General features: G+C 42.0%; 1 protein-coding gene across 2 annotated transcripts; it reads left to right on the top strand.

Moving 5' to 3' along the window:
- Nucleotides 1-24002: 24002 nt before the first annotated feature.
- Nucleotides 24003-68769, top strand: HDAC11 (histone deacetylase 11). Of its 2 annotated transcripts, none has more exons than XM_036737666.1 (10): nt 24003-24090; nt 26878-27026; nt 28365-28465; nt 53328-53444; nt 56315-56357; nt 62243-62319; nt 63136-63198; nt 63759-63855; nt 66522-66700; nt 68376-68769. In XM_036737666.1, coding segments are annotated over exons 1-10 (996 nt in total). In that variant the 5' UTR covers nt 24003-24088; the 3' UTR covers nt 68544-68769. The 2 variants fall into 2 exon arrangements, with proteins under 2 accessions (XP_036593561.1, XP_036593562.1); XM_036737667.1 differs by lacking the exon at nt 24003-24090 and adding an exon at nt 24622-24980.
- Nucleotides 68770-72089: the final 3320 nt, after the last annotated feature.

Here is a 72089-nt window from a genome sequence, read left to right as displayed (position 1 = left end):
GAGAATATATCAGTAGCGTAGAAACCTCCTTTTGCAAAATACAGCCCTTGTTTGTCTATGCTTCTAAAACTTTAAAAAGTATATCTTCATATTTATATAACCAAAAGTTAATATTATCTGACATAACAAAACACTATAAACTTTTAAAAGTGTGTTTTGCAAGCTGTCTTGTTTCATGTAACAGTCTATTATACCCTCTCCTTCAAAATAAACCTAATCTTACAACAAGATAAAAACAATAAAGCAAAAACAATAGATTCAGTGAACACACATGACAGTACATATAAAATTCTGCCCTTATAATTTCCCACTTCTCTGATAAGAAGAGAGAAGCATCTGTTTGCTACCTAGCATTATTGCTTTTTTAATCATTCGGAGTATGGTTTCCCATCAATGATTTCTTTTACGTTGTAGTTACTTGCATGCGTTGTTTTTCTCATTCAATTTATTTCACTCTATATCAGGTCCTGCAAATCTCATGTTTCTCTAAGTTCTTCATATGTGTCATTTCTTATTGCAAAGTAATATCCAATTACACTTTGTTTCTGAACATAAGTTTCCTAGTAAGTACATGAGTAACTGAAGGACCATCCTCTTTCTCCACTACTATTTGACACAATTTTAGAAAAGCTTGCTTTATGATATGACAAAAGAAAAAAACTAAAGGCATAAACATCAGTAAAGAACAGGCAAAATTATCCCTCTTTTAAGGTGATATGATGTTTTACTCAGGAAACATCAGAGAATCAGTGAATGAAAAAGGGGCAATTGTTTTTTATATAATTAATATTTTTTATTTTTAGTTTACAACACTCAGTTCCACATAATTTTGAGTTCCAGATTTTCTTTCCCCTCCCCTGCTCAGCATGGAATCCGATATATTTTCTACATATAACTTAGCATTCAACTTATTTACACGATAGCCAAGTTATAAAGAAGAATTATGACCAATGGAATGAATTGTGAGAAAGAAGAAACAACCCCCCCCCAAAAAAAAGGAAAAACCAAGGGGAAAAAATGGAGAGCATATAGTGTGCCTCAACCTGCATTCAGACTCCATAGTTCTTTCTTTGGATGTAGATAGCTCTCTCCATCATGAGTCCTTTGGAGTTGAAGAGGGGCAATTCTTAAAGTTTTAAGATACAAAATAAATTCATGAAAACGATCATTTTTATTTATAGTACTAATATAAGTAAAATGAAAATGAAAGAGAAATTCCATTTAAAATATATACATACACATATTTTATAAAGTATAACTGAATTTACCTAGCAAGACACAGTCAGGACATACATAAGCACAACTATGAAACACTCTTTGCAGAAATAAAGGAAGATAAATTTCATTGTGGGATCATATCAATATAATTAAAAGTATTACACTACCTAAAGTAGTTTGTAAGGTTAGTGCTTTGCTAACCAAACTACTAAGATGTTACTTTGTAGAATTTGACAAAAGTAATAAAATTCATTTGAAGAAGCAATATGTCTAAGATATCAAGGGAAATAACAAATCAGTTTTGCGAAGGTGACATAGCATTATAAAACATTAAATTATATTATAAAGCAGTAAACCTCAAACCTATTTTGTACTGGCTGACAAATAAAAGAGCACATCAGTAGAATGAGAATGATGCCTTATCTTAATTATCTTTGTGTCTTCCCTAGCATCTACCACAGGTTCATGCATTTAGTAGGTACTCAATAAATGTTTGATAAATGAATGAACTTATGAAGAAATGAACAAAGGATTTAGTTCATGATTTCCAGTAACTCATTCTAAAAGAAGGAATCCACCTCCTCAGCACTCCCTGAGCCTAGGGTCCCTCCCTCCTTTTGATTAGAAAAGGTAATGGTTAGACATTGGCGATCCCCTATCTGATCATCAACCAATTCCCATTATCATTTCCTACCTGACTGACCTCCTGGGTTCCATGATCTCTAGAAGCTCATCATTCTGCAAGATGAAATAAATTCTGGAATTCACACTTTGTCAGATAATTTCCCACCCTGGCTATAGGACTTTACCTATACTCACCTCCTTCAGCTTTCTTCTATGTGTTGTCTTCCCGGATTAGATTGTAAGCTCCTTGAGGGCAGAAACTGTCATGCCTCTCTTTGTATCCTCAACATTTAACACACTAGCACCTGGTTCATAGTAGATGTTTAATAAATGCTTATAGACTGACTTTGAACATACAAGACAAACAAGACCCCAAAGCAAACAAATATAGAAGTCCTGTGTTAAACCCAAGGTGCAAACCACTGGGTTGGGGGTGGGGGAGGGACTGCTAAGTTAAATGAGAAGGCAATGTGGCAGAAATAAAAATTAGATCAGCATTTGTTCCATATATTACAATAAGCTACAAATATATGCCTGAGTATAAAAAATCATAATAGAATAGAACAAAAGAAGTTACCTTTCACAATTAGCTAGTGGAAAAAAGTAAATAAGGAATAGAGGGTCTCATAAAAGATAAAACAAATAATTTCAATTGCATAAGTTTAAAATATTTTTCATGAACAGAATCAATATAGCTAGAATAAGAAGGTAAAAAGAATAATAATAGGTTAGATGGGGAAAGCATATTTTATAAATATCAGAAAAAATATGCTTTACAAAATGGATAGTAAATGACAATATCATTATATGATACCAAGAGTCATTCCTCACTAGATAAATAGCCAAAGCGTAAGAACAATTTTCAGAAGAAGAAATGCAGATGATTGACAACCATATGAAAAATTGCACAGAATCAGATAATAAGAGAAATATAAATTAAATCAATTCTGAGAGTGCACCCCACTGCCATAGAACTGGTCTATATGCTAAAAGATAAGAGACAGCAAATATCAGAGGGTTTGTGGGAAAGACCTGCCTATTGTAGAGGTATGGATTAGTTCAATAATTCTGAAAAATAATTTTTATTATTATCTGAGAATTTTATGGGATATTTCACTAAACCATTCATATCTTTTGGCCCTGATTTGTTGGCCCAGAGACTCCACTTTTGGGGTATATTCTCCAAGAAAACCAATGGGAAAAAAAGGATAAGGGATAGAGCCCAACCTATGATTTCATTGATATAGAGGAACCTCCCTTTACCAGAGCTGGTTGGCACTTTCTCTGCAATTAAAAATCTTAAAAGAGTCACCTAGAATGGAGGTATCAAACAGCTGCCAGCAAGGCCAGAACCAGAATAAAATGTAATTGGGGAATACTTATTAAAATAAATACAAATAGAATAAAGTATAGATAACATTATGTTTTAAAATTGGATCCTAACGTGGATTATGTGTCCCTTTTTAAAATTTTTTTAAAATTTTATCATTTTTATTTAATATTTTGGTTTTCAACATTGATTTCCACAAGATTTTGAGTTACAAATTTTCTCCCCATTTCTACCCTCCCCCCACCATGCCAAGATGGTATATATTCTGATTGCCACGTTCCCCAGTCAGCCCTCCCTTCTTTCACCCCCCTCCCCCCATCACTTTTCCCCTTACTTTCTTGTAGGGCAGAATAGATGTCTATGCGCCATTCCCTATATATCTTGTTTCCCAGCTGTATGCAAAAAAAATGTTTTTTAAGCATCTGCTTTTAAAACTTTGAGTTCCAAATTCTCTTCCCTCTTCCCTTCCCACCCATCCTCCCTAGGAAGGCAAGCAATTCAACATAGATCACACATGCATCATTATGTAAAACACTTCCACAATGCTCATGTTGTGAAAGGCTAACTATATTTCCTTTCATCCTATCCTGTCCCCCTTTATTCAATTTTCTCCCTTGACCCCATCCCTTTTCAAAAGTATTTGCTTTTGATTACCTCCTCTCCCTATCTGCCCTCCCTTCTATCATCCCCTCCTTTTTTATCCCCTTCCCTTTACTTTCCTGTGGACTAAGATACCCAGTTGAGTGTGTATATTATTCCCTCCTCAAGGTGAATCTGATGAGAGTAAGATTCATTCATTCTCCCTTACCTGCCCCCTCTTCCCTTCCAACAGAACTGCTTTTTCTTGCCACTTTTATGTGAGATAATTTACCCCATTCTATCTCTCCATTTCTCTTCTCAATATATTCCTCTCTCACCCCTTAAATTTATTTTATTTTTTTAGATATCATCTCTTCATATTCAATTCATCCTGTGCCCTCTGTTTATATTCCCTTCAACTCCCCTAATACTGAGAAAGGTCTCATGAATTACACACATCATCTTTTCATGTAGGAATGTAAACACAACAGTTCAACTTCAGTAAGTCCCTTACGACTTCTCTTTCTTGTTTACCTTTTCATGCTTCCCTTGATTCTTGTGTTTGAAAGTCAAATTTTCTATTCAGCTCTGGTCTTTTCATTGAGAAAGCTTGAAAGTCCTCTATTTTATTGAAAGTCCTATATTTTATTGAAAATCCGTATTTTGCCTTGGAGCATTATATTCAGTTTTGCTGGGTAGGTGATTCTTGGTTTTAATCCTAACTCCTTTGACCTGCAGAATATCATATTCCAAGCCCTTCTGTCCCTTAATATAAAAGCTGCTAGATCTTGTATTATTCTGATTATGTTTCCACAATATTCAAATTGCTTCTTTCTGGCTGCTTGCAATATTTTCTCCTTGACCTGGAAACTCTGGAATTTGGCAACAATATTCCTAGAATTTTCTTTTTGGGACCTTTTTCAAGAGGCGATCAGTGTAGTCTTTCAATCTCTATTTTGTCCTCTGGTTCTAGAATATCAGGGCAGTTTTCCTTGATAATTTCTTGAAAGGTGATGTCTAGGTTCTTTTTTTGATCATGGCTTTCAGGTAGTCCAATAATTTTTAAATTATCTCTCCTGGATCTATTCTCCAGGTCAGTGGTTTTTCCAATGAGATATTTTACATTGTCTTCCATTTTTTCATTCCTTTGGTTCTGTTTTATAATATCTTGATTTCTTATAAAGTCATTAGCTTCCACTTGCTCCAGTCTAATTTTTAAAGTAGTATTTTCTTCAGTGGTCTTTTGGACCTTCTTTTCTATTTGCCTAATTCTGCCTTTTAAGGCATTCTTCTCCTCATTGACTTTTTGGAGATCTTTTGACATTTGGGTTAGTCTGTTCTTTCAGGTGTAATTTTCTTCAGTATTTTTTTGGGTCTCCTATAGCAAGTCATTGACTTGTTTTCCATGGTTTTCTTGCATCACTCTCATTTCTTGTCCCAATTTTTCCTCTACTTCTCTTACTTGCTTTTCCAAATCCTTTTTGACCTCTTCCATGTCCTGAGACCGATTCATATTTTTCTTGGATGCTTTTGATGTAGGCTCTTTGACTTTGTTGACTTCTTCTGATGGTATGTTTAGATCTTCTTTGTCACCAGAAAAAGAAGCTAGAGTTTGAGTTTGAGTCTGCATTTGAGTCTGAGTTCGTTTTCGCTGCCTATTCACGTTCCAATACAACTACTTGACCCTTGAGCTTTTTATCAGGATATGACTGCTTGTAGAGTAGAGAATACTTTGTCCCAAGCTTTAGGGTCCAAGCACTGCCGTTTTCAGAGCTACTTCTACTCTACTGTCACCTCAGACTCTGTCACCGCAATGCTCCTCCTCCTGCAAGAACTGCCAACCAGGACTGCAATACAGATCCAAGCAGGGCACAGCAAGAGAATCTGCCTTTGTGTCCACTCCTTGCACTCCTGCTGTGATCCGCTGCTAGATTCCTCCCACTGTGTGAGCCAGGGACTCTGGAAGCAGCTGACACTGTTGCTCTGGAAGCAGCCTCAGGAGTTTCCTGCTGCTGCCACCAGCACGCTGCTCCACCTCTGCCACCCCCAGGGCTAGTGATTGAACCTCTCCGAACTCAATTCCTCAGTTTCTCTCTAACCTGCTCTTTGGCATTTGTGGGTTGAGAAGTCTGGTAACTGCCACAGCTCAATGATTCATGGCTCCAAGACCTGTTCTAGCCGGCTGACTCCGGGTCTGGTCTGTCCTGGCAGGGCCCACTCTGGGCTGCACTCTGCTCCCAGCAACGTGCGATAGACCCTTCCCAGGAACCAGTCAGGCTCTCCTGGGCTGGAGACCTGTTTCCCTCTGCTATTTCATGGGTTCTGCAGCTCTAGAATTTATTCAGAGTCATTTTTACAGGTGTTTGGAGGGATTTGGGGGAGAGCTTAAGCAAGTCCCTGTTTTCCAGCTGCCATCTTGGTTCCACCTTCATGGGTCTCTTTTTTATTCAAATTTGATACCCCTGGCTCTAGCTTATCTCATCATCCTGCAGAACTCTTAAACCAGATTAAAATATAATTGGAAAATGTTTAGCAAAATAAATTAAAGTATGATACAAAAATAAATAATTGTAGTTTGTGGTTTTCTAAGTCAATATGTAGCCTGTCTCTATTTGAGTTTGACCCCACTGGCCTAGAGCACTGAGAAGTTAATTGATTCGCCAGTTGTTGCTGTTTGTCCTTCATTCTGGAAGAAGACCGTGACATCAGGAAGGTGATTCCATGACTTACAAGTGAATTGGATTACAGTGAGGGACGGCTCTGCAAAGTCACTAGCCTCACTCTCTGCTCTGGAATCATCTAAGTCCTGTGATGGTATCAGAGTTAGGACTAGAACTCATCTTCCACTTTGCAAACTGCATCTTGAAAGTGAAAAAAAAGGACTTATACATAACAAAACTTTCATAGCAATACTCTTTTTGGTAGCAGGGAAAAATAGATACTTATCATTTTTAATAAATCATGTCACATATTCATTATGAGAAAAGACAAATACTAGAAATTCAGATAAATGTGGGAAGGCTTGGATGAAGTGATACAGAGTGAAGAAAGTAGAACCAAAAGAACAATACTATAATGACTACAGTGATATGAATGATAACATTGAAGAGGAAATGGATTAATCAAAATGAACAATATCCATAATGGAGAACTGATAAGAAAACATACCTCTTCCTCTGATAGAAAGATTGAAACTACAGATCTGAGCATCAGTAGACATTGTTAAACCTGGAGGTTTTGTCAGCTAGATTTTACTTAAATGTCTTCTTTACAAAGAAGAGTTCAATGATAGATGGTGGGAGTGGGAAGGGGAAATGCTTGAGGTCTAAAAACAAAAGGCAACAGTAGAATTTTTTTAAAAAATGTAACATGTACATAATAATTTCTGTCCTACTTGTTCCCCATGGTTATTTTGAGGACCAAATGAAATAGTGCTGGAGAGCAAAGTTCTGTGTAACCTATCACAAAGCCTTGAACTTCATGTATACTAAGTATACATGAAATGGAATTAAACATAAATACATGCTATTTTACATATGGTAAGTGCTTTGCTAATGAGTTCCAGCCTTACCAACACAATCTCCAATGCAGACCAGCAGCTAGTAAGTGTCTGAGGTCAAATTTGAACTCAAGTATTCCTGACTTCTTGCCAACACTCCATCCATTGTGCCACCTAGCTACGCTCTGTCTCTAAAGTCCCTTGTAGTTTTGACATTCTATGATTCTGTGAATTGACTAGGCTAAAATGCACTTTTTCCTGTATCGCCAAACTTTCTGCTCTGGTATATAGGTTAGTTTTATCTGTTTCACTGGAACAGCCCAGCACTGGGTTGCTCGGATATTCCACTCTGGCTTCCTCCTGAGCCATTTCCACAATTTTTGGCTTCCCCTGGGGGATCATCTATTGGTATTCATTTTAGTATAGTCACTCAGCCCGTTCCTGTGTATTCTCATTTGATTTCATTTCCAAACACCGACCAATACTGCATTTCTTACCTGCAGACTTCTCTTTTGGGGGTGTTACCTACATATTGTCTTAGCTCTTTCCTTCTATCTAACTCACAGAATTTTAAGATTTGACAGGGACTTTAGAGATTGATTGTCTTGACCAACTTCCTCATTTTCTTTGTACCTTGCTTCTTTTCAGGTGCGGACTTCCCAAAAACTACCTGTGGTTCAAAGCATGCTTTGGGCCAGCATCTACTCCAAACCATAGTTCACAAGCCTTCCTATTTTTTTTTATCAGATCAATCAAAAGACACACTATTTCAAATTTAAAAACCTTTAATTAAACAATGTAGCAAAATATAGGATAAGGAAAACTCTGCACTATACCCACGAGAATACACAACACATACTAACGTCACTAGTGGGAGAGGGAACGCATGCTAAGAAAAACATGTGGCCAGGGAATTTGTATTCAGAGGGCATAGATATGGAGTATGTGAGCATGTATTACAATGAAAAAAAATTAAAAATTTAAATTTCTTTTTAAAAGGCACACATGGAGAGAAAAGGTGTAGCCAGTGACACTTGAGATAGCACAGGCATGCATGGGCCAGGAACATGTGTAGTTAGGGAAATTCCTTGGGTGACCTCACTGTCACACCTCTCTGCCTTGGATGCTGAGTTCCTGTAGCCAGGAGGGGAGTACTCTGTTCTATTCTCTCTACTGTGCTGCCATCTACTGGGGTCTCTGCTCAGTTTCTCTCTTTTGGGGTTTCTACTTCTGCCACCTGCTGGTTCCCCACTGAATTACAACTCCTGCACAGCCTTTTGCTCAGAGAGGCTCTTTATTTCAGCTCTTTTATGATTCAGACTAGTCTTCTAGTGAAGCAATTACGGACCAAGCCTGCTCTTTGAACTCATTTTCGTATGCTTCAGCTACTTCTCTTTGAATTCCATCTTCTTTCAAGTTAGGGTATGGAAATTCCTTTCGACTGCAATTATACCACTAGTTTTCAGACCTGTCTGAGGTCTCAGTTGCCTCCCAAAAAGTAAAGGAGATTCAGAGACATTAAGCAATTTGACTTAAGTCATTTAAGTGGTGGAGGGCAAACCTCCTGGTGCATTGTTTCCTTCCATGCTATATGGGGCTTATAGTCCATTGAGGGGTATGGGCAGTAAAAAGACTTGGGAGCAAATGTCATTCAACCTGAGTCTTTTTGTTCTCTTTGCTTCTGTGGTAATGTTTAGCAATACCTGGGGACAGTGAAAGGAAAGAATGCTTAGGTAGGTGAAAGCAAATTGACCTTTATCTCCAGCATCTGCCAGTTATAGCTATCTTGGGCAAACTTCCTATTTTCATCTCTACTTGTCTGTTTTCATCTCTTTTTTCTCTCATGGCTTATTTTTGTCACTCTGTGTATGGTATGTGAGAACTACCTAGTCCTTGGAGCTTATCCCATCTCTACCCATTACTTATTCACGTTGATTCATTAATTTATTAGGCAGTAAATGTGGAAGTATGTTTTGCATGACTTCATGTGTATAATTGATATCATATTGCTTGCCTTCTCAAGGCGTGGGAGATGAGCAGGTGGGAGGGGGAGCATTTAGGCCTCAGAATTTTAAAAAACAAATGTTTAAAATGTTTGCATGTAACTGGGAAATATTTGATAAAATAAATAAATTACATTTTAAATTTTTTGAACAAAATATTTATTAGCAGCAGCAAGGTATGGTGGAGAGAACACTGTTCTTGGAGTCAGGAGAAATATACAATTAAATCCTACATTGACATCAACTGTGTGATCATGGGCAAGTCCCCTAACCTCTCTAAGCCCCAATTTCCTTACCAGTAAAATGGAGATAATAAAACTTCTATATCCACATGACCATGCTGTTGGGAATGTCAGATGATATGCTGAATGCAAAATGTTTTGCACATTTTAAGACTAGATATAAGGGGCTCTTAATTTCAGGAAGTCTATGAATTTGGATGGAGAAAAATATTTTGATAGATATATTTCAACATAATAGGTTTCCTTTGCAATCTTGTGTGCTTTACTTAATGCTTCTAAAGACATTTTTTTGAAAAGGGGTCCATAGATTCCAGACCGCCCCAGGGATCCATTAAAAGAAAAAAAATGTTAAGAACCCTGGCTCTGTATAAAGGTTAACTATTATTCTTTGCTCATTCAATCAACAAGTATTTATTGAACCTATTACATGTAGAGCCCTGTATACATACACATACACATGTATGAGTATATATGTATATGTAAATAGACGCATACATGCACGTACACACATATACATACACACATAATACTTACATGTGTGTGTTTATACACACATATTATACATGTACTTCCTGACCTTGAGAAATTAACATTCTGTTGTGGAATAGGAGACCTAGACAGGCTATCCTCCTGTTTTCCTTCAGCCTTGACTGAATTCCAGATGTTGGGACTGATGAGAGACCATGGAAGGGTTGGCAGTGTTAGCAGCAGCAGCACCAAAAACAAAAACAAAAAACTGAAGCAGGATCTGACTTGCACGGGACCCAGCATGAGAACTGGAGGCCTCTCCGCCCTCAACAAGGGATCTATGGGTACCACAGAGTGAGATCTCACCTTCCCAACCTCACAGTTTTTTCTCTCACATTCTCTTCACATGCTAACCTCTCAAAGGAGTCTCTTCCTAGCTCCTCCAGCAAGTTCCTTGTGGGATACAAATGAAAATCTTCTGGCTATAAAATCTGCAATGACAATACGTACCCTTTGGGTAATTTGACATTGGCTCTTTGGAAGATGATAAGAAAAGGTCTGATCCTCTTATAGCATAAAGTTGGTTAGTCTTTTGCTGTATCCATAGCTTCCTTTGTTTTCCGGCCCCACTGTTTTTGTTAACAATTGTTTCAATAAAGATTTGTGAATTATTTGAATTTTTTGGCCTCCAGACCCAGGTAATTAATTCAAGAAAGAGAAGGAAAAACAACTTAATTTCTCTTCTATTGGACCAATTACAATACTTTAATGAAGCATTTGATTAATGATGAATCTAAATTAAAATTTCATTTTAAGTAATGAATTGGCCACATAGCTGTAAATTAGGATTGCCACTCAATCACTAGGCATTCATTAAGCATCTGCTATGTACCTGAAACTGCACAAAGTTCTGAGGCTATCAAGAATAAGCCAAAAGACTCCCTGCCCTCAAGGAACTTACATTGCAATGAGTTTCCAGTTGGTATCCAAATCAAAATGAAAGCTAGGGTATTGGGCTGCGAATTAGGACATCTGAGTTCTGTTTATGGCCCCACCACTCACTGGTTGTGTGACCTTGGTCAAGTCAGTTGACTTTTCTTGACTTTAAGCAAGAAAGTCATAAATGAGGCAATAGGAAAACCATGTTCTTGCTTCTTCCCACCACCTGGTTAGTAAAACCGATGGATAGCTTTGAATTAATTGGGTCTTGTGCCTGTTAAATAAAAATAAATATATTGATGGAAACTCATTGTAGCAGTGCTGTGGGTGACTTAGTTGAAATTAGACAAGACTCCTGAAAGGATCTAGCATTAGAATAGGAAGAGAAATGAGTTGTGGTTCTGCCACTGCAGGGAGCACCTACATGGATAGGATCACTGATCCATCAAAGTAATTTATTTGAACATAATATGGGGATTAATCTTTGTTAGTTATCTTGTAACCAAGAGGAAAAGCATTACTGGTTTTTTGTTTCTTTGTTTTATTTTGTTTTTCTTTGCTTCGGCATCCCACTCATTAGACAACAATGAAAAATCAGGTAAAATATGATTTCAAGCTCTCAAGAATGAATCGAATTAAATGGTTAAGCTCCTGCCCTGATGAAGATAGATAATCATTCTTTTAGACTTACATCTGTAGAGTACTTTACATTTTTACAAAGTATTTACAGGCTTTATCTCATTTGATTCTTAATAATATTCTTAGGTGGTTGGAAATACAAAAGTTATTATCATTCTGCACTCTATGGCCTAGACAGTTTGTCCTCCTCACTCTTCTTCATCTCCTATCTTCATGCCAAGCCACAGGCTGTCCTCCATTTCTGGAATGTACTTCCTCTTCAGCTCTGCCTCTTAGAAACTCAGTTTATATGTCATCTACATGAAGCCTTTACTGCTCCCTCCTCTTTCTCAATTACCTTGTATTAGTTTTATATCTATTTTGCATATATGTACATATAGTCTCCTCTATTAAAATGCAAGCTCTTTGAGAATAGGGAACATTTTCAATTTTGTCTTTGTATTTTTAGTTCCATACCCAAGGCTTGGCACATAGTAGGCATTTAATAAATTCTTGTTGAACTAAAATGAATTCAATTAAGTAATACTTCAACTTATGAACAAATTTTCAAAACACTTCACACAAAGACACCTAAACAACTGGAAAAATATTTTATGGGTATGTGAAGTCAATATAAAATAACCATTTTCTGTAAGTTAATTTGCTTATTCAGTGCCAAACCAATCAAACTATCAAAGAATTATTTTATGGAGCTGGAAAAAAAATAACAATTCATCTGGAAGAACAAAAAGGAATCAATAAAAAATGTGAAGGAAAGTGGCCTAGTAATTGCAGATTTCAAACTATATTGCATAGTAGTAATCATCAAAACAGTATGGTACTAAGAAATAAAGTGATAGATCAGCGGAATAGATTAGATACACAATACATAGTAGTAAATGGCAATAGTAATCTAGTGTCTGATAAACCCAAAGATTGGGGGAAACTGAAAAGCAGTTTGGCAGAAACTAGGCATAGACTAATATCTCATGCTGTATACAATGATAAGGTCACGATGGATAAATGATTTAAACAAAAAAAGTGATATCACAAGTAAATTGGGGAGCATGGGAAAGGGTACCTATCAGATCTATGGATAAGGGAAAAATTCATGACCAAATAAGAGATAGAAAAGTAACACGAAGCAAAATAGATAATTTTGATTGTATGAAATGAAGAAGCTTTTGCAGAAACAAAACTAATGCAGCCAAAATTAGAAAGAAAACAGGAAACTGGGTGGGGCGGGGTTTCAGCAAGTTTCTCTGATAAAGGTCTCACTTCTCAAATGTATAGGAACTGAACCAGATTTTAAAAATAAGAGCCATTCCTCAGCTGATAAATGGTCAAAGTTTTCAGAAAAAGAAATCAAAGCTATCAATAGTCACATTAAAAAAATGCTCTAAATCGCTATTGCTTAGAGAAATGCAAATGAAAACAACTCTGAGATACCACCTCACACCTATCAGATTGGCTAACATCACAGAAAACGAAGAGGACAAATGCTGGAGGGGATGTGGAAAAATTGGTACACTAATCCACTGTTGGTAGAGTTGTGAGGGAATCCAACCATTCTGTAGAATAATTTGGAACTATGCCCAAAGACCTATAAAACTTTGCATACCCTTTGACCTAGCAATACCACTAGTAGGTCTGCATTCCAAAGAGATCAAAGAAAAGGGAAAAGGATCTATTTGTACAAAAATATTTATAGCAGCTTTTTTTGTGGTGCAAAGAATTGGAAATCAAGAGGATGCCCATCAAATGGGAAAAGGCTAAGCAATTTGTGGGATATGGTTGTGATGGAATACTATTGTGCTATAAGAAATGATGAGCAGGATGCTTTCAGAAAAATCTGGGAAGACTTATATGAACTGAAGCAAAATGAAGTGAGTAGAACCAGGAGAACACTAGACAATGACATCAATATTGTAAAGGCTGTGTCCCTGGTGCAGATCCGTGAAAAAAAATTGGCTGGTACACTCCCCCCAAAGAGGAAGGCTAACCCTGGAGTTTCTCTCTCCTCCCTCTCCAGGCACCACTGGACCAATTACCCTTGAATGCTGTATTTGGATCTCATGCTGCCTCTGTGGTTCCCTCCCCCACTAACTCTTTCCCTGGATGTGATAGCTCTGCCTATTGCCGGACAACGATGGCTATTCTAAATGCTAAGGAAAACAAAACAAAACACAGAACTGTTTCAGACATTAAAGACTGACTTACAAACCAACCAACCACCTTGCTTGAACCCTTGCTAGCAGGCATTCTTATAAAAGAAACTTTTGAGCCTTCTTGTATTGCTGGAAACTCAGCTGTGCTCCAGACTAGAGCAGCCTCCTTACCTATGTTATGGATTTTTAATTTATTTTCTCTTATTTCATGTACACTGCCTCTTTTGGTTATTGTGTATGATGGATGTGTATGGAAAAATGTACCTTTGGGAAAACAATTACAGTTTGTTTATTTGGAAAAAAAGATGATTAACTGTGAAAGACTTAGCTACTTTGATCAAGGCAATGATACAAGACAATTCCCAAGGACCCACGATGAAAAATGCTCTCTACCTCTAGAAAGAGAACTGACGAACTCTTTGAGTTCAGTCTGAAGCATACTTTAAAAACACTTGATTTTTCTTTTTTGTTTGTTTTTTTTTGTTTTCTCTTTGCACATGACTAACATGGGAATATATTTTGCATAACATCACATCAATTTATATCAAATTGCTTGCCTTCTCAAGGTGGAAGGAAGGATGGGAAGGAAGGAGACAATTTGGAACTTAAATTTCTTTAAATTTAAAAATATTTTATATGTAATTGGGAAATATTCAATGTAATAAATTAAAATATATTTTTTTAAAAAGAAAGAAATTCTTCAACCATATTCAAAGACTGGTGAATCCATTGTTGTCTGTGACCTTAGCTTCCCAGATGCAGATGACATTATCATTGGTTGGATAGAGAGCTGGTCTGAGAGGCAAGAAGTCCTGAATTCCGACACCTATAGTGTGACCCTGAGCAAATCACATAACGCCACCCCCCCAAGCTCTAGGCGACCCTCTCTAAAACTACTATTTGGAGGTAAGTGCTGACCTTCATTGGTAGAGGGAGTTTCCTTATCCAGTAGCTCCCCATAGGATAGGGAATAACTATTTATTAGGCACCAACTATGTGCTGGGCGTTTTGCTAAGTGCTTTACAAATATTTTCTCAAATTAATGAAATCACAAGTCCAGTCCTTATCCCTATAGAAGATCATCTGACATACTTGCTTTTGGGAGATGTGGCTTTGAGTGGAGCTTCTAAGTGGAAATATTTTCCTTTGTCATGGCTAAATGTAAAGAGCCCCCTGGTCTGAGGGACAGGAGACCAGGTCTGAATGCCAGTTCTTGGTGGTATTTTAGCCTCAATTTCCTACTTTGAAAAGTCAAGGAACTAAACTAAATGATCACTAATCTCTTTTTCAGGTATAATATTCACTGATTCTAGAAAGATTTCAGGTACAAGAGGCAGCGGCATACAGTAGAAAGAATACTGGCTCTGGAGTCTGAGGACCCAGGGTCAAATCCAACTATTCTATTTGCCAACTGTGTGACCTTGAACTAGGACTTTCTCAGATTGCCTTCTATCTACTCAGTGTGGATGTATGGATGTATGGATGTTGTCCATGTTATCTTCTCCATCCAAATATAAGCTTCTTGAGGGCAAGGACTCTGCTTCTTCCTTTCTCCGTATCTCCACTGTTCAGCACAATGCTAGCACATAGTAAGCACTTAATAAATGTTTGTTGAACAATGACCAGTTCCTCAGGATACACGCTGAAACATGCTCCCCACTTCCAGGCAGAAAGGGATGGACTCAGGCTACAGATTGAGATATAGATGGTTTTTGGGGGGTATGGCCAAATTACTTTTGCTTGATTTTATATACTTGTTACAAAGTTTTTACTTTTATTTTTTTCCAAAGTGGAGTAGGGGAAATGGGAGGGAGAAAAAATAGATTTTTGATCAAATATTTTCTTAATTAATAAACAAAAGACTGTAGCCCAGGGCAGGTCAGGCTGTTTCACTCACTTTAAACACTAAAAAACAAAAAATCCCAACAAAACAAAACTTGAAGGCAGAGAGTTAGTGTGGTATAAGGAATAAAGTGGTAGACTTGGAGTCAGAAGGACCTGTGTTCAAATTCCTTTTTATATACTCACTAGCTATGTGGCAATGGACAAGTCAGTTAACCTTTTTCATCCTCAGTTTCTCTGTCTGTAAAATGGGGATAATGATATCTTGTACCTCACAGTTATTGTGATATTCAAATGAGAAAATACATCAGACGCTTTGCAAGTCTTAAAATTCTATTATTTATTTATTTTTGAAGGAGATATTTTCATTTTATTTTATTTTCAATTAAGATTTTTATTTTTCAATTTACAGCACTTAGTTCCACATATTTTTGAGTTACAGATTTTCTTCCCCTCCTCCCCCTCCCCCCTCCCCACCAAGACAGCATGGAATCTGATATATCTTCTACATATAGCTTCACACTAAACTTATTTACACAATAGTCAAGTTGTAAAGAAGAATTATGACCAATGGAATGAATCATGAGAAAGGAGAAACAAAACCAAAATAAAAGAGAAAAAAAGGAGAGCAAACAGTGTGATTCAATCTGCATTCAGACTCCATAGTTCTTTCTCTGGCTGTAGCCAGCTCTCAACGTCATGAGTCCTTTGGAATTGTCTTTGAACCTTGTATTGCTGAGAAGAGCCAAGTCTATCAAAGTTAGTTATCACAGAATCAATGTATCTGTGGTTGTGTATATTGTTCTCCTGGTTCTGCTCCTCTCACTCAGCATTATATCATATAGGTATTTCCAGGTTATTATGAAGTCCGTGTCTTCCCCATTTCTTATAGCACAATAGTATTCCATTACATTCATATGCCACAAATTGTTTAGCCATTCCCCAATTGACCAGCGTCCCCTTGATTTCCAATTCTTTGCTACCACAAAAAGAGGTGCTATAAATATTTTTGTACATATGGGTCCCTTTCCCACTTGTGTGATCTCTTTGGGATACAGCCCTAGAAGTGGTATTGCTGGGTCAAAGGGTATGCACATTTTTGTAGCCTGTTGGGCATAATTCCAAATTGCTCTCCAGAATGGCTGGATCAGTTCACAACTCCACCAATAATGTAACAGTGTTCTGATTTTTCTACATTCTCTCCAGCACTTACCATTTTCCTGTTTTGTCATGTTAGCCAATCTGACAGGAGAGATGTGGTATCTAAGAGTTGTTTTGATTTGCATTTCTCTAATCAGTAGTGATTTAGAGCATTTTTTCATATGCTTATACATATCTTTAATTTCTTCCTCTGAAAACTACCTGTTCATACCCTTTGACCATTTCTCAATTGGGGAATGACTTGTATTCCTATAAATTTGGCTCAGTTCCCTGTATATTTTAGAGATGAGGCCTTCATTTAATTTTATATTATTAAAATATTATTTTAATTATATATTTATATTGGTATATCATATTATTGTCATCATCATCATCATCAACATCGGAACTAACTGGAAATCAGCTGTCTTCACATTCCGTCCTGCCTAACATAGGCACTCCAGTCCTAGCTAGGATGATCATTCAGAAAGAGTGGAAAGGAACAAATGAAGGGCGGGGAGATGTGTGTCGGCATAAGAGACAGAGGCTGGCACAGAGCGAGTGCATACTGTGGCCTCATCCATGCGCACACAAAGCCAAGCTAATTAAGAGGAAATGTCAGAGGACTGCTATGTTTTCTCTGGGCAATGTCTTCTTGTTGCTAAGGAACTCTTAGTTGCCACTGAGGCATCTGTCACAATGAAGTGCCAAATCCAAGGCCAAATATTAATTTCTGAAAGGGGAGATTAGATCGCTAGACTCATAATTTTAGAGCTGAAAGATACCTCAGAGATCATTTAGTGATAATATCATAACGTTTAGAGCTGGGACTTTAGATATAATTTAGTTCATGCTTTCTCTCACTTTATTGATGAAGAAACGGAAGCCAGAGAGTTCCAGTGACTTACCTGAAGTCATATAGGTGTGTAGTAAGTGGTAAGTGGATTTGAATTCTGGTAAGTGGAATGCCAAGAAGCTTGTGGAATAACGCATAGTGTGCTGGATGTGAAGTCAGAAAGACCTGTGTTCAAACTCTGTCTCTGAAACTTCCTAGCTATTAACCAGAATAACTCTGGTTAAGTCATGTAATATCTGAGCCTCAGTTTCCTTACCTGACATAATACTCATAATACCTACTTAATGTATGTAAACTTTAACTTACTATATGTAAACAGATAAACATCTGGTATTATATTGCACTACTCCAAATGTGTCAGTTTACAGATAGAGAAAATAAGGCCTAGAAAAATAAAGTCACTGACCTAAGGACCCACAATCAGTTAGGCTCAGTTACTTTATTGAGAGTCACTACACAATCGCAATGCTAATATACCATGCTATCTCTCTTCTTCTAATGAGGACCTAAGGGTAACCGGACCATTTTGAGCTTGGGAGTTAAGTGTTCAGGTGATCTCAGAGTACGGTGAAGGTAGTTCATCAGTGAATTTGTATCAGAGAAGTACAATGGAGGACATGGACAACACCATCACTGATTTCCCTCTGGATCTGTCTTGGGGGGGGGGTGACCTTTCTCAGAGATGGGTCTTGCATGGACAGTTCCCTGTGCAGAATGATCTGTGTATGCCCTTTGTTTTTCAGTTTTCAGTCATGTCTGACTCTCCATGACCCCATCTTTCCAGAGATACTGGTATGTTTTGCCATTTCCTTCTCAAGGTCATTTTACAGATGAGGAAACTGAGGCAAATAGGATTAAATAACATGCCCAGGGTCACACAGCTAGTAAGTGTTTGAGGCCAGATTTGAACTCAGGAAGATGAGTCTTCCTGACTTCAGGCCCAGCACTCTACTGTTCACTTCACCACCCAACTGCCTAGTATGTCCAAGGGCTTGGAATTTTCACATTACTTACGAATTTGCGGTAAAGCATTTAAACGTAGAAATGTCACAGTTCCACCGCCCAAAATAAGCTAAACTTAGTAGATTACTGTCACGCCTTCCAAGAGTTCTTCTCACTTCCACTCTCCCCTCTACTTCTTTAATTCACTTTTAATAGCCTTGCCAAAATCATCTTCCTTACATATAGAATTAAAGCTAAGAAGAACCTTAGAGATATGTGGTCCCACTTCTGCATCTTACAGGTGTGAAAACTGAGGTCCAAGGAAATTAAGTGACTTGTATGTAATAAGATCTTAGTAAATATTTATTGATTGATTACGGGCAGTGTGGTTTAGTGCATAAGGCACTGGACTTTGAATCAGAAAGATCTGGGTTCAAATTCTGCCTTATACACTTATCAGTTGTGTGACCTTCAGACAATAATTATAAAAATGGCATTTATAAAGTGGTTTTAGGTTTGCAAAGAATTTTACAAATCTCTCACTTCATCCTCACAACAAACTAGGAGGTAGGTGTCATTATCATCCTTTACAAATCAGGAAAATAAGGCAGAGAGATATTAAATGACTTGCCCAAGATGACACAGCTTAGTGTCTGAAGCCAGATTTGAACTCCTGATTCCAGGTCCAGCACTCTTTGTACTGCACTACCTAGTTACAAATCATTTAATTTCTCTGGGCTTCAGCTTCCAAATCTATACAATGGGAAGTTGACCCTGATGATCTCTAAGGTCTCTAACATCTATGAATCTATGATCCTAATTGCCTGCCTGAGTTCACAGAGTCATTTTACTCTTCTGTTCAAAATTCGTAGACTCCCTACTACCACCCCCAGAGTAAAACCCAAACTCTCAATGCATTCCACAATCTGGCACCACACATCTCTCCTGAGCTTTCTCTCATTCTACTAACTCATACACACCCTATATTTCAGCCAAACCAGACAACTCAGCTAATGCCATACATTTGCCTGCAATGTTTCCTTCACATGACTGAAATAATACTATCTTCATGCCTCTCTGCCTATTGAATTTTTATTCATCTTTTAAAGCCCTTTTATGTTTAAAGTTTAAATGTAAACTCCTTCAGGAAATTTCCCTGATCTTCCCAGTCATTAGTGACTTTCCCCACCTGCTTAGACCTCACTTTGTAACTTTACTTGTATTTCTTTTTGTGTTATTTTGATTTCTAGCTTTTTAAATCTGTATTTCTTTTTTGTATTATTTTGATTTTTAGTCTATTAATTTATATTTCTTTTAGTATTATTTTTGAATTCTAGTCTTTCAATTTGTATTTATTTTTGTATTGTTTTGATTTCTACCCTTTTAATTTGTATTTCTTTTTGTGTAACTGAATTCTAGCCTTTTAATTTGGATTTCTTTTTGCATTGTTTTAATTTCTACCCTTTTCATTTGTATTACTTTTGTATTATTTTCTTTATTAGCCTTTTAATCTACATTTCTTTTGGAATCCTAACCTTTTAATTTGTATTTCTTTTTGCATTATTTTGAATTCTGGCTTTTTATGGATATTGTTCACCTCTACTAGATCATAAGCTCCATGAGAAGGAATTTTCTCTTATCTAACATTACATTTCACTCAAGTTCTAATACAATGCTCTGCATATGGTAAGTACTCAAAAAAATGTCTACTGACTTGATTTTTTTTAATTGTACTACTCAGTAATCCCCAGATCTAATTTTGTTGCTGTTCCCTAACAGAGAGCTGGATACAGGAGGAATGGGACACAAAACAGGTAAGTTTTGACGTAGGGAGGAAAAGAGGTTAGGGTTAGGGTTGGAACTCTCAGAATCGGACTTGGAGCATGGGACTCTCAGATTATTCTCATGTTTAGACCTCCACAGATATTGGTGAAAGGATCTTCTGTTCCCATGCAAGCATTCAAGGTATACACACACACACAAACACGCACACACACACACACACATACACACACACACCATATATATACATATATATGTATATACATACATACACACATACATATACATATATATACACATATGATGTAGAGCCTTTATTTTACCCTACAGAAAATGCAACCCTACCCAATATGCAAAAAAAAAAAAAAACCCAAACAGAAAACCTAAACCTAAACCCAGAGGACTCATACTGGTCCATAAAAAATTGATGGGATTTTCCTCCCTCTGCTCAGTTCCACCTTCCCCATAGTCCTATACAGTTAGTTCTCCAGGTTCATAGCGCTACTCTATGGCTTATAATCCCCTTGGAAGGGAAATTTATTTAAGGTTGTTAGAAGAGTAGCCCCTAAAGATTCTGGTGAATTTCACTTACACCACTGAGAGATATGTGATCCTCCTCTAATTATGGTATTATGATATTTCCTTGAGCTCTGGGATTCCCATGGAAGGAAGTCAATTTAGGATTGCTGGAGAGGGAATCCTCTTCCCATTAGACCAGAAACTTTTGAGTAACTCACCGTGGTACCAAGAAAGCACTTTAAAAATGCTTATTGACTGACTAACACAGTAATATTGTGGAGGGCTAAGTCTAGGTCTTTTGCTTCCCTATGTCGTGAATCTAGTGCCTTGCTTGTCCTTGGGTTCAAGGACCACATGTGTAATCTTATTTTCCACAAGAGGATGCTCAGGTCGAAGAACTCCCCTTTCTCCCTCTACAAGGTTAGATCCTATAACACGAACTTGAAATTGCTGGAGAGGAAAACCTAAGGATGGTGATGCTCAGTAATCCCCCTTTTTGCTTAAGGAAACTAGGTCCCTAAACTTTGCAGGAAGTGGAAATTATCTAGGAAATTCCTCCTTCTATCTAAAATGATAGAATTCCAGAAGTCTTCAGCCTGTTGGGTAAGAGTACATACAATACCCACGTGCCTTTAGGCCTCAGTGCTTATATAGGCTCTCCCCTTCTTCCTTTACCCATCCCTACCTACAGACCCAGAACAAAGAAGGGAGTGACTTTTACCCACAACACTCAACCAAATCAACCTTAACCAGCGAGATCCGCTCTCTATGAAGTACCAAGGAGTACATCCCAATAGACAACCCGCTAATCTCTAAATAGGCATATCCACAGCCTCCACAGGGAAATGCAATCGAAAGCCCCAATGAAAAGTTCATGTCCCTATAATCTTATTGAACAAACTAGGGAATTCTCCCGAATACCTGCCTAAATCAGCAGCCTGCTGACACCAGCTCTCCTCTCTTCTGTAAATTGGTTGGCTATCTCCAAGGGACTATTCCTAGGAAGTAATTTTGCTCTATATGTGACCCAGGGTCATGGCCCAGGACAAATTCCACCGATATGATCGATGTCTATTTTAATTCTTTATGCTTAATATGTCCAGATTCCTGGTTTTGAGGAAAGACCAGTGAAGTATGACTTATTGGGCACAATCTGCCAGGATGCACTCTTATATTGAATATATGATGTATCATATATATAATATATTATTATATTATAAAGGCCAAAAGATGCTAACTTTAAGAGAAATCTACGTAAAAGAAACATATGTCCATGAGAGAATCATAGGAAAGATCACAGAGTTAGGGCTTTAAGGGACCACAGAGGCTATTTTGGGCAAGGAGCCCCAGAGCACATCTAATCCAGTCCTCTCTTTTTACAGATGTGTAACTGAGTCCTGGAGAGGTTAAATAAGTTGCCCAAAATCACACAGATGGTAAGTGGTAGAATCGTGATTCAAATCCAGGTCCCTGAATCCCAAATCCAGTGGTTTTTTTTTTCTATTCTACTACACTCTACTAAAGATCACTAGGTGGTACGATGGATAGAGCACTGGAACCAGAGTCAGGAAGTCTTGGGTTCAAATGTGACCTCAGACACTCAGTGTGTTGCCTTGGGCAAGTCACTTAACCTCTGACTGCCTCAGTTTTCTTCACTGTAAAATGGGGATAATAATAGCATCTACCTCCCAGGGTGGTTGTGAGGTTCAAATGAGATAATATTTGTAAAGTGCTTGGCACAGTGCCTGGAACACAGAGAGGGCTGTATAGATGCTCATTTCCTTCCTTATTTCCTGCCTAGTCTTGCTACCATTAAGATGGAGGTAAAACAAAAATTCTGGGGTGGTCAAGGCTTGGTCCTAATTAGTGCTTCACAAACATTGCCCCTCTAGCTCCAAATACTAAATCCTATGGTTTCTTCCCTGACTTGACTTGTCTCTCCCTCTCCTCTCCTATGGCTAAGTCCTATGACTGATCCCCTTCTATTTCACCTCCTTTCTCCTGTATCTGATTCCCTTCCAGCAAGCCTCCTCAGGATAGTGCCCACAATCAGTAAAGGGTACCCCTACATTCTGAGTGGCTTGGCCTTGCCTCCTCACTCCCACAACAGCAGCCCTGCAATCCAGCCCCCTTCTCCTCTGTCCTCTCTTCCTACACTTCAAGGCCCTCTGCTAAGCATGGAAGAAAAGAGTTCTGAAGGGAGGAGGGATATGGAGTTCTCCCTTCTGAAGGACTCTGTGGGGACCATTGTAAAGAAGTTTTGAACTGGGAGTCAGAAAACCTGGGTACAAGCCACTCCTGCCTGGGTTGGCTACAGGTTCCTTGGGTGACTGTAGACAAGTCAATTCACTTCCCCTTATACTGATCTTCAGTTTCTTCATCTTTTAAAAAGAGGGATCTACGAAGCAAATTTTTTTTTTTACTTTATCTTTCTCGTGTGTGTGTTTTGTCTGTGTTTTCTTTTGAAACATGGCTAATAAGGAAATATATTTTGCATGAATGCACATTGCTTGCCTTCTCAAGGAGGGAGAGGAGGGAAGAAGGGAGAGAATTTGGAATTCAAAATTTTAAAAATGAATGTTAGAAATTGGTATTACATGTAATTGGAAAGAATAAAATATAGAAAATGTCATAAAAAAACAAAATAAATAAAAAGAGGGAGTTAGATAAGGTGACCTCTGTGGTCTGTTTTAACTCTAATATTCTGTGACTCAAGTTTTAGATAGCAGTGGACTAGATTTGAAGTAGAAAAACCTGATTGGAAGCCATGCTGTTAGTTGTGACCACTGCTGATGTCCCACCACTTTTCCCGGCCGCAGTTTCATCTCTAGATCTAGGGGTGAATGTTGACTTAATTCACTTCCAGCTCCAAATCCTTTGATCCGTTTTTAGAGATAGGTTTCCAGAGCCTTAGCCGCTGATGCTTCTCTGAGGCCAGAAGACACTTGCATTGAAAGGCAGTCTGATTCATCAGGGGCTGGTGTCTGGCGTGGGTGTCTTTAATCCCACTAGGAAACCTTCGGTTTGTGGATTTCACACAGGGGGGCGGGGCCTCATCATAGCCCCGCCTTCTGAAATTGACTAGGGATGGTTAGGTGGGGCCTTATCTCAGCACTGGGTGTGACTTGGGTTTTCATCCTTCTGTGATGCAGCCTTGCGGAGGGGCGGGCGCCTCTCCTAAGCCCCGTCCCCGGTGACGTGGGGGGCGTGTCCCCCATGCTGCCCCCGCCCCTGCTGGCCCCGCCGGCCTCTGCTTGGCCCAGTACAAAGTCCGGGCGGTGACTGCAGGTGGCGGGTCTGCCGCAGGCCCGGCGGGGGGATGTGAGTAGCGTGCGGGCTGGGGCTGGGCTGGGGTACTGTGTCCAGGGAGAGCGACCCGAGGGGCTCGGGGGAGCGGGGAGGCTTTATGTCCCTTTGCCTGGCAGCTTGACCAAGTACCTGGGCGTTGCGGGCCCGATCCTCTTCCAGATCGCAGTCGTGGCTGCCACGAGCTCTCCTAGGAAAGTGGAAGCTGGATGCCACCGCCTCCTCCTCCGCGCGTGGGAGGGGTGGGGGCCACCACGTGGACAGACAGCTGGTCCGGGGACGGGGGTCAGCAAGAAGTGGCAGGCCTAGGTGACAGGCCCTGGTGCCTGGGTGTGGGCTGCGGAGTTGCAGACACTACATACTCGGGGCTGCTCTCCGCAGAGGCACGTCGCCTTCCTCGGGCTGTGATTTTTTTCCCCCAGGGTTGAGGTTCTCTGGGGAGTTAAATGTCCCCGAGTCCTCCTCCCCGCTCCCACCCACCCCTTACTGCTCCTCTGGGGGGAAAAGCCTAATACAAGCAGTGAGGGACTCTGGGAATGTAACTCCAGTCCACCGCCTTCTCTGGTCAGTGGGAAGAAAGACCAAAATGGCAGGGGGGGTTGGGCTGGTGGCCTTTGCCAGAGGTTGGCACTGGGATTCACAGGAGCTTTTCAAAAGGACAGCCAGTGACTGGACCCAAAGATGCCGCGGGAAAGGAAAAAGCAGCTGCCGTGGCCCATAGGGATCCTGGACTCGGGGGATAGAGAGGAACATATGGCAGCTGTGGCTAGGGAGAGGAGACGGGAGACTCTCGAGGAGCCTGGGCCTCTGGTTCATGAGTTTGGTAGCTTTAGATCTAGAAGAGAACTTAAGTAGACTAGCTGAATTCCCCCTCATTTAACAGAAGAGAAAATTAACTCGAAGAGGTAAGTAACTTCCTCAAGGTCACATGTAGTAAGAGCTGGAACCAGGGTTTGAAATGTAGGCTTCCTCCAAATCCTTCTCTTTGGCTGCAAAGACATTCTGCTTCTCCAACTTCAGACCTCTATTCCTCTCCTCTCCTCTCCTTTCCCACCGCATACACTGAGGCTTTCTTATATGTTGAAGTGTTTAGTCTTAAAAAATCACAGCATGGTGTCATGGAAAGAACATAGATAGCATGGGAAGTCTGGAGGCTGGGTTCTATTTCTGGCTTTGTGGTGAATTTACTGTTTGACCTTGGGAAAATTACTGTCTCCTTCTGGGCTTCACTTTTCTCTTTGGTGACATAAGAGGCTTGAACCAGATGACTTCGAATGTCCCTTCCAGCATTAATCATTGGGTGGCTCATACACTGATATTGATAATGACCTGGTTTCTAGTTGGTGTTAGAACTGCTAGGGTAGCCTTGGCAGGTGGGCCAATCATAGCCCTGTATGCATGGGACCAAATGTGGTAATGGAGAAGATATGATAAACAGCTCCAGTCTCTTTGTTTATATAGTTTTAATTTTTTAAATTATAATTTTTCCTCAAATGCCTCCTCACCTATTGTATTTTCTTCACAGCAACTTTATGAGATAAATAAGGGGGAAGGGGTAGTAGTATTGTCACAATTTATGATGACTTGAAACAAAACCCTGCTCTGACATCTCCAAGTGACCTAGTGGCGACTGAGTTTTATTACATTATGCTAGGACAACATAAGCTCTGGCATTGCTCACAGTGTTGATCATCAAATCTGAAAGATCTTGGTTCCTATTCTGCCTCAGACATATACCAGCTGAAGGACTGTGGAGAAATCTCTTCACTTTGTTCAGTCTCAATTTCCTCATCTGTGAAATGGAAGTAATAATTCTTGTGGCACCTTCTAGATGTGAGGATCACAGGATTATAGATTTTGTGTGGGAAGGGACCTCAGAAGCCTTAAGTCCACCCCCTCATTTTACACATGAGGACACAGAGGTTTAGAGAAGGCAAATCACTTGCCCAAGGTCACACAGGTAGTAAGTGGCAGAGGCTGGATATGAACCTTGGTCCTCTTGACTTCAAAGGCAGTGGTCAGGTGGAACTTTGAAATCTTGGCTCTCTTCTGGAGGACTCTAGTTCTGACAGATGCTTTTGCCAGGGATTGGTGAAACACCTGATAGCCTGCCTCCTCCGGATCAGAAGTTTGGGGAGTTTTGGACCTGGTGATTTCTGAAGTGCCCTTCTCCCCCAGCTTTAAAATTCCATGATTCTACCATTGTGCTATGAGAAATGATTAGCAGGATGCTCTCAGAAAAATTTGGAAAGGCTTACATGAACTAACGAAAAGTAAAATGAGGAGAACCAAGAGAACGTTGGACACGGTGACAGCAATATTGCAAGATGATCAATTGGGAATGAATTAACTGTTTTCAGCAATACAATGATCTAGGACGATGCCAAAGGACTTAGGATGAAAAATGCTATCCACCTCCAGAGACAGAACTGACTGAGTCTGAATGCAGATCAAAACATACTTTTAAAATTTTTCCTTATTTTTCCTGGTTTTTTTGGGGGGGTCTGTTTTCTTTCTCAACTTGACTTATATGGAACTATATTTTGTGTAACTGCACATGTATAACCTGTATCAAATTGCTAGCCTTCTCAATGAGGAGGGAGTGGAGGGAAGTTGGGAGAGAATTTAGAACTCAAAATAAAAAAAAGAATGTTAAAAATTGTTTTTGCATATAATTGAAGAAAAATAAAATATTAAATATAATTTTTAAAAGAATCTTGCTATTACAAAAAAAAAGATTCCATGATTCCGTGTGTTCTGAGTTGGTATTCTTTCCATTTTTCTTTCTGTCTTTGCCTCAAGGCCTCACGACACCCAGCTGTACCAAGAAGTGTCAAAGAACTGCTGGCCCATTGTCTACTCTCCAAGATACAACATCACGTTCTTGGGCTTGGAAAAGCTCCATCCATTTGATTCTGGGAAATGGGGAAAAGTCGTTGGTTTTTTGAAAGGTAAAAGCAGGCCTTTCTCCCTGACCTCAAATACAGACAGCTTCAAAGTAATCCTGTAGCAAAATTATGGGAAATACTGGTGAAGCTTGTTTTCAGTGACCTTTACCTTTCTTTTCAGTTTGTCTTCACCATGTTTTAAAAAAAATTTCCCCCCATGTTTGGAGTATGATTCTGTACAACAGGGCAGTAAGGTCATGTAGTGGATAGAATGCTGGGCCTGGAGTCAGGAAGACTCTTCTTTGTGAGTTCAAATCCAGCCTCAGATAGTTATTAGCTGTGTGACCCTGGGCTAGTCACTTCACCCTGTTTGCCTCAGTTTCCTCATCTGTAAAATGAGCTGGAGAAGGAAATGGCAAACCACTCTAGTGTCTTTGTTAAGAAAACCCCAAGTGGGGTCACAAAGAGTCAGACATGGTTGAAAACAACTGAAATAACAAATTATTGCGACATTTATTAAGTACCTACTGTATATAGAGCACTGTGCTAGTTTACTGATCTGCACTGTTCCCTCTCATTTCTATGTCTTCTATCTATTCTGCATGGGTTTTTTTTTAACCTTATTAACATATTGTTTCCCCCTTTGGAATGTAAGCTCCTTGAGGGCAAATAGTTGTTTTTTCTTTCTTTCTTTCTTTTTTTTTCTCTTTTGGTATTCCCAATGCTTACCACAGTGCCTGGCACATGGTAAATGTTTAATAAATGTTTATTGACTGACTCAATAGCCAGCACCGCTGTTTGGAATATCCTTCTTCTCTTTAACCATCCATTTAGACCTAACTCAAATGCTATATCCTCAACAAAGTCTTCTCTGATCCTTTTTTTATTGGTGGGAACTTTATCCCTCAGACTCTGCGCAACACTTTGTTTTGAAATTCTCTAGCTAGGAATTTTGTATCTCCCCCAACACTGTGCTCTGCATGCAGTAGGTACTTAGTAAATATTTGTTGTATCGTATTATACCACCTCCCCTGTCCCTCTTGCCCGGCACTGAGAGTATCAGTGTCTTATTTTTATTGAGTCTGAGACCATCCTCCTGTAGAAGGTTAAACTTCTTGAGGGTAAGGGACTATTTTTGTATTGTATCCCCAGTCCCTAACCCAGCACTTGTAGTAAACGCTTAATAAATACTTTGAATTGAATTAAATCAACAGCAGATGGACCTAGCCTCTGAACTTCAATTTATGTGCATATAATAATAGCTATTTTGAACTGGGGGCTCATTCTGAAGGCCTCAAGGGTATAGCCAGTGAGGCTTTAGGCTGGCAAGGCAAGGGCTGATTTTTCCCTGGGCTTAACTCTTGGAAGATATGTGAAGGGTGTGGTTTATTTTGGTTACAGAAGAAAAGTTCCTTACTGATGTCATGATGGTGGAGGCCAGAGAAGCCACTGAGCAAGACCTGCGGGTGGTGCACACACAAAGATACTTGAATAGGCTGAAGGTAAGGAAGAATGGAGTTCCTTTGGCCAGGCCTGTTTTGAATGGGTTTCCAGGCATGAGGCTCTCTTGCTGTTTCCTGTGTTCTCTCTTGACTTTCTTCTCTATATCCCCATTGGTCTCCCAATCAGTGTAGGAGATGGTTTGGAGTCCTGGAGGTCTCTAGAACTGGGGCAGTTCTTTCCTTCCATGCTGAAACACCATGTCTAGTTACTTTGGATTAATGAAGCCAATGTTGAGGTGCTGATTTTTTTTGTCTTTCCTCTATTTTATGCTGTCAGCCACTGTTTGGGGTCAGAGTTGAGAAAAGGTAATAGTTTCTCCCATGGGATCTTGTAAAGGCTCTAAAGAGTCGTAGTGAGCCAAAGTCCAGTTGAGATGGACATGAATGAATGACAAGGTCCATCCCAGGATTCATCAATGTTGCCTGTCTCTCTAGGATAGCCCATTGCAGGAACCCATTTTAAACAGATCACCCTTTAGAAATACCTTGTAAGTCACCAAACATAACTGTCAGACAGAGTTTAACAGTTTCTTTTACTTCAAAATAGGCAATCTTCCTAGAGTGAGAGCTTCCTTCTCTTTCACCCCGCATTAATTTTCTCTTTGAGCAATCAGCCACCTTTCTCTCATCACACAGACATCCAGGAGTTCTGGTATGAAGTTTCCATAGGCCTATTAACAAGATTCAGTTCAATCCAGCAGGTTTCTGGAGTGCCTACTATATATAAGACACAGGTAACACTCTGAGCTACCTGACAATGCCCTGTGGTAGTTTGGGACCTTTGCCCAGTAAGATGTACCAAGGACTAGTGGTAATGGATTGCTGTTTAGAAGCTAGTATGAGGGATATTTCCAGGGTATATTATGGTAGTTCATAGATATATAGAGAAGTAAATAATTAAGATAATTCTAGACCCTCCTCGAATGTATGATTCTTATCTACTGTGCTAGAGTTCTTCCTCTAGGTCTTTGTACATTCCAAGAGTAGTCCTTGGGCCACCCATTATCCCTCATTCTTATCAAATCTCTTTTTTATAATCATACATTTCCCAGAAGACCTCCCTTATGGCACTTCTTGCATATACAGTCAACTCGTCATCTATTACATGCAGGGTCACTGTTAGAAATATGCTGAGTACTTGTCCACAAAATTTATCTCTTCATTGTCTTTTGTGTCACCTGCAACTTTATCTCTTTAGAGATTGTGGTATCCTGAGCTTTGCAGTCTTTGCAGCTTGAGAGCCAAGAGAATATTTGTATTTAAAAGATGGGTTTTTGCACTAAAGGGCAGCTTGTGATTGTACCATGCTTTCCCACATGTCATCTAGCCTACTTTCTTCCTCCTATTCATTCTTGGACCCAACTTTTTTGTCCTTCTGCAGTATTTGTCTCATATGTAGAGACTGATGGACTAACTGGAATTGTTTAGACAGTAGACAGTTTTTTCATCCATTTAATTCTTCTATATGGATTAAGTCTGTATCTTTTGAGTAATTATGGCTCCCACTGAGGGGCTCTTGTAATGTTCTGGGACTGAATAACAATCAACCCAATAATATCTGCAAACAGTTGCATCTAAAGGACCTTGCTATCTATAGGAATATTCTCCTCTTCCATTTGAACCATGTGTAGGTGATCCTCCATGATAGGATGGACACTTTTGGCAATTATTCATCTCTCTTTTTTATGCTTTGTTTGATATTTATAAGCAAGGGACCATTGAGCAGAGTTGGCTCTGTAGTTTGCATTTGCCAAGGACTATTATATGATTTTAATGTACATTTGAGAGACTTCTTGTTAGATGAGGGCCTTTAAGGCTCTCTCTGTGTGTGTATATGCAACATGTGTGCATGCATATGGGTGTGCATGTGCGTGTTGTTTGTGTGTAAGTCAACAAACACAAAAGATAGGAAGATATATTGTTCTCTCTTTGCCTTTCAGAGAACTGGGTAGCTGTAAAGCTGTGTTTCGTGGTACATTACTACTTCTGAAAGTCTGCTGATTCCTTTCTCATATTTTCATAAAGGTTATCCTCAGTATGTTTGTAGATTATTCTCATAGTCATTTTTATAAAGGTGAAAATGTAGTCATATGATGGTAGTTATCAGGGTTCTTTTGGTAGCCTCTTTTGGGTAGTCAGAGTATCCATGAATTTTTCCATTATTTTGATTTCTTTCTCTGAATATCTTGGCAAATGATCTTTTAAGACTTTCAAGATTGTGTTTCCTTCGAAACATCTTAAATGTCATCTTAACTTTCTCCTGTAGTCAAGGACTGAGGAATTAGGATACAAACAGAGTCATCGATGATGATGATGAAAATAGATCATTATGGAATCATTGGAAGGATCATTGGAAGTTTTGTTCAATTTTCTATCTGTTCATTGCTACACAGCCAGTTTTGCCTCTAAATGCTCTCAGGATGATGTGGTTCAGTTGGAGTTCATGCCAAGCTTTTGAAGACTCACTTTTGCTTGTATTACTTTTCACTGTTTTATGAGGTGATAACTACTAGTTATTTTCCATTATTCTTTTTTGTTTTACAAAAGAGTTTGTATCCTAATTTCTTGTTACCCTTGGCTTCCATATACCCTTTGGCAAAGGCATCGTATGTTTGTTGACTAAGGCAGTTTCTGGGTACCTTTGGCCTTTCACTGTGGCAACTACTTTACAATGACTAAGCTTTTGTAGGGAATGGTGATAGTCAAAATCTTTGTTTTTCTTCCCTTTTTTGGCCCTACCTTATTTGTCAGGCAATATGTTCTCAAGGCTGTCTTCTCCTCTTTATCCTTTCTCCCGATTGAATGCTAATTTTGACTGCTGCTTTAACTGATCAGTGGTCTGAAAACACAATGACAATTGATTCTGCTGTGACTCTCAGAGGAGTAGTCATTTTCCTGTCTATTAAGATACAGGTTATTTGATATGTGTGTGTGTGTGTGTGTGTGTGTGTGTGTCTCATTTGTCATGTCCAGGGCCTCCTTATGCTCTTAAAGTATTTATGACATGTAGACCTGAGTTTTCAAAGTAGCCTAAAATCCCTTGGTCTCTTTCATTTCTAAAAACTAAGTAATATTTTCTGACTTTCTTCCCCACCCCCATCTTCTCCTGTGGCCATTAAAGTCTCCAAGTATTAAAGTGTATGATAACTTGGTTTAGATAATTTTTCCCAAGTCCTTCTTAATGGAATTTCTCTCCTTCTTCATCCTTTTCAACACATTTGTCAGTGCACAAGTGTCAATTAATGACTTGCTTATGCTCATCTTGAGCATCATAAGATAAGATGACCAAGTATCCCATGAAATGTTTTTTGACGCCTTTGGTTTCACCATAAAACCAGCTCTGCCAAATCTTTTGTTTGCCTCCACAAGAACTTGACTGTAGCTTTCTTTTTTCTTTTGATTTCATTTCCTTTAAGAACATCAACATTGATGTAGTTGTGTTCTTTAAGAATGTCTTTGGCTTAATAAGTTGGTCGCTGGACAAAGTTCTTACCAGTAGGCCGCCTACAGTTAGGTGAATGTTTATAGAGGATCTGTAAAATTGTAATTCTTACCCTTTCTCTACCCCATTTTCCACCTCCAGCCCTATGGAAGGGGCCCACATAAGACTAAGGACCATTTTGGATTTTTCTTGATTTCATGAGTTCCCATGGCCAAAGACTTCATCACTTACTGCCCAAGCTATTGGTGCTAACTCTCCCTCTATTTAGTTACCTTTGTCCTCAGACATCAGAATGGGTTAGGGACCATTCTCAAATATTTCCCAGCATAGTTGGCACTGCCAGAGCTTTCAGTCTCTTGAAATAGCTTTTGATAATCCAGGGCTATCACCATGCCATGGTAAGAAATTAGAACAGAATTTTGTATAAGGGAAAACCTCCTTTCTTTGTGTCTGGAAAGTGATACTTGTATTTTCCTGGCACTGATAGAAAAAACTCAGAGACAACATAGAGCTTCAAAGCTTCCCTAATTATCTTGTGTATCTTTAAAAATGGTAATAATTTGACCAAAATTATTTTTTAAAAGAGCCTCTTAGGGCCCTTTGATAGTAGTTCAGGGTCAAGCAATGAGATTACAGTAATGACATGTGGTAGGTGGGTGGGTGCAACTTTTCTGAGAGATTCAGCCACCTTAACTTGTTAGATTCGGTAGAAGGGAGACTGGCAACATTCCTGAAAGTCATTAGATCAATCAGCAAATCTTTATTTAGTAATATACCTGTTCTCCAGGCTCTAGTTCCCCTCTGCTCACTGGAAAATACTTTGTATATATTTTTTATTTATTTGTCCATGCTGTGCCCCCTCCCCAATAGAATGTGAACTTCTTGAGGGCAGAGACTGTCTAATTTTTGTCTTTTTATCTGCAGTATCTAGTGGAGGACATGGCACATAGTAGGCACTTCATAAAGCCTTACTGAATGAATGGATGAATGAATGAATGAATCAATGAATGAACGTTCACACCTCTGTGTTGTAGGGGAGACAACGGAAGGAGGCAAGGTCCTTGTCCTAAAAGAACTCTGTTTGGTAGCATGGGATCTGCCTCCCCTTTCCCCACCTCCCCACCAGAATACAGTTAGAGGATGATGGATGACAGTATCATTAGCTACTAGTGGAAAGGAAGATGGCTGAGGAGGAGGAGGAGGAGAAGGGAGATGAGGAGGAAGGGGAGGTGGAGGAGGAGGGGGAGGAGGAGAGAAATGAGGTAGAAATGAAAAGGGATTAAAAGTGTTTCTCATCTCTTAGCCAATTAATAAAAATTGATCTTCTACTCTTCTCTTTCCTTTTCTGTGTTCCCTACCCTCTTGGGGCCTTTCCTCCATTTTCCTCCTGTATAGATTACCTTCCTGGGTAGTATCCAAGGCCCAGATCTTTGAAACCTCTAGTCTAAACTTCTGGCCTTGCGTCCTGTCCCCTTAGGGTCCTGATTTCTACTAGGACGAATCTGATAAATTCTTCTCTTCCCAAAGTGCTAATATTTTACACAAAGTTGCTAATAATAACTTACTGATAATATTTAATACAAAGTTGCTATTAATAGCTTGCTAATAATACCCTTAATATTTGTGCCTTAACGGAGTTTTGCTGCCTTAGCCCAAAGGCAGGAGCTGTATCAGCTAGGGCCAGAGACAGATCTCTGGGGAAGGAGGAGCAGGGGTGCATTTAGATCTTCTTATCAACCAAGAGCATTTATTAAGTCCTACCCTGTGCCAGGCACTGTGCTATGTGCTGGGAGTGCCGATACAAGGAATGCAACATTCTGTACTCTCAAGGAACTGCTGTTCCATTGGAGGAAACAACAGATACATAAAGAAATATATGCAGAATAAATATAAAGAGGAAAAGTATAAATTTATACAAGGCTGTTTGGAAGGGAGGGAACTTTATGAAGTTGAAAGGCTTCATGTAGAAGCTAGTGTTCAAACTGTGTCTTGGAGGAAGAGAGGGATTCATTGAGGCAGAGGTGAAGGGGGAGTGCATTCCAGGCATGGAGGTAAGAGATTGAGGGCTGTGTAAGAGCATCAGAGAGATATTGTCAGTTTTGTTGTATCCTAGAGTTTTGTTGTTGTTGAGTTGTGTTTTGTTGCTGTTGAGTTGTTTTAGTCCTGTTCAATTCTTTGTGACTTCATTTGGGGTTTTCTTGGCAAAGATACTGGAGTGGTTTGCTATTTCCTTCTCCAGCTCATTTCACAGATGAAGAAACTGAGGCAAACAGGGTGAAGTGACTTGCTCAGGGTCACATAGCTAGTAAGTGTCTGAGGCCAGATTTGAACTGACAAAGAGGAATCTTCCTGACTCCAGTCCCTGTGCCCACCTCGCTGCCTATCCTAAAGTTTAGAGGGGGAGAAATAAACAGTGAGGCTAGAAAGGTAGTTGGGACCAGATTGTGAAAGGTTTTGAAAGTTAAACTGAAGAGTTGGTGTTGCATCCTAGGGGCAAGAGAGAGCCACTGGCATTTATTGAGTACAGGTGTTAGGTGGTTGGATCTCCATTTAAGGAAAGTCCCTTTGGCAGCTATGGCATGAATGGATGTAAGTGAGGAGAGACTTGAGTCAGGGAGAGGAATTAGGAAGCCTTTGCAATAATCTAGATGAGAGGTGGTGAGGATCTACTTAAGTTCTGTCTGCCTTAGTGTCCTCCTCTGTATAATGGGGACAATATTGGTACCTCCCTATCACGGCTGGGAGTATAAAGTGAGATGATATTTGTCGAGTTGCTTTTGCTAAGCTTAAAGCACTATATAAATGCTAGTCACTATTTTGTGGTTGTTGCTGCTGTCATTATAGTGATGGCTGTGTGAATAGAGAAAAGAGGTCCGATGTGACAGATGTTTTAGAGGTAGAAATGGCAAGATTGGGCAATTGATTGGATATGTGGGGTGAGGGAGAATGAGGATGATGCCAGGGTTATAAATCTGAGGAACTGGAAGAAAGATGGAGATTAGAGGAAGGATAATGAGTTGTATTTCTTTCATGCTGGGTTTGAGATGCTTCTGGAACATCCAGCTTGAAATTGTCCGAAGGACAGTTGGTAATGCTGGACAGCATTTCAAGCATAAGAGAATGACCTTAGATGTATAAATCTATGAGTCATATGAACAAATTAAACCCATGGGAGCTGAAGGTATTACCAAGAGAGAGTTTAGAGAGAGCCCTGGATAGAGGCTTGGAGAATAATACTTAGGGGCAGGGGCTGGGGGGTAGATGACAGATAATGAACCAGCAAAGGAGACTAGAAGGATGAGGTGGACAGATAGGATAATCAGGAGATAGAGCTGTCATGAAAACCCAGAGAGGAAAGAGGATGAGGAGAAGAGGGGTCAGTAGTGTCAAATGCAGCAGACAGGCCAAGTAGGAAGAGGACTGAGTCAGATTTGGCAGCTAAGAGATCATTGGTAACTTTGCAGAGACCTGTTTTAGTTGAGTAATAAGGGCTGGAAGCCAGATTGCAGAGCCTCAAGGAATGAGTGAAAGGTAAGAAAGTGGGAGCCGCAAGTGTAAACAGAGTCTTCCAGCATTTGACAGAGCGCGGGGAGGGAGATGATAGCTTGAGGTGATAGTAGGTCCAGTGAAGGTTTTTTAAAAATGGGGAGGCTTGGGATATTTGAAAGTAGCACGTAGCATATATTTGGGCAACTCCAATTATAGGGAGATCTGTCCCTTTTGGGGAGAAAAAGCACAAAACCACTAAGAATGAGGTAAAGAATTTTATTTATACTTTGTATTTCAATTGAGGGTTTATTGTGGTCTCTTAGTTGACATCCTGGAGAATTTCAACAACAATTCTGTGAATATTTGTGAAGTATCTACTGTTTGTAAAGCACTGATCTAGGTATATTACTCTCCTGAAGAAATGCTCACTTAGATTCTTCCCAAGTCCTTTAATGGGGTTCATGGGCAGGACCCTTTTCTGTCTGATCTTTTGTCCCAAGACCCAGTCCATGCAAAGGATGGTACTCTACTGGGTTTCACAGTACTTGATTCCCTTTGCCTGGGGAAGGACATAGCCCAGAATACACCTGAACATTGTGGAACCCTGAATCTTCTTCCTTTCTTTGGCCTGGGGTTTGGTGACTTACCTTTACTATATGTGTATCCCACACATATGCCTCACTACTGTTCTCTTAAGTTTGGGCTCACTCTTCCCATGGATACTGTGTGCATTGACTCAGTGCATCCCACATTTGTTGGGGAGGATGTTTTGTAGCCACTGCTCTTAATATGGCATCTTAGTAAATGTCTTTGCTAAGAGCTCATTGTGTCTCCTGGCTGATTGTTAATGAGAAACTTTAGAAACACAGCCCATACAGCTGGGCCCCAACCCCAGAGTGCAAATTTGGGAGTGTCCTAGGAGTCCTAAAGGATTTGTGGGGAGGTATTTCCTTTCTATGGGGTGGAAGAATCAAGGCGTTTTGGGATAAATTGTCTGAGGTAAACTAGGCTGTCAGCAGGCCTGGTCAACATGTCATGGCCTCTATTTTCTCCCCCCATCAGAGGCTAGACCAGAGGGACCAGTGATACCTCAGTCAATTGAGTCACATTTCCTAGTTAGAGGAGGAAAGTGTATGTATGTGTTTGGGAGTGAAGGTAGAAGGAAGATGGGTAAGATTTAGTTGGGTCTTAGCTAGGGGCTGGCATTGCTTACAGGCTGGGAGCCTGCTGTATCAGTGAGCACAGTAGCCTGGGGAGAAAAACCCTGATTCACATAGGTGTGGGGAAAGAGACTGACAATGAATGAATTCCATAGCCCCATCATTCCTACACCTTCCCTTCTTCACCATGTCCCATCACCCATTCCTTGGCTTGTTTCCCTATTTCTTTTAATATCTTCCAGCTCCCCCACACACCTCTAACACATATACACATACATCTCCCATGGAAATGTTTCATGGCCGTTACAGTTAAAAAAATGCCCTCCTTTCCACCCAGATACATCACAGAGTATTAGAATCAGAATTCTGATTCAGTCCCAGAAGGGACTATGGGAAATAGCTTGGATTAGTGAAAAGGGCATTGGGATGGGAGAGACATTCTGAAGAAATCAAATCGGTTTGTGAAATAATTATATAGGCAACTGAAAAGGGAGGAAGTCCAGATTTCACAGAAGTTCTTGAGACTGAGAAAACATCAGTGCCATGAATAGACAGGAAAAATGTGAGGGGGCTTAGTCACTTTCCAGAAGAGCAGACAGGGTGGCTGATTTCTCTTGAGATATTTCCAAAATGGTCTTAGTCATGTTTATAAATTATAATAATATTAACACAACAATATAATATTTGTATGTAACTTTTAACTTTGTGAAAATGCTTTGACACGTCTAATTCCAATCACAAGACACTCATGTTAAGTAAGCATGGCAGTGACCATTGTCCATTTTTTATAGATTGAAAGCTGAGGCATAAAGAGATTTCCCAAGGTCATAGAGCAATCTTGTTTCCCATCCATTTTCTCTTCCCTCTTGACCACAGGGTTAAGATAGTGAAAAGGACCTTATGGTGGTGCAATAAGGAGTTGGATTTGTCCATTTAGTGGTTTTGGGAAGATGGTTTACCAAGTTATGGTTGGGAGGAGATGATACAGAAAGAGTCTAGATTAGAGGAAGAAGCGATCTTGTGTCCTGGCCAGGGGCACTATTATCATTGATTCTTTAGAAAGTCCTAACCAGCCTTGACCGATGCTCCTATCAGAACCTCCAAGAGAGGTTGGATCCCCTATATTTCGTTGGTGGCCTGATTCTGGGAAGAGTAGAGAAATACCATCATGAAATAGGTCAAGGGTAGGTCAGTTTATAGCCCCTGAGAACACAGGTCTGTACTGAGTCAATTTGGGGGCTCTTCTGGGAGACAAGTGTAGGTTAATTTGGGTTACCCCTGGGGGCCAGGTTGATGCCAAGTTAATGTAGATTTCTCTTATTGACCTAGGACTCCCTCTGTCCCCCTGGGCATCTCTTTTCATCCCAGGGCTGGGATAGAGCTAGTCCTGCATAGGTGGGCAAGAAGCTTTTAGATGTAGTCTTGTGAAGGAATTCAAGGTAGATTTTATATCTGACAAGGTGAGATGGCTGCTGAGTTAGGTCCTTGGCTGAATCTCACTGGCCTCATCCATACCCAGCTAGGCACACAACATATATGTATGTATTCATGGGCATTACATGCACATTCATCAGAATCTCACCCAGACACAAACATTCACGGCCATATACATATATACATATATATATATATATATATATATATACATACACAGATATGTATGTGTGTATATGTATATGTGTGTGTATTTACCCTAAACCTCTCCTTTTACCTGTCTAGTTATTTCACATTATTTGCAAGTAAGCAGAGAGAGAAGACTCATTCCATTGGTGGAGAGGGGAACTTCTTTAAAAACAAACAAAAAACCCATCTCAACTTGAATTCTGAATTATCTACCATAGGGCCAATTTCTCCATGAGACCAACATGAAGCTGTTACTCTGTCCCTAGGAGAAGAGCTATGCCCTAGGACTGCAAGGGTTCCTCATCTCCATCTCCTTCTTCCTCTCAGCTACTTTTGATGACTTCCTATTCCACAATATGGACAACTGTGGGGTACAAATGTCCGTGACATTGTAATCCCATGGGTTGGGGGCTCTTCATTAGCAATTAATCTTTTAAGTTGTTCAGAGCTGTTGGTGTTTCAGGGTCATTCTCACCAGCTGAAGTCTTTAACAGAGCTTCCATTAAATATATGTTATGAGCAGGTTCAGGACAGCAAATACACTGGCCAGAGTTGGGGTATCAGAGTCAGCCAACAGAAACACAATGTGAGATATTTGGAAGTATTCATAGCACTCCCAGCTCTGGCTATGTCAGGTTTCTATTGTCATTTCCTGGTGGCAGCAACTAGTTTCCTTTGTTGGCCAATAGCTGTGAGAATTCTAGATGGGCCAACTACAGCACAGACTCATTAAAAATGAAAGGGAAGATACCGAAGCTTAGTTCTTGAAAAAGACCTGTAACTCTTTGGCTGACAGCCTGGTATTTAACTGAAATAGTACATGACAAGGACTTCATGTGCAGAGAAAGGAGGAGAAGGGAGGAAGGCTAGGAAAACCTGCCAGGTGAATGAGGACCAATGTGCACTGCAGAGAGAGCTTAATTTATGTTACTGGGAATCCAAATACAGAAAGTGCAGTGACTTTCAAAGATTGGTGCTGGATACTCCCTCCTGGTTCTGCGTTTCTCAGCAAGTTGTCATATCTGACCTCCTTTATTAAATAACTGCCAATTTGGAAAATGATATTTCTGCCTTTTCCAGATATTTGAATATCTCTTTCTCTTACTTTTCTCCCTCCTTTGGCTGGCACTCAGAACTGTATCCTGGAGAGCTCTCCGGAGGTATCCTCATGTTTGAAACTGTCTCCATTCTTCACATCCTCTCCCCTTTGGGGCGGGCAAATCGAGCTGCTGCCACAGTCTCATACAGGCCATCCAGCTGTGTGTGTGTGTGTGTGTGTGTGTGTGTGTGTGTGTGTGTGTTGTACAAAATTCTGCTCCTGTCCTTCATCTCGTGGGTCTCAGCTTGGCAGCAGCTGGCTCCCCTGGGTTTTTCCCTGCATGGCTGTTTTGTTTGTGATGTGAACTGGTGTTGTATTCACTGCTTAAATAACAATGATGATAGAAGAATTAATAAAAGCTCAGTTGACATTGGGATTTGTCTTGTGAGAGGGCAATCTTACAGTAGTGATTTGGTTTGGACAGTGCCATGCTTTGGCCTTTTGATGAGAGTTTACTATATTTACTGCTGTGGGTGATTAGAAATGGGACTGTGGGTTGGTGGAGTAGGAACTTGAATTTTGGTGTTCTTAAATCCAGGAAAGACAGGGTAAAATCTCATAGTGACAGTGAGAGGAAGGAGGATCATTGGAATGAGTCTAGCAATCTCACCTGGACCAAGGCTTTTTCCATAGTTTCTTTTGATTCCAAGTTCTGGTGAGGAGTGACACCCTTGATAAAAAGACCTAGATGCTATAACAATGAATTCCACCAAACTACTACCTATATTCTTTCAGGGAGCTCGAATGTAGTGGAATGTGCCATGGTTTGTGATATATTAGGACTAGGCAATGTTTGGGTGACCTAGAACCTGGGGTCATTATACTATTGAACTTTTCTAGGGTGATCGTAGAGAAAGGGTACTGTCAGATATTGGCATAACAGTTTGGAACATCCTAACAGAAGCAGAGAATTCCAAAATATTTGAAACAGATCCCAGTAGACGCATAACCTGGTCTATATCCAAATAAAAAAAAACCTCACTACAATATATCTGAGAAGTGGATCATCCAACCTTTTCTTAAAGAACTCCATTAAGGGGAAACTTCCTTCTACAACATACCCCCAAATGGTCAGCCACCTTTGGCATTGAAGGCCTCCAATCTCCTCTCCCCTCCCTCCCTTCCCTACTTCCCAGGGCAGCTCATTCCACTTTGGGGTAACTGATTGTTAGGAAATTTTCCCTTATATCAAGCCTAAATTTTTTTTCTTTGCAATTTCTACCCTTTATTTCTTGTTCTGCCCTTTGGAGCCAAGTACAAGCCCAAGCTCTGTTCCACCTGACAGTCCTTCAAGGACTTGATGATCTAGAAAGCCTAGAGGCAGCCTTGTTGCCTCAGTGAGTCCTGACTCCAAACTCTCGGCTTCCCAAAGGCTTTTTCGTCCTCAGGCATATACCCTTGCTCTTGTCCATGGATAACAAAAGTCACCATCAGGAGCAGGAACACGCTACCTTAGGACAAAAACAGAGCCCACATGTTAGGACTAGGAAGCCGGATAGAAAATTCTGGACTCAAGAGAAGGGATTTTAGGAGCAAAATTGAAGAGGATAATGCTGGTAAGAATCACACTTGGAGGTATGTTCTGCAATTGTTTTTTAAGATTCTGGTTCAATGGAAAGAACATTGGTTCTAGAGTTAGGTTCAAATTTTGCCTCTGGCACTTACTACCTGTGTGTCCTTGGAGAAGTCATTTTCCTTTCTTTGGGCCTCAGTTTCTTCATCTGTAATATGAGGAGAGGGGTTAAATTCAATGGTTTATGAAGCCCCTTTCAGCTCAAGGTCCATGGTCCCTTCCCCAACCCCCAACAACCTGTGCTCTCTAAGCTTTTCCTACCCCCATTTATCACCTCCTAAAGCTGTACTCAGGGCAGTTTGCCCATTCCTCCTACTCCTGTCTACTCTCAGCTGTGCACACATATGTACACTCAAACATAAAACGAATGTCAGGTCGATATGTTTTCTGCTATCTCCTCCCCATCCATTATATTTAATAGAAATCCCACTACTTCAACACCTGTGAATTGAGAAGAACCAAACATACTCTGAAATGACACTATTGGGCCTGATTCTCACAGGTTCCAGTTACTTGCTCTGAGGATATGGCCTTTCTCTAGGGTCCCTTCTTGTATTTATGACAGAAAGAAACATAATATTTGATTGTTGGGGTCTAGTCTCCCAACACTTTGGGCTATACATAGTCCCAAGGTGTCTGTTTTTTTCAGCTAGACATCCACTCTGCTGGTGGTTGTCTCAGTTAATGGTTTTTAGAGGGATGCCTTGGGGAAGGAGGGTGACATCAAACCTGAAGGGATCAGATGAAGGTACCAGAGAAAATCCCAGTGACCATCTCTTTCTTTCCCATCCCCAAAGGGGATGATGATCAGTTAATCAGCAAGCATTGATTAAGTGCCTATTTTGGGCAGGCACTTATGCATTAGTCTAGTATGGTTAAGGTCTGGGGACAGTCACAGTTCACCCTGGATTCTCCTCACTAGGGCTCATGCTCTAAGACATTTGGAGCATTGATTAGAAGCTTTTGGGTGTTGAGGCCATAAATATCAAAAATTCCACCTGAGGTCACATCCAGCTTTCTGAAAAGCCTAGCTACAAAAGAGATTATATGGTCCCAGAGAATCATAGACATAGCAAGATGAATTGACCTACCCAAGGCCCCACAGGGATCAAGCAGAAGACCCAAATTTGAACCCAGTGACTGTGGTTCCAAATGCAACCCTATTTCCATTAGTCCAACCTGGCTTGATTTTGTTTTATTCAGAGTATTTCTATTCTGTCATCTCCCTTCTCTGACAGTCCTAGCAAAGTGTTATGTGCTTAATGTTTATTCAATTAAATTTAATTTCTAGCATTCATTCATTCTTCTGTCAAGGATGTATTGGGAAGACTTGGCTTTTCTCATTAATGTCTAGTTCATAAATTGGAGATATTTCACCAAATATCCAAACCTTTCTTCCCTGTATTAATGTATTATGCATCTTCTTATCACTTGTGAATTTATTTTGACCCTATTTTAAGCCATAGCTAACCTCTTGGGGCTAATGTATTCTCTAAGTATTCCCACTCTGCATAGTTTTTCCTTTTACTTTGATTCTTTAAGGAGCTGTTATAGTCATTGGTGTAGGTGTTCTGTCCACAACTGCAGGTTGCAATCCCCCCATAACTTAATAGCTAGTCTTGGAGAGTTACTGTTGGAAGAGGAAAGGAGAGGAGAGGAGAGGAGAGGTGAGATCATTGCGATGCAGTCGACCTATTGATAAGCTTTTGGGAACATAGCTAGACTATTCTTAAGAAAACACCAGCACTGGGTCTCCAGCTCAGTAGGACCTCCTAGAGCTTGCACTCCACAGGCATAGCTTTTGAGAGACAGGAGTCACCTGCATGCCAAAACAAGGCTTTGAAAGTAGGATTTTATAGGAGATTATTTCCTTTTATTTATTCTAAAACTACTTTTTTCCAGCTTGGGGCTTCTAGTTTGAATATTCCCTATGTTCACTCCCCCTCTTCTCCAACTTGGTCCTTTCCCTCTCTTTGAGTATAGGGTGTGATCAGGGAGGATTAGAACCTCTGGTGTGAGGGCTGCTGAGCCCTTTTCAAAGATGCTTTTCACCTTTGGTATCTATTTGATCCGCCTAACTCTCACCTGTGGCTCCAAGAAGCTGTAGTGTGCACAATGGCCACACCCCAGTAAACCGTTTCAGCAGACAGGCTAAACCAGGTTGAGGGTAACAGAGGGGTCTCACACTTGTTGGTGAGTTAGGGGGGTGTCTCTACCCTAATCATGTGAAGACATCTCTGGTAGAATTGGTGGATGAGAACAATTTGTTCCAATGGCCATGAAGGCAGATGAAGCAGGTGCTGTGAGCTTGGTTAGACATCAAAGATGCCATCACCAGTCATCTTGATTCTGTCCTGCCACTGGACTGTGATGACTCTGATAGAGTGAGGCCAATGACTTTGTGCAGCTCTGCCTCACTTAAATTGATTTTATCTATGAATCAAAAGACATCACCCATACTATTTTACCATTTTTACCTATCTCAAAGTCCTGTGGTGACAGGCAAACAACAAAGCAGTAGGTGCGGATACACTGGGAATTGTAGTCACAATCTTGAACACAGGTGGCCCAGGCCATAGGGTCATCTTCTCACTGGAAGCAGCAGTGGGATTTGGCAGACCCCTTGGTATCTGAGCTGCCTTTTTTAAAGGACTGCACTGCTCACCTCCCAGTGTGAGGAAGGAGATAGAAAAAGTACCCTAAAAATTGTCTGCTTACCCAACTCTGGCTTGGTTACCATGGCAAGTGGGAAATCCCACCCTGTAGTCAAAACACACCCAAAATATTGTGCAAAAACTTCTACAAAGATGATTCTGCTCACCATAGGTACATGAAATATGTGCACACTTGTAGATAAAACAAAGTCCAGTAGACCTGAAAGATGAACAGTTCTTGTAAGAGAACTCAGCAGGTATTGCATCCAAATAGCAACCCTGAGTGAAATAAGCTGGCAAATGAAGGCCAGCTCACTGAAGTTGGACCTGGATACACGTTTTTCTGGAGTGGCCTCAGTGAAGGGGAGCACTGTGAATCTGGTGTAGGTTTTGCCATCAAAACTAATCTAGTCAACAAGCTTGTATACCTACCAAAAGGAGTGAATAACAGGCTCATGACAATGGGATTGCACTTGCAAAAAAATGCCATGCCATCCTCATCGATGCCTATGCTCCCACCATGATGAACCCTGATGAAGTCAAAGAAAATTTCTCTAGAGACCTGGGGACTCTTATCATCAATGAGCCAAAAGAGGACAAGCTTGCAATTCTGGGTCACTAATGCAAGAGTAGGCTCAGATTACCAGACATGGCAAGAAGTCCTTGGGAGGAATGGAGTCAGAAACAGCAACAGCAATGGTCACTTAACTGCTGAAGACTTGTGCACCTCATGACCTTCTTGTCACCAACACTGTCTTCCATTTACCTAAATGCAATAAAATTTTGTGGATGCACCCTTGTAGCAAACATTGGCATTTAGTAAACTATGTGATTGTAAGGAGAAGAGACAGACAGTATGGGAGAGTGACATAGGCAATGTGTGGCACAGAGTACTGGACTAATCATAGACTTATCCTCTCCAAGCTAAATTTTCTCATTCTGTACCTCCAAGGCAAAATGACTACCAGAATACTTAATCTCAGAAGATTAGAGCACTTCTCTGAGTGGGAACAGTTTGTTGCTAACTTGGACGGAAGATTGAGCCAACACATGGTTGCCAACAGTGGAACAGAAAAGGAGTGGGCAGATTTCAGAGATTTGATGTATAGCACTGCATTCACTCATCTGGGTCAGAATACTCTCAAATTCAAGACTGGTTTGATGAAAATGATGGGGAAATTCAGAAGCTGCTAAATGAAAAATGAGAACTCCATAGGGTTTACCAGCAGTATAGTCCGTCCATCTCTAAGAAGGCAGCATTCAACTCCATCAAAAGTAAAGTACAAGCAAAACTTAGAGACACGCAAGATTCTTGGCTCAATAAGAGGGCAGGTGAAATTCAGTTTTATGCTGATAGTAAAAATCCAGAGTACTTTCATGATGCCCTGAAGGCTATTTATGGGCCAAAGATATTTGGTGCATCTCAACTATTCAGTGCTGCTGGAGCCACATTCATTAGTGAAAGGACATGATCCTGAAGAGATAGGCTGAACCACCTCCATTGTATTCCCAATAGACCATTATCAATCAATGCTGAAGCCATTGACTGTTTACCTCATGTTGAAGTCAATCTATCTCTAGACAAATTTCCAACTGAAGAAGAAATTTTGAATGCCATTAGGCTCCTCTCCCTGTGGCAAAGCACTTGGTGCTTACTGTATTCCAGCTGAGATTTATAAGGTGGGGGGTTCCGTTGCTCATACAAAAACTGACTGAAATTTTCAAGGTTATTTGGCAAGAGGAGGTTATCCTCCAGGAGTTCAAAGATGACTCCATTGTTCATCTCTATAAAGATAAAGGAAATAGATGGCCCTGTGACAATCACAAGGGGGTATGTAAGGGGTCTCTCTCAGCCATTGCTGGCAAGACTCTTGCTACAGTCCTCCTTAATAGGCTGATCCTTCATCTGGAAGATGGTCATCTACCTGAGAGCCAGTGTAGCTTCAGAAAGGGCTGAGAAATGGGTTGATATAGTGTTTGCTACCCAACAAGTCCAGGAGAAATGCCAGGAGCAGAACAGAGGTCTGTATACAATATTTGTAGATCTGACCAAGGCCTGTGATACTGTCAGTCATAAGGGCTTATGGAAAATTGTGTCAAAATTTGGTGGCCCAGAAGCTGATCGATCAATATCATACATCAATATCATGGGAGTAGCTTGCCCAGGTTTTGGGTAATGGGTGATGCTCTTGCACTTTCCCAGTCACCAGTGGAGTGAAACAAGGCTGTGTGCTTGCTCCCGTGCTTTTTCCATAATGTTTTCAGCCATGTTGTCAAATGCCTTCAAAGAGGACAAACATGACATTAAGGTCAAATGCACTGATGGTAAATTGTTCAACTTGAAAAGGCTACAAACCAAGACTAAAGTGGAGGGAGTGTTGGTACATGGCTTTTTGGTTTGCAGATGATTATGCACTTAATGCAGCCTCTGAAACTGAGATGTAATAAAGTATGGATTGATTTTCTGGTGTTGTGCCAATTTTGGCCTAACAATTAACACCAAGAAAACACAGGTGCTCCATCAGCCAGCACTACCCCATCCATACATGGAACCATCGATTACAGCAAATGGAGAAGTTTTGAATGCTGTGGATAAGTTCACTTACCTTGCTAGTGTATTTTCCAGGGATGTACACATTTATAATGAGGTTGATGCACACATTTCCAGAGCTAGATCAGTGTTTGGGAGACTCCAAAGGAAAGTATGGAAGAGAGGGGATATTAGACTGCCTACCAAACTGAAGGCCTATAGAGCCATTGCGCTGATCTCATTGTTGTATGCCTGTGAAACTTGGACAGTCCACCAGAGCCATGCCAGGAAACTGAATAGCTTCCTTTTAAATTGTCTTAGGAAGATTCTGAAGATCGCCTGGCAGGATAAGTTACCAGATACCGAAATCCCTTCTCAAACTAAACTGCCAAGCATTCAAACTCTATAAAGAGAGTGCAACTCTGAAGGGCTGGCCACATTGTTAAAATGCTAAACATATGCTTGCCTAAATGATGATTTTCAGAGAACTCACACAAAGCAAGCACTCACATGGTGATCAGAAAAAGTGATACAAGGGTATTCTCAAGGTCTCTCTTAAGAACTTTGAAATTGATTGCATGGCATGGGAGGCACTGGCATAGGATCAGCCGGCTTAGTGTGCCCTCATTAGAGAAGATGCTGTGCTCTGTGAGCAAAGCAAAATTGAAGTAGCTCAAAAAAAATGTGAGATGTGCGAATTTAGAGAATTCACTCCAAATGTTTACGTGGACTATTTGTGCCTGACCTGTGGTAGAGCATTCTGAGGTGATATTGGTCTGATCAGCCACAGCTGGACACACTGTAACTTGATTGTAGCATAGTGATGTCATTTTGATCCTTTTTGAGAATGAGGGACAACAACCAACCAACACTCGTTGTCAGAAATATTTTCCATTCATAATTTAGGTTATCACCTCTGTACTGCTGATTCCCAAATATATAGCATGTCACAGAAGCCTGTAATTGTGCTATTAAAGCTTAAAATATTTTGAGACACTCTATGCATCTCTGGCCCTTAACTTTAGCTCATGCATACATACATACATATACACACATATAAAAATACACATATACCTATAAATAAACATATATACATACATATAAATATATACATAAAATACATACATATATGCATGTATTTATACATATATACATACATGTGTGTATATACATACATGCATATATACATATATATGTATATCTCTCTCTGTGTGTACACACACACACACACACACACACACACACACACACACACACATAACTTAAGCTCCTAAATTTTACACTTTTGGATTTGGACCTCCTGCTATTATTTGAAAGTTTTAGTTCATTTCCCCCAAAACACCTTCCGGTCCCAGTTTCCCCTTGGCTATTGGCTGTACCAGTAGACCATCAGCTGTACCACTATGGTCCCAGCCCTCCAGATGCATAACTACAGGCATTGTTGAAGCTTTCCTCTCTCATTCCCATCTTGTCATTTGGCAGGTCCTGTCTGGGGTTCGTGCTTGACTCTCTAGCTCTTTCCACTGTCCCAACCTCCAGACCAGACCTGAATCACCTCACAACTCCCCACATGATCTCAAAGGTAGAATGGCACAGTAGAAAACTTAGTGTTCAAGGGATCAGGTTCTTATCCTGGCTTACCCGTGTGTTTTTGGACTATTCCCTTAACTTCTCCCAGACTCAGTCCTTAATCTCTCAGTTAAAATGAGGGATTGGGACTAGATAACCATTAAGGTAAAATCTATGGTCTTTGCAATTTTTCCTTGCCCTTTTTTTCTGATTGAAAATGGCTATTAGATTAATCTTTTCTAAAATATCAATTCTGTCAAATTTTTCTGATCAAGAATCCATAAAGGCTCCCTTTTCTTATCACATCAAATTTAAACCCTACTCATCTGGAAATACATTACTTTCATTTCACAAACCTTGTGTGTTGTTGTTGAGTCATTTTCAGAAGTGTCCAACTCTTTGTGACCCTATTTAAGGTTTTCTTGGCAAAGATACTGATTGATTTGCCATTTCCTTCTCTGGCTTATTTTATAGATGAAGAAACTGAGGCAAACAGGGTTAATTAAGTGACTTGCCTAGGTTCATGCAGCTAGTAAGTGTCTGAGGCCAGATTTGAACTTAGGAAGATGAGTCTTCCTAACTTCAGACCTGGCACCCTATCTACTCCACCATTACTTTTTAATAGGAGCCCTCTGCTTTGGCCAAGGCAGTTTCCTTACTCTCTCTTGAACATACTAAGTTCATTCTTAACCTCTGTACCTTTGCTTTTGCTGTTCCTCTTGCCCAGAATGCCTTCCCTTTTTTCTCTAATAATTTAGATGCTCTCTTCAGTCCTACTTACTCTATAAGATCTTTCTGAACTGACTAAGCTAACCCCCAACCCATAATAATGTTTCCTCTTATGTTGAATTCCGTCCACATTTGGATATATTGTCTTTATGTAGTTTCTCTTATGATTAAGATGCCTTAGACTTGTTTTCCAACTATTCCATCATCTGAACTTGATGTCTCTCTATGTGGATTTTAGATAGAAATTTGAAGGCAGGCAATGTGTCCTTCTACTGCTTCTGTACTCTCCATGTATGGTAGTACAGGCAATGGATATTAACTGACTTCTCAGTGAACTGATTTTGTGAGTAGGTTGAGGCTACATGATTCAGTAGAAAGTGGTCTAGAATAGTGAGCCCCAAGAGAACTGGGGCCTAGTTCATGCTCCTCTACTACCCAGCTGTGTGACTGGCTAAGTCATTTAAGTTATCTGAGCCTCTCAGCCTTCTCATCCGTATAAAGAGGGATTCAATCCTAGCATCCATTCCAACTCCAACATACCATGGCTCTTAAGTTCATTTTTAGACTCCAGGTATGTATTGGAGGATTGGCAAGACTTTGATCTTTGGATGCATGGAGTGGTGCTCAAAGAACACTGGATAGTGGATATGGGAGTCAGAGGACCTGGAATAGAGTCCTGGATTTGAGCTGTGTGATCTGAGGTAAGATATTTAACCTCTCTGGGCCTCCGTCTCCTCATCTTTACAATGAGGAAGTTGGACTCAGTCTGTTTAGTCCTTTTTTAGCTCTATGTCCTGTGATCTCATAAGTAAAATATGCATCTTTTAGTCCATCATCAAATGAAATTCTCCCATCTTTGTTTCATTAATGATTCAGGACTACAAGTCTCTATATGTTAGGACCCTCAGTTTAGAGCTAGAGGCACCTTAGAAATGCTATCATCTAAACTTGCTCATCTTAGAGAAGCATGGGGAAGGAAGGCAATTATTTGTGAAGCATTACAGGCCCTCGTTCTGCTCCAGTCCTTCTCTGGCTCCTTGTCCTGATGTAGAGATGACCCTGAACTCTAGGAGGATATATTGTCATAGAGAATACTATGGCTGGTCCCACCACATTGTTCTGAGGGCAGGCCTGGTAAGCAACTGTAATTGTTGACTAAAGATCAGCCTACTGAGGTGTTTGTTGAGAGGCTTATCACCAGAAGGTCCACCACCAGGTGATGCTTTGTTTTTGACCACAGCATTTCCTGAAGATCATCTTATGTGGTATGGAGGGGTTGCAATCTTGTGTCATTGGAGGGAGTGCTTGCAGTGATGAAATCCAGATCTTTTTGAAGGGTTAAAGTAAGTATGGATCCTTACCTCTTCTTTTCCATAAGCTCCTCATGATGGTGTGGATGGGGGCTACTAAGTTGGACGCACAGGACTGGCAATGTTTGCCTTTCCCCTGATTTTCTTGGATAAGTGTTGGAAGCCAGATTGGAACTCTTTGTCTCCTGATTCTAGGCCAAGCACTGTCTCACCAAGCTGCTGACCTCAAAGGTTTTCTTATATCCAACACCCTCATTTTACTGGAGGAAATGGTCCCAGAGATATTCAGTGACTCATCTGAGGTCACACAGGTTGGGAGGGATAGTGGTGGGAGTTGAACCCAGGTGTTTTGACTCTAAAGCCAGTACTCTCTCCATCGTGCCACACTGCTACCCAGTGGTGATGGAGTGGATAGCCCTCATGCAGCAGGAAGGTGTCTTAGAAATCATTTATTCCAAACTACCCATTTTACAGACCACAGGGAGGCTCTGAAAAGGAAAGTGATTTTTATATTATGGAAACCTAGGTCATCTTAGATCTTGATTGTGACTAGCTTTGAACTGTTGGAAAAGGTGATACCTAGAGGCAAATGGGTGGTGACTAGCACTCATTTTGGTTAATATAAACAACTATTTATTGACTACTTACTGTGTGGGAGACATTGTGATAAGCACTAATGAAAAACAAAAAAAAAGGACTATATCCTTAAGGAGCTTCCTTGGAGTGGAGGTGGTGGTGGTTAGATAAGCACGTAAAGAATTCTAACACAAAGGTTAATAGAAGGGAATTCAGCTGCTCTTCATGTTAGTGACCACTCTCTTCTTTTAGATATTCTTTCTCCACTTTAACTGCTGGGATTTTCTTTTCTTTTTAAATGTTTTGTTGCTGTTATCCCTTGGGCCCTACAGTCTCTCTTTTTGTGATCTAATCTACTCCCATGGGTTCGATGATCATCTCCAAGCCAATGACACCCATATCTATATATGTAGCCCTTACCTCTCCCCTGAACGCCATTCCTGCACCTCCAAACACCACTTGAATGTCCCCCAGGCATCTCAAACTCCACATATCCCAAACTTGTCCCTCTTCTAAACCTCTCTTGTTCTATTAGAGGACTCTCCCACCATCCTCTCCATCACCCACATTTCTCATCTTTTGACCCTTAGCCTTTCTTATCCTTTTAATGAATCAGTTGCCAAGTTCTATTATTTGTCCTTTTCTCTGTGCTAAGATTGCCGCGATTCAACCCCTCATCATTTCTTGTGTGGACTGTCATAATATCCCCCCACATTGGTCTTTCTTTCTGCTTTCTGACTCTTCTACCTCCAATCCAGCCTTCACAGAGTTGTAATTTTCTTCTGAAGGCCTAGGTCAGACCATGTCATAAGATCATAGATATAGAACAAGAAGAGACCAACTCCTCCAAATCCAACTTTACAGTTGAGGAAACTGAGGTTTAGTGATGTGCTCAAGATCACAAATAAGCAGGCATGGTCAAGGGGAAGATTTGAACCTAGGTCCTCTGACTCCAGTGTCTGTCCTTTTTTCACTGTATCATCCCTGCTCCAAAACCTTCATTGCCTTCTTGAAGGAGGCGGTGTTTGAGCTGGGCACACAGAGAGATAGGGGGCAAGGTGGCATAGGTGAAGATATAGTAGGAACAAAGGTAGGGAAATGAATGCTACGTTCAGCACATGGTGAGTGGTTCAGTGTGGTGGGAACATCGTGCATCTGTGGGGAAATGGTGAGCAATAAGGTTTAAATGTTCAGTCACAGCCAAGCTGGGAAGTGTGAATTTGATTCTTAGAGACAGTGGGGGGGCATTGAAGGTCTTTGAGCAGGAGAGTGACATGATCATAATGCCCACTTCATGGTAAAATGAATTCAGCTGCAGGTTTAGAGTGTATCGGCAGGGATTGGAATAAGGAAGACAAGATTGGGAGGCTATTGTAGCTCTCTAAGAGAGAAGTGATGACATAACTGATGTGGGTGTCCAAGAGGGGAAAAGTGGATGGCTAGAAGGGATATTTTGAAGATTTAATTTTTAGCATTTGGCCATGATTCAATGTGGAGAGTCAGGGAGAGGGGGATTAAAAGATGACTCCAAGAGTCTGAGGCTGAGTGCCTGGCAGGTTGGAGGTCCCATCAAGAAAAATAAGAAAATCAGGAGGAGAAACAGGTTTGAGGGAGAAGATGAAGAGTGTGGTTTTAGACTTGGTGAGTCTGAAGTACAAGCGGGATATCCTAGTGAAGATACCTGGCAGAGAGTTAGAAATATGGGACTGGATCCTGGGAGAGAACCTGGATCTGGGGAGGGAAACTTGTATTTCCCAGAGGCTTCTCTTGTAGACTCTAGCCTCAGAAGTCCTGTAATGGAGCAGTGATGTAACCACAGCTAGCAATTAATACCATTAAATTATCTTGGTGGTTTTTTTTTCCAATTAAGCTAATGTATTTGGCTGGTCTCAGACTGAGTCCATTGTCAGCTTTGGTGTGTCTTTGTGTGTGTATGTGTGTGTGTTGAACATATTTTCATCTCTGATGTTCCTGGGTGACCCAAGCAGTTCACTTATTCTTGAGCCTGATCAGTCCCTGACGACCCAACCCAATGTAACACCTGGAAAAAATGAATTGTGTCTTTCTGGGTCATAGTTACTTGAATGGGAAGATAATTTACTCTCCCCCTGCTCCCCAGAGCCCCACCTTCCTCCTCTGTGAATTCATTGACCTCTGAAGGTCCATTCCCACTCTGAATCTTCTGTTTTAAAATCCGTCAACATTCTGCAGTGTCATGGGAGCTGGGCTCTTCTCATGTCAGAGCAGAGCCTTGGCCAGATGCAGGCCCCCAGAGGTCATCTGGTGAAAACACTAGAAATGTATTTCCACCTGGAAATAGTTGAGCCATTATCTCCTTTCCCTCATAATGGGCAATCATGTTACCTCACCCCCTGAACTTTGCTATTTCCTAGGAGGCAAATTAGCAAAGAGAAACATTCTTCTGGGATGATTCTTCCGCTGTGAGGGTGCTGGATTTGGAATCAGAAGAGCTGAGTTTGAATGCTGGCTCTGATACTTACTACCCCTGTGACCTTGGGCAAGTTACTGAAACTCTTGGGGCCTCTGTTTCCTCATTTAGGAAATGAGGGGTTTGGGTTAAATGACCTCGAGGGACCCATCTAGCTCTACATCCATGACCCTTCCCCGGGAGTGAGGCCATTTGGAAATTTGTTGTAACTCTTCTAGAATCTTAGGGGTACATCTAGATGGAACCTCAGAGTCCTGACTGGCTGAGGAGTATGGGTGGATCTCACTTTATGGAATTCTGCCATGCCAAATCAGCTTTGGTTACAAAGCAGATAAATTGAGGGGAGGCATTATTTTTATCCCAAAAAGATCTATCCCACTTGCAAAGTAAACATTCTGGATGTGCCATCTTTACATAGCCAGTTTTCCCAAAGTACTCAAAGTATGGTTCATTTTATTAAAATTCAATTTCCATGCATGCCTCTGTGGAGTACTGCTGTTGTAAACCATCCCTTGGCAGTTGGCAGAATTTGTGGGCCTCCTGAAGGGCTCCTTCCTCACTGGAGGATAGCCTGAGTCTGGGGAGAAATTAGCTCACAGAGTCTACAAGCATTCCTCAAGCACTGAGCATTTTCCTTGTTTCTGTGTCTCTTTCCGAAGTGGTCCTTTGTGGTAGCAATGATCACGGAGATTCCACCAGTCTTCTGTCTTCCTAACTTCCTGGTGCAGAGGCATGTTCTAAGGCCTCTAAGGACCCAGACGGGAGGAACCATTATGGTAAGATGGACCTGTGCCCTTTCTGCCCTCTTGTAGCTGGGTGCTGGCCAGGAGCACAGGGGTGAGGAGGAAGGTGGTACTGGAAAGAAGGGACAAATGTCACTTGACTTGCCCATTCATTGTCAGCTCCTGGGCTACTTAGAACCAAGCACAGATCCCTTGTTCTCCCAATGCCTGCCTTCCCTGTCAATGCCATATGTCCGTGAGGCATGAAGGCGAGCAGCACTAGCTGTTGGCTTGTACCAGCAGTCTTATTGGCTGTGTGAGCTCATTTTTGGCCCCTTGGGAAGGGAGGTAGATATCAGACAGGAAATGACTAGAATTTAGGGAGTATTAGGACCTGAAAGGTCCTTAATGAGTAAATGACTGTCCCCATTATCTTTTCCTGTGTGAGAGGACAACCAAGAGCTCATTGTCAATGGGCTGCCTCAGAAGATAATGAGTTCCTTGTCTCTGGAGGTCTCCAGTAGGAGCCTGAAGGACAAGTTGAGAGTCCTGATAAGGATTCCTGCTTTAGGCTTGGGTTAGATTGGATGACTTCTGCAGAGATACTCAGAAGTAGCTGTGGTATACCAGAAAGTCTCTGGAGTCAGAGAACCTAGGTTCCTATCCCACCTCTGGTACTTGTGAATTTGGGCAAATCCTGAACCTCTCTCAGTCACAATTTCCTCACCTATAACAGAAAGGCATCAAGCTAAATGCCCTTTGAGGTCCTTTCTAGGCCATGTCTGTGAGCCTATGAGCCATTCTGGCCCAGAGATTCTAGAATCTAGACTTCTGTGTATGGGTGATTCCCTTCTGTCTCTGAGTTTGTGGCCATCTCTGAAGGTATCTTGGATAGCTGAGAGGACATCAAGGGATGGGCAGGGTGTGTGCTCCTTTGGGCCAGACAGATTTGTCATACCCTTGTTGAAGACCCACTCTCTGCTCAGCCTTGGGCTGAAGTCTGGGGGAAGACACATTGCTTGTTCTCAAAGAACTTTGAGAGGAGATAAGGTCAATCTACAAGAAATAATCAGAGAATACAAGTTGAAGATGCTCTGTGGCACAAACTGATTAGTCATGACCACTATAATACTAAAAGGGAAGCAAATCCTTTCCATCCCTTTCATTTCATTTAACCTTCACAACAACCCTGTGGGATAGATCATAGGATCATAGATTTAGAAATGGAAGGACCTTCAAGGTCATCTAGTCCAACCCCCTCCTTTTACAGATAGTGATACTGAGGCCCAGAGAAGTCATATGACTTTCCAAAGTTCATACATGAAGTAAGTATAAGAGCCAGGATGTGCAGTCAGGTTCCATATTCTTCCACTGAACCATGCTGCCTCCTAGGAATTGGGTATTATTTCTCATTTTTCATGAGGCCCAAAGAGGGGCTAAGACTTTCCAAAGGTCACACAGTTGGTTCATGGAAGAGCTAAGGTTAGAACCCAGGTTTCTTTACTCCCAACCCAGTGCTGTTTTCAATAGATTATGCTTCCTTTCCTCAGGAGCCCCAAGCTATTATAGCTGGTCCTTCCCACACCCTGTCATTGGTTGGCAGTCTTGAGCCAGTAGAGTTCATTAATAATACACCCATCATGAAATATGGATGACCAGCTTCCACAGGAAATGCATATGCTACATTCTTCGCAGTTCTGGCTTAAGGAAGGTGATCCCCAAGGCCAAGGCTAAGGCATGGGGTATACAGTATGAACTTGGCATAGATAATCTGTTGGGTGGTAGAATCAAGATGCAGTGGACAGATGATATAGTGCAATAGAAGGAACTGAGGGATTTGGAATCCACTGAACTGGGTTCAAATCCAGACTTCTGTGATTACCACACTGACCATTGGCCTCAGAGCCTCCATTTTCTCACCATCACTGAGGGGATTGAATGACATGGTCTTGGTTTTCCCTTCTGACTCTAAAGCCTAAAATCCTAAGTTTTTAAATATCAAAGATCAGCTTTAAGACAGTACACAGTACTTTGGCTCAGACCAGACTCCTAAGCCAACATGCTGGCCCAGTCCTGGGAATGTTGTTATACTCTTAAATGTCCTTCAAAACCCAGTTCTTATAATGGACCTCAAGTGATACCCCTAGTCTGTACTTTCCTAGCATTTTCTTTGCATGCCTCCCATTAGACTTATCATATTCTATGTCATGTTTTGGTTATTATATACATGCCTTATCTCCCCCTACTAGGCTGTAAACTCTGTTAGGGCTGGGACTATGTTTTATATAGCTTTTTGACTCTCATGGTGTCCAGCATAGGCCCTTGTCCTAGTAGGTCTTCAATTAATATCTGTTTAGTTGAATCAGAAAAGGATTATATACGTCTCAGGATTAGATTAGTTCAGCATATTTATCCTAAGGGAAGAAGGAATGGGGCAGTGCCCAAAAGAGACAGATACTAATGGACAGGCATTCCTATCTCTTTGAAGACTTTGGAATGATCAATATCATCCTCCTCCTTTGACTGGCCTGCTGCTCCTCCCTGCCCACCCCCCTAAAATGCCATAATAGTTTACCTTTATGTTAGGGGTTCATGGCTTTCAAAGTGCTTTCTTCAGGGTAATCCTATGAGGAAGGCAATACAAAATGTAGAAATGAGGCTTATGAGAGCAAAGCTGATTTGCCCCCAACTCACAGCAGAGCTGGGTTTGGAAGCCAGGTCTCGTGGCTCCAAATCCAGAGCTCCTTCCAGCCCTCTCCTAATTTTTCTGTACCATTGCTCTGTGACCACCTGGCCAAGAATGTTTCCCGGGAGGCTTAGAGTATTGCCACTTCTGGATTGTTGGGTAGAGGAGGATAGGCCCCCTGCAGACCTGGTAAAATGCCTTGGTGTTGTTCATTCTCTCTCTGTGCTTATTCCCAAAGGCTGGAAAACTGGCTATTGAACGAGGCTGGGCCATCAATATAGGTAAGTACAACAGGGAATTCAACCTGGAAGAGCCTTGGGGTGTATGTGTGTGTGTGTGTGTGTGTGTGTGTGTGTGTGTGTGAAAGAGAGAGAGAGAGTATGTATGTGTGCATGTGCCCATGTGTGTATGTGCCTGTGTGCATGTGTGTGTGTGTCCCTGTCCCTCATTCTTCAGCCTGAGTATTCCCAGTTGGCTTTTAGGAGATGGACCCTTGTGAGTTGGGGTTTGGAGCCTTTATTGGGGTTACCCCTTTACAAAATCCATAGAATCCTAGTACTAGAGGTGGTCTGATCTAAGCTTTTCATTTTACAGTTGAGGAAACAGGCCCAGAGAGGGGAAGGTCACACAGACTCAGGAATCAAACGGGAGTCCTCTGACTCCATAGCTAGGCTTCTTTCCTCTGCAGCTCGTTCCCATAAATGGCATTGTTTCTCAAACTCTCAAGGATAAGACTTGTCATTAGGGTTGGCTTCATGTGTGGGAGGAATGAGCCACCACCTAAGTGGTATAATTTGTGGTGCCCAGCAAGATCCCTCTGCCCAAAGGTCTCTCTTCCACTGGTTTGTCAGGAAGTCTAAAGTGCCACATCTTGGTGTCAGTTCTTAAAAGCTTTCTGGGGCTTGGATCATCCCAAGGTTATGTATGGATAGGAAGTAGGAACACACACACACACACACACACACACACACACGCACGCACGCACGCACGCACGCACGCACGCACGCACGCCATGCCCACAGAATGAGGTGGAGAAGGATGAAGCCCTCCTCTTCTCAGACTTGAAACCATAATATTCTCTGGTCTGCTAAGAATGCCCCTCTGTTCTGTCGAGGGTCCTCTGTACCATCTTCATCTCCTCATTTACACCCAGCCCACAGGGCTCATCTGTTGCCGAGCCTCACCGTTGTGACCTTCACCACATCTCTGTCTATGTCTCCCCAGCTGCGGCAGGCCCTCATCCCCTCATGGCTGACCTCTGCCCTAGTTACAGTAGCCTGATGCTTGTTCTCCCTCCTTCAAGTCTGGCTTTACTCTAATCCATCCTTGCTCTGTCTGCTAAAGGGATTTTCCTAAAGTGGAGGTCTGACCATGCCACCTTCTCCCTACTCCCATTCAATAAACTCAAATGGCTCCTTATTACTTCTAGGTTCAAATATAAAATGTAAATATAAAATTTGACTTTTAAAGCCCTTCCCATCCTGGCCCCCTCCTATCCTTCCAGTCTTCTCACACTTTCTTTCCCTCCACATGGTGAACAATTCAGCTACACTGATCTACATGTACATATGACCCCCATGTGTTTTCACTGGCTGCCCCCCAAACCTGGAACGCACCCCTTCCTCACCTCCAATTCCCCACTTCCTTGAAATCCCACCTTTTGTAGGAGGTCTTTCCCAGGCTTCACCCCACCCCTCATGTCTTCCTTCTGACATGACCTTCCACTTATATAATATTTATCTTTTATTTTCATGTATCTACAATGCTTATTAATATGCTGCCTGGCATATTAAGTAACTACTTAATAAATGCTTAATGATTGTCTGACTTCTGGAAGAGGAGGGAGGCTGGGGAAGCAGTACCAACTCCAGAGGGGCAGATGATGAAGGAGGTTGCCAAGGATGCTCTTGGTGGCAACTGTCACAGGGGAGGCCTGCTGTTGTCATCAGCTCCATCTCTCCAGTGAAGGCCGTCCTTCCAGCCTGCGAAGCTGGCGGTAGCTGTAGTGATCTGGTCTGGAGCTTGGGCCGGCCTCTTGTTTTAATCTCATTGTTGGGTCAGGTCTTTGCCACAGAGAAGCTGTACTGATCTGTTGTAGTCAGTGGAGTGAAATTTTCTTCCAGAAGAGTCTGAAACTCTTCTCTTAATCAGACATTAGAGTTGAAACTCCTGTCCCTTTTTACTCAGACATTAGGGTTGAAATTCCTGTTCCATCTTACTTGGACATTAGGGTTGAAATTCCTGTCCCATCTTACTCAGACATAAGGGTTAAATTGTTGCTCTGGAAAGAATTTATCAGGTGGTTATAAGCAGGCAGAGGAAGATGAATTGTGGGGCCAGGCTAAGCTAATTAATTAATATGTCTTGATTAATACCATGTGTCCCTTAGGCTTCTCTTGTCTCTATCTCTCAAGAACTGTGACTATATTTGGGGAAGACTCTGTTGTCGTCAGCAGAGGATGGGACCCTGGAAAGCACAATTCTGGGTGACCTTTATTTGGGAGACTCTGGGCCCCTGCAAGGTTGGGAGGATGTCCCCAATCACCATCCTCATCCTCATCTTCATCCTCATCTTCATCAGCTTCTCTCTGGCTTTCTTTGTGTCCAGGAGAGACATCTCTTCCTTGACCTATCTCGAGTCACTCACTAGAATAACCAGAAGCACATTTTAGGGCCAAAGAGAACTTTTTGCTGCACTGAACTTTGAACAAATGTAAAAGGAGACAAAACTAAACAAAAGCGTAGAGTTCAGAACTAGGTTCAAAGTCACAGTACTGCAATAGAGTTTCAGACTATCCACATAGGAATACCAGCCAGCATTTATATATGGCACTTTGAAGGGGTGCAGAGTGCTTTCCATGTTATCTTGTTTGATTCATTCTCCCAGTTACATCTGTAAGGTCACTGATACCCAGAGAAGTTCAGTGACTTCCCCAGGATCACGCATAGCTAATAAGTGCATGAGGCAGATTTCGAACTCAGGCCTTCTTGACTCCAAGTTCGGCACTCTAGCCACTAAACCACCCAGCTCCCCAGTGTCCCCAATGTCTGAGCTGGACCTCAGAGAGCATTTTGTCTATCCTCCTCATTTACAGATATGGAAGCGAGGGCCCAGAGAGGCGAGGCTTCGTCTCTTCATCATCATGCAGGAAGCAAGTAGAAGAGACTGAGTTTGAACTCACGTCCTCTGACTCCAAGTCAGTGTCTTTTCTACGTTAACACCTCACATAGTAACACCAACTACACACTTGAGGAATGGATGAATAGCTGTGCCTCATTGTGAAATGCCCATATGTCTTTTTCCCCCCTCCCTTTTTTTTCTGTATCTGTACCTTTCAAAATCTGGCCTTAGATGCCCTAGCTGTGTGACCCTGGGCAAGTCATTTAACCCTGTTTGCCTTAGTTTCCTCATCTGTCAAGTGAGAAGGTAATGGCAAACCACTCTAGCATCTTTACCAAGAAAAGCCCAAATGGGGTCACAGGGCATCAGACATAATTGAAAAATACTGAACAACAATAACAACCTTTTTAAAATTTGGCGGGTTGATTGGATGCCTAGGGATGGATGTTGAGGAGGATGCCCTCCTCACCAAGCGAGGGTAGGTGGGTGGTGGGGTATTTGGTGATTTAATCGGTCATTTAATCCTTAAAACCAGGATCACAATAGGTTGTCTTTTGAGTATTAATATCATTATTGATAATGAACTTAGTTTATATGGTAGTCTTTCATTATTATTATTATTAATAACAGTGAGCTCAATTTATATAGCAGCCTTTTGTTATCCTGAGTATTTTTATTATTAATAATGAACTCAATCTATATAGCTGTTTACTGGAGTGTTTTCCATATGACACTCCTGTGAGGTTGGCGATGCAAAAATTCCCATTTTACAGGTGCAGAAACTGAGGCTTAGAGAGAAGTGAAGTAAATATTTCCACAGGGTCCAAGTCTTCATTCACAGTCAGTACTCTTTGTAAACTGTGAAGCACTATACAGATATGAAGTTACCATCATTTCCACTGGACAGAAGGAAGATGAGGAGGAAGGGAGAAGATTTGGGACCGGTTGATTCTTTTATTCTGGCCCTGCCTAGAAAGCTGGGAAGTCAGTGGCTCTGGTCTCCTGAGCATGCGCAGCTGCCCTCTGAGCCAAGTGGCTTGCAATGCTGCTGTAGATCAATGAGACCACCAGAGGGTGCACTTCGTCTGCCCATTATTGACCTGGTTAGGTACTCAGAGCTTGGAATGCAAACTTGTAATCTGGGATTCACAGTAGCAGCAGCACCTGTGTGAGAATCCTCCTCCACCCTCATCACAGTGATTGGGTGGAGGAGGCAGATGTGAGGAAACCCTCCTGACCCCCGCCACACCCACGTCCCCTGGCCCTCCTGCTCCAGCTATACATATATACATATATATATATATATATGTGTGTGTGTGTGTGTGTGTGTGTGTGTGTGTGTGTGTATATATATATATATATGTATGTATGTATGTATTATATGTCGAGCGCTGGGCTGTCTGCCCCATCAACCACTCGACCAACACCATTTCTTAAGCACCTACTATGTGCCAGGCACTGTGCTAGATACTGTGGATCTGAGAACGCAGAGATCAGGATAAAAGTGCTCCTTAGGGAGCTTACATTGAACAGTATTTACATACCTAGACACAGACAAAATCGATAAAAGGTGGGTTTGGTGGGAAAGGCACTAGAAATTGGTGGGATAAGGAAAGGTTTCATTTAGAAGGTGGTGATTGTGCTGAATCTTGGGATTCAGTTGGATTCCAAGAGGTGTGGATAAGGCAGGAGGCATTTCAGGTAGGTAGTTCAAATACAGAGAGGTGGGAGATAAGAGATGATGAGAAATGGAGCGTCCTGTTTGAGTAGCATCCTCAAGGGCAATTTGACTGGATTGTAGAGTGTGTGAAGGCGGCCAGCCAGAGAAAGGAGGGCATTTGAGCAAGTGTTTTCAGAGCATCTGCTGTATAGTTAGCCAGGTGTTCAACTGTGCCATGGGGGATGGAAAAGACACAAACCCTGCCTTTGAAGAGCTTGTCTGTTGGGTAGATGAGATCCGAAAACAATGTCAGATCGCACAATGCAGACTATGTATATGCTGGGAAGCAGAGGAAGAGAGAGCTCCATGGGTGCTGGAGTAGTCAGAAAATGCCTTATGCAGAAGGTACTGCTTGAGCTAGGCTTTGAAGGATGGCAAAGCTGTGAATGACTATGTGACCTTGGCAAGTCACCATCCTTGATCAAGTTATTAATCTGTAATGGGAAGAAAGAGGTTGGGCTAGGCAGTCCCTAAGGCCCCTTGCAACTTTTAATCCATGCTCCTGTGCCCTCCAGCTCAGAGACTTTATTATTTCTGAAGTTAGAAATAAGGCAAGTTAGGAATGGTCACTTGTGGTTGGCGCAAGCGAGGAATAGTGTGGAAAAGGGCTAGAGGTAGAAAATCTGTCATGAGGAGAGACACTGCCGTGGATGGGGTATTCTGCATTAGAGAGCAGCCCAAAGTAAGGATTGCCCCCACCCCTAGCCTCTTCTAATGCCTTTTCTTCCTCTTACAATCCCTTCCACCTACACTGTGTATACATATATACACACATACACATACGTATACATATACATGCACATACACACACTGTATGTTTGTATTGATCTGTTTATATCTCTGTATCTTTTTTGTACATAGCTGTTTGTATATTGTCCCTCCTAACATAGAATATGAGCCACTTGAGAGCAGGGACTGGTTTTTGCCTTTCTTTGTGACCCCAGTGCTTACCATAGTGCCTGGGACATAGTAGATGCCTAATCAATGCTTATTGACTGACTGCTGGGATAGCTTAGGGAAACCAGATTATTGCAGGTCTATTTACCATGAGCTTATGCAGGTTTTCTTCTTCATGGACCATTAATATCCTGGAATATCGGTCAATGGAACTTGTCAGTGCCGTTTAGAGAGGAGAGGATCTTGGAAAGGGATGAGGAGACTGTAAGTGTGTGAGTAGAATAGACTTTCACCCTTTCTGAGGGCCCTTGTTTGGAGCTGAGGTACTAGGGAGTGAGAGCTGCTAGGAGAGGGAGGGGTGTTGTCTGGCAGCAGGGGACAAGGGCACCAAAGAGAACCACCAATTGAATGGTTTCTTTTCCCTGCAGGTGGTGGGTTCCATCACTGCTCCAGTGACAGGGGAGGGGGATTTTGTGCCTATGCTGATATTACACTCTCTATCAAGGTAAGACCTATGGAGATTATGCCTTTAAGTGAAAGACACAGGGGAAGTGGACCACCTGGATCATAGGACTTGGAGCTGAAAAGGACATTAGAGGTCATCTAGTCCACGAGTGGTTGAGCCAGAACCCAGTACTCTGAGGGGTCAAAGGCCAGCACTCTATCCACTAAACCACAACAGTGAGCCAGGCCTTAAGAAGTGGTGGACATAAACTGGTTGAGAAAGGGGCCCCAAGGCAAATCTGACTCCTCCCCCAAAAAGGAAAAAAAAAGCCCAGAAATGATGGACTTTTAATTCTTTAAAACTCTGGGCTTGATCATAACCCATTAGACAGAGAATATGCCTTTGAATGAAAAACACTGTCACTCTTACCCTGAGTACAGCCCGAGGCTGAAGAGGTCACCAAACTTAGGATCTGAGTCTTCATTGAGTTCTGGGGTGGGCTAGAAGGACAAACACCAGGTAACCACCACCACTGCCACAGTAATAATGGTAGTTGGCATGTATATAGCACCTGCTATGAATACGGAAGGTTTGAAACATTCAAATTTGAATTCTGTCAGTGAACTGTTAGTAGAGGGTCTTTTCTCCAATTGCCCTCTTACAGCCCCCAAAGGAAAGCCACTGGCAGATAGAATGTCTCATTGAAATGTGATGGCTACTCATTTGGAGGGGAAATTTGATACTTAGGTAGAGCCTTCTGTAATGTCCAGAGAGTTCCCTGAACTACCAGGGATTTGGAACAGTCAGCTACTGGGTTATTTCTGGTAGGTGTTGATTTCTCTCTTCTCCTTTCTCTCCCTCCTTTCTCCTGAGCAGTTTCTATTTGAACGAGTAGAAGGCGTCTCAAGAGCCACCATTATTGACCTGGATGCTCACCAGGTGGGTCCCCTGTCCTATGTGGGAAGGAAACCTCAGAATCAGTGTCCTATCTCAACAGTCCATGCCTCCCCATGATTCTTTCTCCTGATGGGCATGCACTGTCAGGATAGTATAGCCTCCACACAAACACATTCCTATCAGAGGGGGGCATATCAGAGGGCACCAGGCTGCCTAGGGATGGATGTTGCTGAATGTCATAAGGGGAGACAGAGGAAGGATTGGGGTCATCATCTTTGGAAGTCTCTATATACAAGTGAATGTGTGGCATTCCCTTCTGGCAATAGTCAAAAGCAGTGCTGGGTTGAAAGTACCTACTCATAACCTATTGTGATGAAATTGCAGACTCAGTCCCCATCCATAATAATGATATGACAATGACATTGGTGATGATAGGTGCTCCTTTTTCCATAGAGCTTTAGCATTTGTGAGGCACTTTACACCCATCATGCCATCTGATTCTCACAACAATCCTGGGAGGTTGGCAGAGTGGTACATGTCGGCATTCTTTGTGCTGGCATTGTCTTCCAGAAAAGTATCACTAGTGGTGTGTTTTTCCCTAGGGAAATGGCCATGAGAGGGATTTCATGGACGACAGCCGAGTGTACATTGTGGATATCTATAACCGCAACATTTACCCAGGGGATGGTTTTGCTAAACGTGAGTCCGCTAAATTGTTTGACTGGTGTTTCTGGGGGGTGATTTCGCTGTGGATGAGGTATAAGGTGGCAGTGTCAAAACTGGGAAAGAAACCAATATATAATTTTTAAATTCATAAGTGCAAATGTCCAGGAACCCTCTCCCCTATACCCCCAAAAACACATGTCCCCAGTTGGGTTGTGTTGTGAAAGATCATTTGTAGGCCAGTTGTTTGGGGCTCCAAATTCATTTTCTCATGGGAATAATGATAGAGGGGCTATTCAGGTCCCCATCTGGTCCCCCAGAGGCCTGTCTAGCCCATAGTATAAATGAAACACTTGACTGGTCCTGCTGCAGTTGCCCATTGTTTGTATGGGAGAATGTGTCTTAAGTTCCATCTGGACTTTGAGAGGCAGGAAGCATACGCTCCCCTCCATTGTAGATGCATCTTAAAAGAAAAATCTCTTTTCTCCATCCCCTGCTCTGGATCCTTCCCTTTTCATTTACCTAGGAGCGTATTGTAGGGAAGGAATATTTATAAGGTGGATGTTTACATCTCAGGAATAGTCTGTATTTATCATCCAGCTTTAGTTCTTGGATATTTTCTGGTCTTTTCCAAATCCCTGAAGAGAAGAAGAGAATAGGAGAACCAGTGTCACTTCCTCCCCCTCCATATTATGTTGCCTCAGACCTTCTTTCGGGGTAGTGAGCTGGGAGCCATTCCCAGACCTTCTTGGAATTCCAGCTGATAACAGCTCAGATTGTTTGTGCTGACTGGGTCTGACTTTCTAGCTTTACCATCTATGATGGTATGAGACTATAGGATTTGGAGCTGGGATGGGCCTTTGAGATCCTTTATTCCAAACTCCTGACTTTACAGATGTGGAAATGAGGGCCCAGGGGGAGACGAGACTTGCCCAGGGCCACAGAGCTCCTACTGGAATCCAGGTCCTCTGGCTTAAAATCCATTGTTCTTTCTGGCATGATTCAGTTACATATATTATTGCATTTGATCTTTCCAACAGCTCTCTGAGGCAGGTGCTTGTAGCAACAATGCTGCTTGCCACCACTGTGGCTGCGTAAGACCAATAACACCAGCACGCAGGAGGGCTGCTAGCACAGGTTCTTTGATCCGCTTTCCTAAGAAAAGCAACTTTAAGGGGTTTACAATCTGACTTTAATTAAACATACAGATATCATTCATTTGTCAGCACCCAGAACTACAGAGAAAACACAAACAGAAATTATAAGCAGAAATTATATAAACAGAGCAAATAACACAAATCAGCAGACAGTACTTCTAACTGTCTGTTCATAGCAATCCATACATACATAGTTACCAGAGAGAGAAGCACCAACATCTGGGTTTTCAAAGCCAGGGGGGCTCCTTAACGGCTCCACACCAACACTCTTCCTATGAGTGAGCCCCCAAAGCAAAACCTCTCCTCCTACAGTTCTGAGAGTTCTTGATTCTCGATTCTTAATTGTTGATTCTGAGTTCAGTGGCTCTCCTCTGGATTTATAAACCCTTTTTCAGGGCCCAAGGCCTTCACACCGCTCATGATCTAATTAGCAAAAGGGTGTGGGCCTTCCTACAAACAAAGGCACTTGATTGCCTTAGTGCTGAGAAGCACTCCAAAAGAAAAAGCAGTAAAAAGTCCCACTTTGCTTGCCCTTACAGTGATACTACTAGCTCTATTTTACAGATAAGGAAACTGAGGCAAATAGAGGGCAAGTGACTTGTCCAGGGCCACCCCGCTAGTAAGTGTCTGTGGAAGGATTTGAACCTAAGTCTTCTTGACTCCCAAGTCCACTCTCTCCATTATACGAACCTGCCTCTCACTCTGGCGAGGCAGCTGGTGGCAGGGGAATAGAGTGCTGGGCCTGGCATCAGGTATACCTGAGTTCAAGCTTGGTCTCAGACACTTCCTAGCTGTGTGACTCTGGGCAAGTCACTTACCCTCTGTTTGCAAAATGGGGATCATAATAGCACCTACCTCCCAGGGTTGTCATGAGGAGCAGATGAGATAATATCTGTAAAAAGTGCTTCGAACAGAGCCTGGCACATAGTAGGTGCTTAATAAAGGCTTGTTACCTTCTCTTCCCTTTCCTGCTGCTGCTACTGATACACACAGAGTATATCCAAGCTAGTTGTACCCTTAGAGGTTATCCAAGGTACTGAAAAGTGATGAAGTGGCTGAGCTGGATCCCCTCTTCAGACTCAAGCCTGTCTCTCTACGCTATGCCACATCTGAGCTCTTACCTTCTGGCTTCATGGTGCCTCCTCCTCCATGGCCTCTTCTTTTCGCTATCAAAGGGCAGGGCCCTGGGGCTATGGACCACAGGACAGGTGAGTTTTGCTGAGCAGAGGGCAGAGGAAAGGTGGCCTGGGTGCCTGGGAATCAGGAGACCGGGGGAGGGGGGCACGGTGCAAGGGATACCACAGAAGGGACAGACTAAAGATACCAAGAGGTTTGAGTTGAAGAGGGAGGGGAAGGGTGCCAGTGCTACGTCTTTGCTACCTTGACATCTTGCTGCCTATAGGATGAAAGTGGTCGACAAAAGCCGAGTTTATTGTAGTCCCTGCTAGGCATTCACCAGGCGGGCACATTGTGGAGATGATTGTGTTGGACTCATGAGGTCCCAACCTCTTCTAAAGCCTCCCCTTAACCATTCCTGACTTTTAGGTGCCATCAAGAGGAAGGTTGAGCTGGAGTGGGGAACAGGAGACACATACTACCTGCAGAAGGTGGCTGAGCACGTGGAGGGGGCGCTGAGTGACCACATGCCCCATGTGATGATCTACAATGCAGGCACGGACATCCTGGAGGGTGACCCTCTGGGAGGTCTCTCTGTGTCTGCCGAGGTGAGGCTGGTTCTCGGGCTTGGGTTCTGACTGCTCCGCCCCTGTTTAAAAGTCACTTGGAAATGGAGAAACTCTGACTGGTCCCTGGGTATCAGTCATAGCCCTTGAAGATTAGGGGGAAGTTATGGGGCTTAAACTACAGTGGGGAATTCTGGGGTTAAGTTTAAGGAAGAGCTTACTGCCAGGAATGAATGAATGAATGAATAAATGAAAAAGCATTTAATATGCTGAGTACTGGGCTAAATGGTGAGAATACAAGTGCAAAAGTAGAAACAGTCACTTCCTCAGGGAACTTACATCCTCTGACCCCAGTCCACTCCCCTCCTCTCAGTTGCCAAAGTGATAACTAGGTCACACGCCCCCTACTCAATAAATTCCAGTGACTCCCTATTCCTTTCGAGATCCAATTTAAAATCTTCTGTTTGGCACTGAAAGCCCTTCACAGCTTGGCCCCTTCCCACCTTCCCTGTCTCCTTGCACATCATTCCCCTCGGTACACTTGGCAATCTGGCGGTCCTAGCCTATTTGCTGTTCCTTGTGAATGACCCTCTGTGTGTTTTCACTTGCTGTGCTCCACACTTGGAGTGTTCTCTCTCCTCACCTCTGACTCCTGACTTCTCTGACCCTCCTTCAAGAACTGGATAAAATCTCACTTTCTCTAAGAAGCCTTCCCTTCCCTAAAATGACCTCTAACTCTGTACCTTCCCTCTGAGAGTACCTTCCCTTTATGCTGTATATGTCATGTATATACATCATTATTTATACATGTTGTTTCTCCCACTTGTTTACTTGAAGACTGGCTTTTGCCTTTTTTTTGTATCCCTGACGCTTAGTCCAATGCCTGGCACATAGTAAGTGCTTAATAAATGTTAATTGATTGATTATTGACTGACGGATGTTATTAAGAGAGAGACAATGCCCATAAGGTTGGGGAGGAGGATACTTTGATTTGGAAAGTGACAGGGATGGTGAGTGAAGCTGGAGGGGGGAGTAAATTGACTCTCTTTTAGGGTGATGGCAGAGTTAATTTGTTTATGGTTTCAGAACTGGAAAGAGGGTGGGGGTGGAGAACATGGTGTTTGGTAAGGAGATGACCATCAGGTGAAATGGGGCTGGATCCAGGCCTAGATGTAGTGGTTGACAGAGGCAACCACACCAATCAGGACACAAGACCCCATGGCAGGAATTCCTAGGGTGAGAGGGTTGTCATATAACCTTTGGCTTCTGGCCTGGGTGACAGTACTAGCCAGCGGATCACCAGGGAGTGAAGGAATATGTATTTCATGCTGGAAAGGGCAGGGTGTCCTGGGCCCCGAGGGGATTTGGAGTGGAGGGTGGATTCTTATGGAGCCTGTGGCATTGGAGGCTTTGCCTATGTGACCATAAATTTTAGAACTTCAAGGAAAAGTCAACATCATCTCATTCAACTTCTTCCTTTTACCCATGAGAAAAATAGACCCAGAGTTAAGCAAATGTGGCCTCATAGACTTGAGGGTCTGTGGTGGGAGGCATAGAGTTCATGGCCAGAGTTCATGACTAGAACCTCTTCTCAGTAGTAAACCAACTATCGCCAAAACAGGCTTTCCCCATCTGTCTAATCTTTCTGGGCCTTCTCCTGAGTCAAGAGTTCCCTATCCCAAATAACGTCAGACCTTCTCCTCCCCATACCCTACAGGGCATCATCAAGAGGGATGAGCTGGTGTTCCGGGCTGCCCGAAGCCACAACATACCGATCTTCATGGTGACCTCAGGAGGCTACCAGAAACATACAGCACGGATCATAGCTGACTCCATCCTCAACCTGTACAACCTGGGCCTCATTGACCATTCTGAGGCACTCTGAGGAGCCCAGCGCACTGTGTAAATGACTGGGACCACCTAGAAGGCAGCCTTTGCCATCCCTCTCCCGGAAAAATTTTGTTTTCTAAAAAGCAGATACAATAGGCAAGACTTTAACCCTAGACTGGTGTCAGGGTCAGCTGCAATACAACAGATCTGGAGCCAGGGCCCTGTAAAGTGAATTTATTTATTTTTTTTTACCACTTTCAAAGACAGCAGAATGGAGGAAGGACTTGTTTTTGCTGATTTGTTTCCATGCAGATCCCCATCTTGGTCTGGGGGGGCTAACTTTGATCTTGTCTGGGTCCATGGGGGACAAGAGGGAGATTCCCAACTTACACTTTCTCCTTCTCCTTCATCTCTTGACCTGGGACAACCCCTGTCTGGAAGGCAGGAGTCATCCTCCAGGGTGACTGCTACTTGGGCTGACTCCTTTCTTGTCCTGTGGAGAAAAGGAGGAGATTTTGAGGGGTGGAGAGTGGAAGAGAGGTTAGAAGACCTTTGACAAGGTCTCCTCACATGGACAGTGACAGTGCAATAAGCTCTAGAATCTTAGATTTTTGGAAACGTATATGAGAGGAGAAAGGAAAGGTGTCTGGAGGGAGTAGTCCAAGATCGCAGTTGCAGATGAGTTGTGGAAAGTAGCGAGGAAAGATGTGGAAGTTATGAGGGGCAGAGGCAATGAGGTGTCGGGAGAAACAGGGCTCTGGCTTTCTGTGAAGCCTGAGGGGTAACCAAGAATCAGGAGACTGCTGATTGTAGTAGAAAAAGACCCTCTCCTACCAGGGGTCTCCTTCCCTCTTGACTTTCCCCCTTCCTCCAATCCCCACTTGCTTTTAATTCCTCCCCCACCTGCCTCTTTCCCCTCCCTTCCCGCTTTCCCCTTCTTTGGCTCTCCTTATCTCTTCTCTCCTTTTCCCTCTCCCCCCTCCAATTTCTGTCCTAACATCTCTTCTGATAGGAGAGGTGAATAAATTAGGCTTGGGAGTCCTGGGTTTTTTTTTTTTTTGAGGAGGGAGGGGGAAGATTGGGATATTGCCCAGTGTGGAGAAGAGACTGGAGAATGTCAGTTTCCCCCATGTTGGACAAGCCTCCTTTCCATGATTGCAGACCCTGGGACACTAGAAAAAGAAGACAGCAGTTATGAGGTCTGGCCCCAGTCTCAGGACCCCTGGCTTTTATGTCCTGTTTTTAGGGCTAACATAGGGTTTTGACTGTCTGTGGAATACCTGCTTTGGGTTGGGACTTTCTCCTCCAATCAGGAGGTAGTTGACCATTGTGAAAGGGGTTGGGTGAATGGTTGGGGATTCTTCTGCCCCAAATTGAGGAAAGGAGAAGGCTGAAATATGACTCCTGTAGTCTTCCTGTTTAAGTTGATCAGTGGCAGGCAGCAGGGGCATAGGGAAGGAAGGCTGGAGAATGGAAACACCCTGTAGCCTCATGTATATAACCATAACAGATGGATGTGTGTGTGTGTGTGGGAGAGAGAGAGAGAGAGAGAGTCTGAGAGAGAGAGAGAGAGAGCGAGAGAGAGATATAGAGAGAGAGAGAGAGAGAGAGAGAGAGAGAGAGAGAGAGAGAGAGGGAGAGAGAGGAGAGAGAGAGGGAGGGAAGGAGAGAGAGGGAGAGAGAGAGAGAGAGAGAGAGAGAGAGAGAGAGAGAGAGAGAGAGAGAGAGAGGAAAGGAGGGGGAGAGAGAGACAGAGAGGGGAAGGGGAGAGAGAGAGAGAGAGAGGGGAAGGGGGGAGAGAGAGAGATTGAGAGAGAGAGAGAGAGAGAGAGAGAATTCAGGTTGTATGTAAAGGCATTTCTCTTCCGATATTGTGGATGAGATAACTTATCCAAGATGAAGGGAAAGCTTTTTGGGAAAAGAATGGAATGTGCATCATGTTCATAGGATTGGGGTTTATACCACAGCTAAGTCTTCTCTCTGAAGATCTGAAAAAGCATGTCTTGGATAGGGCCTTGTCTTTAGGGGTTCTCCATTTCAGACAGAAGTGCAAGGCTGAGGCAACCCTGGACCTCTGATTTCTAACTCTGAGACACATTTATTGGTCATTTATTGAGAAGGGAAAAGGCATGATGGAGGAGGCTGTTTTCTCCAAAGGGGTCTTGGCAAACATATCCTTTCCCATGTGCCCCACTGGGGCGTGTGCCTAGGCCCTCATCAGAAAACCTCAGTTCAGGATAGAAGAGAACTTAGAACATGGAATGTCAGAGCTGGAAGGGACCTTGGAGATCATAGCCATTTTATAGATAGGGAAGCCGAGGTCCAGAGATAGGCCCCACATGGGCCCAAGGTCCCATAATCCATCGTCCTTGATGGGCAGTTACCTGAGAGGGGAATGCAGAAGCCATTATGCCGAAGCATCTAGAAAAGATGCAACTTCCCAGGGCCTCGGTCTCCTCAACTGTCAAAAGAAGGATTGGGCCAGATGGCCTCTGAGATCCATTCCAGCTCTAGATTTTTGATCCCGTGACCTTCTCTGTAGACCGGGGCCTCTGAAGTCAGGCTGGTCCTGACTGTCCCCCAGTAGCCACTCACTGGGGAATTCTCACGTTCCAGGCCCTTGCTGGAGGACTTGATTTTGGCAGCTTTTAAGCATGATTTTACTCAGTGGGTGGCCATTGTTTAAATGAAGGAGAGTGCCTGCACTTATCTGAGAGGCTGCCTATTCTGGGACAAGGAACATAGGGCAGTGGGAAGGCCCTTGGCCTGGGAACCAGGAGATCTGAGTTCTAGCCCTGGCTTGGTCACTACAGCGATGGTGTGATCTTGGAAAAGTCAATTCCACTCTCTCGACCTCATCTTTAAAAAGAGAGGGTTGGATTAGTCTTTAAATAAGATTCTAGGGTCGCTGCCTATAACGGCTAGAAATTTGGAAATCTCTACCACTAACTCACCATGTAACCTTGGGTGACTCACTTAACTCTCTTTGAGCCTCAGTTTCCTCATCTGTCAGATGAGGATAATAACACCTGCCCTGCTTACCTTGCAGGGGTGTCTCAAGAAGCAAATGAAATAGTCATAATATTAAAAAGCACTTTGCAAAGCCAGAAAGCACTATCTAAATGTAATATTCTTAACAACATTAATGATGTGGTGACTTTCGTGTACTTGTGATGATAGGACCCCTTGTGGACAACTGGCCAGAGGTGCACCTGACTCCAAGGACTCCCGCCTTCCCATCACATAGGAGGTTGCCTTGGGCACCAGCCGGTACCTGCCCACTCCCCTGCTCCTTCACTCCCCTCTTTGGCCACTTCTAATGCACTTTCAGATTTGTCGACTTGTTTTTTTAGATTTGTCAGATCCATGGTACTTGATGAGTTTTTGTTATTTTTATAAGATATTTATATAAGGCTAAAATGCGATGTTAGTGCCATCTTGTCTTTCATAGGTGGGTGGGTGGGGGCAGAGGGAACTGGCTTGGTGGTTAACTTCTTTCTGTCCCTCTTGGAAATCAGTAAAGTAATTTCAACTGATCCTGGCTGCTTCATATTATTCTGGGAGGGAATAGTGTTGTCTTTTCCTTCCTGATGCCTCACCC

Source organism: Trichosurus vulpecula, chromosome 9 (genome assembly GCF_011100635.1).
Source record: "Trichosurus vulpecula isolate mTriVul1 chromosome 9, mTriVul1.pri, whole genome shotgun sequence".
In the NCBI taxonomy this organism is placed as follows: Eukaryota; Metazoa; Chordata; class Mammalia; order Diprotodontia; family Phalangeridae; genus Trichosurus; species Trichosurus vulpecula.
This window is presented reverse-complemented; position numbering and strand designations above follow the sequence as displayed.

Excerpts from the sequence above, each read along its gene's own strand:
- HDAC11 (XM_036737666.1), top strand. Across the intron at positions 27,027-28,364 it reads AGTCGTTGGTTTTTTGAAAG|AAGAAAAGTTCCTTACTGAT; the intron begins GTAAAAGCAGGC and ends TTTTGGTTACAG. Across the intron at positions 63,199-63,758 it reads TTGACCTGGATGCTCACCAG|GGAAATGGCCATGAGAGGGA; the intron begins GTGGGTCCCCTG and ends GTTTTTCCCTAG.